General features: G+C 47.5%; 3 protein-coding genes and 1 long non-coding RNA gene across 11 annotated transcripts in view; 1 reads left to right on the top strand and 3 right to left on the bottom strand.

Moving 5' to 3' along the window:
- Nucleotides 1-6733: 6733 nt before the first annotated feature.
- LOC115078772 (proline-rich protein 36-like) lies at nt 6734-29690 on the bottom strand. Its single transcript, XM_029581788.1, has 2 exons — nt 27415-29690; nt 6734-7004 (listed from the first exon to the last, which is right to left on the bottom strand). The coding sequence occupies exons 1-2, from the start codon at nt 29287-29289 to the stop codon at nt 6966-6968; spliced, it is 1914 nt and encodes a 637-aa protein (XP_029437648.1). The 5' UTR covers nt 29290-29690; the 3' UTR covers nt 6734-6965.
- A 1423-nt stretch (nt 29691-31113) lies between these two features.
- On the bottom strand, nt 31114-38941 carry LOC115078013. Its single transcript, XR_003853020.1, has 3 exons — nt 38662-38941; nt 35672-35910; nt 31114-31312 (listed from the first exon to the last, which is right to left on the bottom strand). It is a non-coding gene; the product is annotated as an uncharacterized LOC115078013 (long non-coding RNA).
- MINDY1 (MINDY lysine 48 deubiquitinase 1) lies at nt 38831-53574 on the top strand. 5 transcript variants are annotated; one of them, XM_029580574.1, is made up of 10 exons: nt 38831-38849; nt 41157-42750; nt 43171-43228; nt 44258-44322; nt 46167-46325; nt 47807-47909; nt 48094-48236; nt 48562-48747; nt 51408-51539; nt 52536-53574. In XM_029580574.1, exons 2-10 carry the CDS (start codon nt 42166-42168, stop codon nt 52614-52616), a joined length of 1512 nt encoding a protein of 503 aa, XP_029436434.1. In that variant the 5' UTR covers nt 38831-38849; nt 41157-42165; the 3' UTR covers nt 52617-53574. The 5 variants fall into 5 exon arrangements, with proteins under 5 accessions (XP_029436434.1, XP_029436430.1, XP_029436433.1 ...); XM_029580570.1 differs by lacking the exon at nt 38831-38849 and adding an exon at nt 38977-39263; XM_029580573.1 differs by lacking the exon at nt 38831-38849 and adding an exon at nt 38977-39209.
- A 5188-nt stretch (nt 53575-58762) lies between these two features.
- Nucleotides 58763-70007, bottom strand: part of ANXA9 (annexin A9) — a 17664-nt gene continuing 6419 nt past the window's right edge. For all 4 annotated transcript variants that reach the window (XM_029580230.1, XM_029580227.1, XM_029580228.1 and 1 more), the window contains exons 2-13: nt 69341-69405; nt 69105-69201; nt 66191-66285; nt 65115-65228; nt 64650-64740; nt 63638-63717; nt 63436-63495; nt 63039-63132; nt 62789-62884; nt 62330-62388; nt 60657-60779; nt 58763-59397 (exon numbers count right to left, since the gene is read on the bottom strand). In XM_029580230.1, coding sequence (XP_029436090.1) covers nt 59338-59397; nt 60657-60779; nt 62330-62388; nt 62789-62884; nt 63039-63132; nt 63436-63495; nt 63638-63717; nt 64650-64740; nt 65115-65228; nt 66191-66285; nt 69105-69201; nt 69341-69388 — 1017 coding nt within the window. In that variant the 5' untranslated portion in view covers nt 69389-69405 and the 3' untranslated portion in view covers nt 58763-59337. The remainder of the gene's footprint in view (nt 59398-60656; nt 60780-62329; nt 62389-62788; nt 62885-63038; nt 63133-63435; nt 63496-63637; nt 63718-64649; nt 64741-65114; nt 65229-66190; nt 66286-69104; nt 69202-69340; nt 69406-70007) is intronic.

Raw genomic sequence — 70007 nt, forward strand, 5'->3', positions numbered from 1 at the left:
TGTCTACGCTACTCTGCCGCTTCCGTGCTGCCGCTGGAAGCTTTCTCTCTGCCCTTCGGGGTATCAACTAACCTGGGTACCCGCTCCTCGGGGCCCTCTGTTTTATTTCAGGTGCCTTTCAGGGAACAGGTACTCTCTCCTCGAGGGCCTGCTCTCCCTTCCTCTGTGCCTGTATCTTCATCTACTTATCTGGTGGAATCGCATACCAACAGCTATTCTCAGTGAGTAATCTAACCTCTCAGTCTGTCTCACCCACAGTATCTCTTCGCTGGGAGACCTGCTGCGGAACCTCCTGACGTCATCGTGAAGAGAAGGGCTCCCTCTGCCGAGGTCCCTGGAACTGCAACTACAGAGTACCTCACTACTGCCACCTGGTGGCTACCATCTAGCTGTTTAATAAAAGAACATTTTCCTGTGTTTTGTGCAGCACCAATCTAGCCCAGTGCTGTCACCTCCACAGCACCCAAGGATCCACCAAATCACACGTAACCATAACAGTAAGGAGGACCACATCATAGCTCGGCAAACTTGAAGGGAGACAACCATCTAATCTCAACCCATGACACTGCCTGAGCTGCAGTGGAATGATCCCTAACCTGACTAGGAAATGGCTGCTTAGCATCCACATGTGCGACCATAACTACCTTCTTAATCCAACGGGCTATCGTAGCCCATGACACCGGCCCACCCTGTTTACTCCCACTGTGGAGTACAAACTGCCAGTCCGTTTTCCTGAGAAGTTTCAAGATATTTTTATTTATTTAGAGCTTTTCTATGCCTCTTGACATCCAATGACCGTAATAGGTGATATTCATCCGCATCTCTCTCCCTGACCAGAGTCGGCAGGGAAATTGATTTGATTCAAGTGAAAATCTGAGACCACCTATGGAAAAAAAGACAGAATAGTACGCAGCTGTATCCCCCCTGGAGTCTCTCGCAGAAATGGTTCCCGGCAAGACAAGGCTTGCAATTCGGAGACTCTACATGTAGAACAAATTGCCACAAGAAACACAGTCTTCAAAGTAAGTAACTTCAAGGAGAGGTTATGCAGTGGTCGAAAGGTGGGATCTGCCAAAATATCCATACCAGATTAAGTCTCCACAAAGGCACTGGTAAACAGAAGAGAGGACAAAGATGATTCACCCCTTTTAAGAAACGGGCCACATCCGGAAGGGCTGACAAGGGTCCACCATTCACCCGACCTTAGAAGCTGACCAGAACCGCCACCTATACCTTCAAGGAATTAAGGGCCAACCCCTTAATCAATCCATCCTGAAAAAAATCCAAAATGAGTGGGATCTTAATCAAATGAGGATGAACCCTTCGATCCTCACACCGAGCCTCAAACACTCGCCAAACCCGAACATAGACTAAGGAAGTGGAGAACTTTCACACTTGAAGTAAAGTGGCAGTTACAGGGGTGGAGTATCTATGCTTCACGCATATCCAGCATAGCTCTCTGCTTCAACGGCAGAGGAGACGAAAAATAACCAATAAGGGCTGAATAACATAGTCTGGGTAAACATATAAGTATGAGTGTAGCTTGCTTATTGCAGCGGTTACTACCCCCCTAACTAATCAAGCTTGATAGTTCACTTGGATGCAGCTCCATCACTGCTCTCTACATTAATGGTGGGGGTGGAAGGGAAATAGAACCAAAAGGTTACTAAGAGCCAAGAGAAACAGATAAGTATGAGAAAAAAAGAAGTGTGAAGCTTGCTGGGCAGACTGGATGGGCCGTTTGGTCTTCTTCTGCCGTCATTTCTATGTTTCAGCAACTGAACCCTCTCAAGGGCCATAATGTAAGACAAAATCAAGTCGGATCTTTGTGAAAAATAGTCCCCTGCTGTAGCAGATCCCTGTGGACCGGTAATTGGATAGGAGAATCCAACAGGAGCCTTCTCAGATCTCCATACCACGGCCTCCTGGGCCAATCTGGTGCTACTAGAAACACCATCCCTGTGTCTTTCGATTCTCTGAATCATTCTACCCAAATTGGGCCTTAGGGAAAAAGCATATAGAAGCTTGCCTTCCGACCACTCCTGCATGAATGCCCTAGGACGTTAGATCTCTCCTGCATCTAAGAAGCAAGGAACCTTTCCATTGTGAGATGTCATCAGCAAGTCTAGAAATGGGAGGCCCCAGCAGTCCTCTATGAGCTGGAATGCCTTGTTTGACAATTCCCATTCTCTTAGATCCAGATCTGTCTGCTGAGAAAGTCCTGCAATGTACAAGGCTGAGATCTCCTAAAGATGTACTTCTGCCCATTTCATGAGTTGGGTTATTTCCTGTGACATTTGCTGGCTCTTGGCTCCTTCCTGTCGTTCGATGTAATCCATTGTTGTTGCATTGTCTGACATTATTCGGACCGCTCAATCCTGCATGTGATCATCGAATTGCAAGCATGACAACCAAATGGCCCAGGCTTCCAGCTGATTGATGCTCTAGAGGTACTCCTCTGTACTCCAACACCCCTGCGCTTTCAGCTCCTGACAGTAAGCTTGCGCACAGGTTAGGAAAAGGGATGCTTGTAAAATTGAGCGTCCCTTTTCCTAACCTGCTGACAGCCACCTCTCCTGGGCACCTGCTGCCGAGGAGGCGCTAGGGGCGCACAATTTCCCGTAGTGCCTCCTTTGAACTGCGGCAGCCAATTTAAATCAGATGGATAGTGATCTGCATTGCTGTCCTGGCTCTCTTCACGGCAGTGAACAATCTGCAGGAGCTTGGCCATAAAGATAAATGTGATTCAAAAATAGTGTAAGCGCTATATCACAATCATGAAATAGCCATAAAATTTGTCTTCAATTAAAAAAATGGGTCAAAGCTTGTTCACAACAGTCCACCAAATAGCTGGAGGCAGAGAACACTGGCTATATTTGGTTCCATGCATGACATTTCAATCTTCCAGGATGTTTTCTATCTGACCTTAAGGTTGCCATACTCCTACAAAGGAGCACCAGAGTGAAACTGCTGAATTGGAAATCATCCAAAAACTTAATACCATCACCCTTCGTCTGAACAGAGACAATGGCTTCATGACATACTACAACCATCTATAAACTGTTATCAGATCATTCTATCTTTTCATTTATCTCAGTTGTCAGTAGTAGGCTATACTATAATGATATAGACACTCTCACCATACCATGTCCTGCCAAATCCAATGCCTTCTCTTTCGGGCCGATACAGTAAAATCGCGGGAGAGCTGGCGCACGCAGGCCACTCTCCTGTGCGCACGATTCAGTATTTTAATTTTATTTTAATTAGGGCCGGCGGTAAAAAGAGGCGCTAGGGACACTAGCGCGTCCCTAGCGCCTATTTTTTGACGGAAGCAGCAGCTGTCAGCGGGTTTGACAGCCGACGCTCAATTTTGCTGGAGTCAGTTCTCGAGCCCGCTGACAGCCATAGGTTCGGAAACCGGATGCCGGCAAAATTGAGCGTCCGGTTTTCAACCCGCCAGTCTTGGGGCCCATTTTAATTTTTTTTTAAATTATTTTTTACTTTTTTAAACTTTCGGGACCTCCGACTTAATATCACCATGATATTAAGTTGGAGGGTGCACAGAAAAGCAGTTTTTACTGCTTTTCTGTGCACTTTCCCGGTGCTGGCAGAAACTAGCGCCTACCCAAAGGTAGGCGCTAATTTCTGAAAGCAAAATGTGCGACTTGGCTGCACATTTTGCTTTCTGAATCACGCGGGAATACCTAATAGGGCCATCAACATGGATTTGCATGTTGCGGGCACTATTAGGTTCGGGGGGGGGGGGGGGGGGGTTGGACACGCGTTTTGGACGCGCTATTACCCCTTACTGAATAAGGGGTAAAGCTAGCGCGTCCAAATGCCGGCTAACAGTGTGCTCAGTCGGAGTGCACTGTACTGTATCGGCCTGTATGTTCTGTATATATTTTACCCATCTCGTGTATATCACTTTATGCCTCTGATGAAGTGGACTCTGTCCTCGAAATTTCATAAATTGCTTAGTCTATAAGGTGCAATCCGACTCCTGTCATTTTTGCTACATCATACTAACATGGATAAACCTCTGAAGATTTTTCATACATACAGGTGTCATTAAAAAAAACCCCCAACTCTGCCTCCAACTGTTCTTGACTGGTGGAGCAGAAGGATAAGGAATATTTAATAGCTTACATACACCAAAGAAACAGTGCAAAAGTGAAAGATTCTGCCCAAATTCTTTGATAAGAAATGTCTGTAAATGTGTGTGAATTTTAATGGTAGGAAGTCAGCTTACTCGTTTTTCATTGTTCACAAATCCCTCTCACTTGCTTTCTCTCCCTTTCAGACACATCTTACTGATCTGCAATAAAATCTAATTATGCAACACAACATCAAAAGTAGTGGGGACTTAAACAAGCTACATTTGTCCTAACAAGCAGGCCGATACAGAACAGTGCGCTCCGACGGAGCAATTGGTCGCGCGTTTTCCCTTACCCCGTATTCAGTAAGGGGCGGAAACTGCGCGTCCAACCCACCGAACCTAATAGCACCCTCAACATGCAAATGCATGTGGATGGCCCTATTAGGTATTCGAGCGTGATTCAGAAAGTAAAATGTGCAGCCAAGCCGCACATTTTACTTTCAGAAATTAGCGCCTACCCAAAGGTAGGCGCTAATTTCTTCCGGCACCTGGAAAGTGCACAGAAAAGCAGTAAAAACTGCTTTTCTGTGCACCCTCCGACTTAATATCATGGCGATATTAAGTTGGAGGTCCCGAAGAGTAAAAAAAAAATTTGAAGTAGGCCGGCGGCTGTCAGGTCGAAAACTGGATGCTCAATTTTGCCAGTGTCCGGTTTCCGAGCCCGTGGCTGTCAGCGGGCTTGAGAACTGACGCCGGCAAAATTGAGTGTCTGCTGTCAAACCCGCTAACAGGTGCCGCTCCTGTCAAAAAGGAGGCGCTAGGGCCGCGCTAGTGTCCCTAGCGCCTCCTTTTGCCCGTTTCTACCGCCGGGCCTCATTTGAATACTGTATTGCGCACACAGGCGAGTGGCCTGTGCGTGTGCTGGGAGAGCGGGCATTTGCCCGCTCTCCCGCGGACTTTACTGAATCGGCCTGCTTGTGTCATAATCCACTATGCTGATGGGAGGAGCAATCAGCTAGGAGTAGCAATCTCATGTATTCCATAGGCAGAATAGCAATCTGTTGTTATAGACTGCTGGAGATAGTAGTGAGTGGATCCTTGGGCCGGTGGCAGATGACCACGCCCCCGGGGGAAGATCCCGAGGGGCGTGGTCTTTTTATTAAACAGGTCTTGAAACCACCAGAGGTGGCAGTAGTGAGCTGAACTGCCCGGTAGGGCTGAAGTCCCTCAGATACTGGAACAGCGATCCCTGGATGGCTGAGCTGTTGAGAAACTGTAGGCAGGGTATGCAGAGTTCATGAACAGCACTTAGATGACAACACTCACATATTGGTCTCAGGGAGCTCAGGAGCTAGAAAGGATAGGCCCTCGAGGAGCGAGTACCTGGTTCCAGGGAAAGCTTTGAGAGAGCAATGGTAACTCACAATGTTGTAGACAGTGATGGCTTCCAGGCAGTAGAGAATGAGCAGATAGTCAGGAACGAGGGCCCTCGAGGAGCAAGTACCAGTTCCTGTCTGTAACCTGAAAAGCAAAGAGAGAGCAAGGCCCCCGAGGAGCTTAGGAAGGGTAACCTGAGTAAACCTTGTCCTAACCTTTGCTAACTCGGTGTGTTAGCGATATCAGAGACCTTTAAATAGCGGAAGCAGATGACATCCTCTCAGGGGGACGCCCCTGAGGTTCGCGCCCTTGCTGGTACTTCACTCGGAGCGCGTGTGCGTGCTCGCACTAGGCTTCAAGCAACATGGCGGTCTGCAGCGTCGAGTCGATCTGGGGACGCCGGAGAGAGACGGCAGGAAGACGTCACGGCAGCCAGCCGTCCTTCAGACCTGGAGGGAGTTGCCACAGAGGTAAAAAGGGCGGAGTGAAGACGTCGGGCAGCGACAGTCGCAACACATAGTTCATAAATTATTAGGTTTGATGCTAATTTTGGTTGTGAGAGGTAAATTAATTCATATAACTCTAACAAAATTTTATGGTGAGGATAAAAACATCTAGAAACAATAAATATGATTGTTAGATACACCAATAATTTACTGATCACAGCAAGATCACAAGTTGCATCAGACCCGATTAGTGATAAGCCCGATTTTTATTAAATCTGTAAGTAAATTATACTTGTCATCGAAACACACTTATTTGTTCCTTACTGAAATCATTTTTTCACTTCTGTTACTTGCAAATATTTTTCATATTGAGTTTGGAAGTCTGATGTATCATGTGTCCAAAGCACATTTTTCAATAAATATTCTTAAAAAAAATCTATAAGCATATTTTTCAATAAATATATATATTTTTTAAAGTGCTTCTTTTTGGGGGAAGTATTTTATAACAATTGAATTTGGATAAATGATTTTAGTGTAAAGTAATCCTTCAATTCTAATATTGTCAGTAACTGTATATAGTACCATAGGTTCTCTATTTAAATCAAAACAGTAGTTCATTTGTAGTTCATTGTTTTCTACTTGATGCATTATTTTTTTAATATAAGACATTTCCCAATTTATTTATTTATTTATTTATAACTTTTTCTATACCGAAGTTCCGGTAACAGAGTTACTTATCACTCCGGTTTACATTGCAACAGATATAAATATTAAACAATGACAACAAGTGTCAATATTAGACAAAATACTTATTTTTAATGTATATTTTACTACACATTTCTTTAAAATGATCAAGCAGTAATGCTGTTAGGTTCAGTAATATATAGTTATACAAGTAAAAAAATTTACCCATAAAATAAGACATTTATTTAATGTGTCTGTGTACATAGAGGGCTGCACATCTTGCTGAAATGACAGATGTGTACTTAATGCTGAATGCAGATAGTCCGAGCAGGCAAAACATTTCAATCTAGTATCGTCTGTTACTTTCTTCCTTTTTTGTCTTCTTTTTGTTTCTTATCCTGGGAAGAAATTAAGAAAAGGAAAATTGGTTCTTACCTGCTAATTTTCGTTCCTGAAATACCATGGATCAGTCCAGACAGCAGGTTTATGCATTCCTACCAGCAGATGGAGGCAGAGAACAAAAACTTTGAGGCACTGCTACATAATCAGGAGTGCCACCTACAGTCCCTCAGTATTGACCTGAACCCAAGCCAAAATGTCTACCTTAACAAATTCTAATGAACCTGGGACAAACAGATGCTTAAAGTTGCAGCCCTCTGAAAAAACTAGGCCCTCTTAACCTGACAGAATGCACATCTGAAACTATGTACACTTCTCATTACTCTGAACATATCACATATCAGCTCAGCAACATCCAAAAGCGAGGAAGTCTTTCAAAAGATGGGGATGGGGCTCTGGATTGATCTTTAGTACTTCAGGAACGAAAATTAGAAGGTAAGAACTAATTTTCCTTTCCTGTTCGTACCCTAGATAAGTCCAGGCAAGTGGGATGTACCCAAGCCCCTCTATTCTGGGAGGGAACTCAAAAACTCGCAGCAACACAATTTCACCAAAAGACGCCTCCTCCGGCGCCCATTCATCCAAGCGGTTATGTTTGATAAAAGTGTGAAGCGAAGACCACGTCGCCGCATGACAAATCTCCTGCATAGAAAGCAGTTGACATTCCGCCCATGAGGTTGCTTGTGCCCTAGTGGAATGCGCTTTCAACCCCTCCAGCACCGATCGGCCCTTACAGATGTAAGCTGAAGCTATCATGTCTTTCAGCCATCTTTCAATACTGCCCTTAGACGCCTTATTTCCCTTCTTAGTGCCACTGCACAGGACAAAAAGATGATCAGATCTCCGAAAGGCATTTGTCGCCTTATGATATCGCAAAAGAATTCTGCACCCATCCAGCAAGTAAAGCTCCCTCGCCATAGGAGCATCCGCAGACAAATACGGCAAGGCCGGTAACTTGATCACCTGCTTAAGACGAGAGGAAACCACCTTAAGCAAAAAAAAGAAGGAACCGTACGTAAGGAAACCCTTTTCTCTGAAAAACGCAGGAAAGAGTTTCTACAAGACAAAGCTTGCAGTTCAAAAATCCTTCTAGCTGAACAGATAGGCACCAGGAGAACAGCCTTCAGGGTTAAGTCCTTTAGAGAAGCCTTCTTAACCGATTCAAAGGGAGGACCACACAGCACCCGAAGAACTAAGTTCAGCTTCCATGCTGGACAAATTTTCTGAACGGGAGAACACAAACGTTTTGCTCCTTTGAGGAAACGAATCACATCCGGATGAGACGCCAACGGTCTTCCCTGGATCCTACCTCGAAGGGAACCTAAGACTGCCACCTGAATCCGAAGGGAATTATAGCCAAACTGTTAGTCAAACCGCTTTGCAAAAAGGTTAGACTCTGTAGAACATCCACCTTCAAAGGCTGCACCTTGTTCTGCAAACACCAGGATTCAAAGACTCTCCACACTCGGACATAAGCCAAAGATGTGGAAGGCCACCTTGCCTGAAACAAAGTCGTAATCACAGGCTCCAAATAACCTTTCAAGCAGAGCCATCGCCTCCCAACGGCTAAGCCGCTAGTCAGAATTCATCCTCCCAGTCTGAAATTACAGGTCTCTGCTGCAATAGCCTGGACAGATGGGCCACGCGAACAGGACCGTCCACTGCCAGAAGATCCACAAACCACGGCTGGTGCAGCCACTCGGGAGCCACCAGAATCACCGTACCCAAATGAAGCTCGATGAACCACAGCACTCGATCTATGAGAGGCTGCGGTGGAAACACGTAGAGGAACAAGTGTGTCGGACACAAGAGAACAAGAGCGTCAACGCCCTCCGATCCGACCTCCCTTCTGCGACTGAAGTTGACATGAGGCCACCGCTGGTCTGCCCAGCCTGGCCTAAGTCAAGGAGAAGGCCTCTGCCAATAACTCCCACCCCCATATCTAGTCGCTACCTGCTGAGGAAGTCTGCCAGCACGTTGTGCACTCCGGCTACGTGGGAAGCTGCTACACTTGTCAGATGTTTCTCTGCCCAAACAAAAAGTTCTTGCGCCGCCAGTGCTACTAGAAATATACGCCACTGTTGTCACATTGTCCGAGAACACTTGCACTACCTTATATTGAATGAGGGAGAGAAACTCCAGTAAGGCTCTGCGCACTGCCCTGGTTTCCAGCCAATTGATGGACCAGGTTACCTCCTCTGAAGACCACTGCTTCCTTAACACATCGCCCCCAACCAGACAGGCTGACATCCGTGGTCATCACCACCCAGTTGGGCACTTCCCGATCCATCTCTTTCTCGAGATTGTGCCGAGATGCCCACCACGAGAGACTAGAACTGGCATCCTCTGGCAATGGCAAAGGAAGCTGAAATTGCTCCGAAAGCGGATTCCAATTGGATAACAGCTCCCTCTGTAGCGGGCACCTGTGAGCAAAGGCCCATGGAACTAACTCCAGCGTAGAAGCCATGGAACCCAGGACCTGCAAATAATTCCAGACACTGGGAACCGACAGGTGCATCAGCCGAAGGACCCGACTCTACAACTTGACTACCCGCTCTGTAGTCAGAAACACCTTCCCCATCCGGGTATTGAAGCATGCCCTCAGATATTCCAGCAACTGGTTCGACTTTAAATGAATTTTTGCCAGATTCGTCACCCAGCCCAATGAATCCAGGAGCTGCCGGACCTGCTGGACTGAATGACAACATTCTATTTCCGACTTCGCCCATACTAACCAATGGACAAGGTACGGGAGCACCAGGATATCTTCCTTTCTGGGCCGCCACCACCACCATTAACTTTGTGAATGTATGTGGCACAGTCGCCAACCCAAAGGGAAGGGCTCAAAATTGGAAATGCTCCCCCCAGGAGCCTGAACCTCAGGATCCGCTGATGTTCGGCCCGAATGGGGATATGGAGATAAGCTTCCAACAAGTCTGACGACAGAAATTCCCCTTTTTGCACTGCCGCTAACACCATACACAATGTCTCAATCTGAAACCGCAGCACCTGGAGAGCAGCATTGACCTTCTGCAGATCGAGAATGGGCCAAAAAGTCCCCTCCTTTTTGGGCACCATGAAATACACGGAGTATTGACCCTGCCCCCTCTACAGAGGGAGCACTGGAACAATGGCGCGCAAGAGCTGTAGCCATTGCAAAGTCTCCCCCACCGCATCTTGCGTGGCCTGGGAGACTCAGCAGATTACAAAGACGTCCCTGAGCGGATGAGAAAATTCCAAGGCATAGCTGTCTCTCACCACCTCCAGGACCCACTGGTCCGACATGATCTTGGTCCACTCCTCTTAGAAAAGGAACAACCTTCCTCCAATAGCCTCTGGAGAGGAGCAGACCTGCCCGCCTTCAATGAACATAAGAACATAAGAAATTGCCATGCTGGGTCAGACCAAGGGTCCATCAAGCCCAGCATCCTGTTTCCAACAGAGGCCAAACTAGGCCACAAGAACCTGGCAATTGACCAATCTTCCGCCTCCCCCTTGGGGCCTACCATCCCTTGGAGGCCTGCATTGGGCTCGAAAAGACTGCTGTCTGCCCAAACTCTGCTTTTGCACTGCCGGCCCCGGGATCCTGCTAGCACAAAACTACCTTGCTTCTCGGAATCAAGCTTGTGGAAGAAAAACTTCTTGGGAATTTTCTTGTCCTCAGGCAACATATTATCATTCGACTCCCCCACTTGCTTCATGAGCTGCTGAACATCCTCTCCAAATAGCAGCTTTCCCTTGAAGGGGAGGATAGACAGCTGCACATCTGTTGACCAATTTCGTAGCCATAGGAATCTCCTCACAACTAATGCTATCTTCTGGTGGAAGTCTGGATCATGTCGTACAGAGCATCAGCCAACTCCCGCCTCCAAGCGGGTTGCCTGCACTGCCTTAGCCACAGTCCCTTACTGCTTGTGTGCCTTCTGTACCCAGCACACTCACTGCATTGAACTTCCGCACACTGCGGCATGAAGACTCCAAGCCGAAACCTCAAACCTTCTTTGAGCAGGATCTCCAGATTCCGAGCTTGGACATCTTTTAGAGCTTCTGCTCGGGCTCCTGGAATGGATGTTTTCTCCAAGACTCCAAGATCTGCTCCGGCCAGTGGTATAGCTTCGCCATAGCTTTCGCTACCTCCAGGCCTGCCTCGGGAGATTCCCCCTCCAGATCTACCTGCATCTTCACTGTCATAGACTACGGAAAGGCCTTAGGGGGTCTTCTTAATCCCTCCAGGACCAGTTCACCCCTTCATCATCTGAGTCCTCCCAGGTTTGTTCCAGCAAGGGATATAGCTTAGCCATAGCTCTGGCTACATTCAGGTCCGCTTTGGGAGACTCCCACTCATGATCCTCTAACTTCTTCACCTTCTTGGGTAAAGGAAAACTGCCTTAGGAGGCACCCGCAAGTCCCTCTAGGACCGGGTTCACCCCTTAATCCCCAAATCTTCCAACACCTGGGGAACCAGCGAACCTAACTCCTCTCTGCGGCACAACTGAACTACCCAAGGGCAGTCAGCCTCAGCAGTCGAAGATCCACTAAATCACTGACCGTGACCTTGTCCGGCACCACTACAGTTTCCTGCCACTAATCAAGCCCATCCGACTCGTCTGACATGTCCCTGTCCTCAGGCATGGACCATCCCAGCCCAAGAAGATGCAGGATCCCTCAAGATCCTGCCTGCTTTCCCCCCCCCGAAGCTTTTTAGTCACAAGGAGTTTCCTGGGAAGCGGCCACCTGGATCCTGCCTCCTGCCTCCTTTCCAGCCAAATAGGCTTTGTGAAGAAGCAGGCCAAGATCTGCTGAAAACTGCTCCGAATCCGAAGAGGAGCGATCCTGCCCATCATCCCCCTGGCCCTCCATCCCTTCCCTGTCAAGAGCAGGCAAAAGTGGGCAAGGGGAATCCCGAGGCTCTGAAGCAGCCTCTTAGTTCCTGCCATGTGCTTTCAAAATGGCCACCGGTGCCTCTGACACCCCCCTCCCCCGGGTCCTGCAGCACTGGCCCGGCCGACCTTGTGGTCTGACCACCCTTCATTGGGATTCTCCAGAGGTCCCAGCTCCTCTAGGCACCCTCTGCACACAACGCGGCTGTACAGTCAAACTCTTCTCACACTGCAGCCGCAGCAACTTTTCCGGCGTTAAGCAGGCATCGGCCTGAATTGTGGTCGGGCCTAAAAATAGCCCATGCTGCTGAACAAACACCGCTGGTGGCGCATGCCTGATGCTAAGCTAGCACCCGTATCAGCAATCGGGAGGTTTTGCCCTTGCTCACCCAGCCCTGCCTCCTGGCAACTCAGCCAATCGGCACCTGAGCAGCTCTCTTCACTTTCTTTTTTTTTTTTTTTAAAGGCACAGACACTGAATAAAGGAAATAACCAGCAAACAAGAAAAGCACAAAGAAAAGGGCTGCTTCCCTGCTTCTGGATGCAGAGGGAGCAGATTCTGGAGGTGAGGACTTGGAGGGGGTGAAGGAACCAGGATACTGGCTTCCATCTCCCCTGACCGATAAAGGCTGAGCTAGCTCAGGGATCACCAACCCCCCGCTCGCCCTGCTCAACCCAAGGGATGGCCCACAAAGGAACCTAACACCTCGGGGAGCCTTCCAGGAATCTTCTGTCTTATTTTTTTTAATCAAACTCCAGACTGCAAGTTTGCACCTCTACCATCTGCTGGAGACAGAGAAATACTGAGGGACTGCAGATGGCACTCTCGGTTATGTAGCAGTGTCTCAAAGTTTTTGTTCTCTGCCTCCATCTGCTGGTAGGGATACATAAACCCACTTGTCTGGACTGATCCGGGGTACGAACAGGAACAGCCTGATTTCAGCAAAACAATTTATAATCACATTGCTTAAGCAAGAACTTCATAGAGCAAAATCTCACAGATCCAAGCATATATGGGTATGTGGTAGAATTACCCCCTAATTGTGCTTCTACTGTCTGAGAAGACCAACTGGGTTTTGTAACTGATTTTCTAAGTAAACAATAGTGGTCAAGTTAGCTTGTGTTTGTGTGTTTAGGTATATAGATAATATGCTTCAAGGCAATATTTGCATTGCACCTGCAACACCTGAGAAGTCTTGCATCTCAAAGCAAAAACAGAAAATAAAGAAGGGAGGGAGACACCACTCTAAGTCCTGGGGCCCCAACAACTCCTACTCCACCAGGTAACGCCGAAACAGCTGCTGACCCAGGCCCGCTCTGAGGACGGATGGCGTCGTTAGAAGTGAGTCCTATCAGTGAGGGAGCAGCTGGAAGTATGGCGGCATTAGAGAGAACGGGGGGGGTCCTTTCATCTCCTCCCCACGTGGAGGGAATTATCAGCGAGGTCTGAGCTGGGACCGGCAAAATGGAAGCCGGAACAGTCATGAAGAGAGCTCAGCCTCAAAGGATCCAGGACACTCAAGGTATATCTCTATCGCAAGAAATAACTTTTCTACCATTTGTACCAAGTGAGAAACCAAAAGTTGTTACTATGGATCTGATATGGCAGGCGATAAAGTCGATGCAAAGTGCCATAGTAAACTTGTCTACAAATATAAAAGAAATGCAGACGGTGTTATATAATTTAACTCCTGAAATAAACCAGCATTCTGTGAATTTGTTAAAAGTGGAAGAAGAAATTAATCAGATAAGAAATATTCAGCTTTCAATAATTAAAGGAGAATCTGTGTTGGAGAAGAAAGTGGAAAGCACAGAGAATTCTATAAGATACAACAACTTAAGGATTTTAAACTTTCCCAAGTGTAAAATGACTTCCCCAAAGGAACAATTAAAGAACTATTTTCAGGAAGTATTACTACTACCATCTGATATGTTACCGGTGATATTGAAGGCATATTTTCTTTTGAAGAAAAATGAGCAATAAAATGAAAACCTACCAGAAAATCTTCCAGTAAATGGAACTTTGTTAAATGTTACAGAACTAATAGAGACTTCCTATAGTTCTCAAATTGAAATGCGAGGAACCTTATTGGTAAAATTTAAATTCTCAGAAGATAGAGATAATGTATTAAAATTATTTCTAAGTAAAAGATCTTGTTTATATTTGGGGCAAAAATTGTGGTTTTACCCTGATGTCTCTAAGGAGACTCAGATACGATGAAAAAAGTTCTTATTGTTGGCTAATCAGGCCAGAACTTTTGGTATACAGTTAAATATCAGATTCCCTTGTAAATGTATAATGAAAGTGGATGGAATAAGATTTGTTTATTATGAGCCTGAACAGCTAGAGAAATACTTAAGAGAGTCGACAGAACCAAGAAACTGAGCAAATTATGTCATCCTCTAAGTTGTAGGGTAAGAAATAGTTTACTCCGTAATCTCCCAATTTTTGAAAGTGCATTATTTGGTCTTTATTGCTCTAAAGTAGGATCCTCTCTCTCATGTTATTTGGTAACAGGGAGTCTTAGATGATTATATTGTGCAATTGAGTAATGTATAGAATACATATTTATCCTAAGTCAGGGTAATATATACTGTGATATTCTATGTACTCCTGAATTATGTTTATTTGCATTTGAATTTGTATTCAAATTTGACATTTCTAAAATTAAAAATAAAAAAAAAAAAAAGGAAAAATCCAAACAGGATAGCACTGCCTTGAAATAAAGCAGTAACCAACATAGACAGAAATAATTCAAACCATTAAATGTAAGGTATAAGGCAAGATCATATTTAATTTAAAGTAGATTTCATTCAGTTACTGTATTTCCCTGTCCCCAGAGAGCTTACATTCTGTTTGTACTTGAAGCAATTGACAATAAAGTGACTTACCGAAGGTCACAGAGTGTCAGCAGGATTTGAACTCTGGTTGCAGCCCACTGCTCTAACTACTGTTCCACTCCTTTGGCCCACAATCATTTCTCTATTATACTAGGCCAAACAAATAATCCTGGCAAGCCAAAAATAGTCTTTTGTTTTTGCAGAATGATATCTGGAAAGTGAGGAGGGTTACAAATGCTGAGACGCGATGTCCTGATGAATGGGATAAAGACTCTAGAGTAGATGTCTTTCATATGCCCCTGAGGAAGCTTAAGGGTGAAACACTGGCCGTGTTGGGCTACTATATGTCAAAATAAAATTCATTAAGAGTCTGCCTTAGACTGATGGAGGACTATTTTTAAGAAAAAGAAAAATTCTAACAAAAATATTTTTGAATAAAATAAAACTTTAAGAAGGTGAATGATCGAGAAGACTGGTTAGTGTCTTGGTGAAAGTCACATAACGTCAGGCTTGCTGACACCTTCTATTGCTATTATCAAAAAATTTAATTTGGTTCCACCTTGATATTGACAGAATTTGGTTACGGTGGATAATTTGACTCCTTTTGTTAATAGATTTCAATTACCCCAATATTGACTGGGTAAATGTAACATCAGGACTTGCTAGAGACATAAAATTCTTGGATGGAATAAATGACTGCTTTATGGAGCAATTGGTTCAGGAACCGATAGAGGGAGCTATTTTAGATTTAATTCTTAGTGGAATGCAGGATTTGGTGACAGAGGTAACTGTGGTGGAGCCACTAGGCAACAGTGATTATAACATGATCAAATTTGAACTAATGTCTGGAAGGGGGACAGTATGTAAATCTACAGCTCTAAAACTAAATTTTCAAAAGGGAAACTTTGATAAAATGAGGAAAATAGAACAAAACTGAAAGGTGCAGCTGCAAAGGTTAAAATTGTACAACAGGCATGAACATTGTTTAAAGATACAATCTTAGAAGCGCAGTCCAGATGTATTCCAAGCATTAAGAAAGGTGGGAAGAAGGCAAAACGATTACCGGCATGGTTAAAAGGTGAGGGGAAAGAGGCTATTTTAGCCAAAAAAACATCCTTCAAAAATTGGAAGGATCCATCTAAAGAAAATAGGAAAAAGCATAAGTATTGTCAAGTTAAGTGTAAAACATTATAATGCAGACTAAGAGAGAATCTGAAATGAAGTTGGCTATATAGGCAAAAACGCATAATAAAAACTTTTAAAAATATATCCAAAGCAAGAAACCTATGAATGAGTCTGCTGGACTGTTAGATGATAGAGGGGTTAAAGGGGCTCTTAGGGAAGATAAGGCCATTGCAGAAAGACTAAATTAATTCTTTGCTTCTGTGATTACTAATGAGGATGTTGGGGAGATACCAGTTCCAGAGATGGTTTTCAAGGGTGATGATTCAGATAAACTGAACCAAATTGCTGTGAACCTGGAAACTGTAGCAGGCCAGATTGACAAGCTAAAGAGTAGCAAATCACCTGGACCGGATGGTATGCACACCAGGGTTCTGATGGAACTAAAAAAATGAAATTTCAGATCTATTAGCTAAAATTTATAACCTATCATTAAAATCATCCATTGTACCTGAAGACTGGAGAGTGGCCAATGTAATCCCAATATTTAAAACGGGCTCCAGGGGCGATCCGGAAACTATAGACCAGTGAGCCTGACTTCAGTGCCAGGAAAAATAGTGCAAACTATTCTAAAGATCAAAATCACAGAGCTTATAGAAAGACATGGTTTAATGGAACACAGTCAGCATGGATTTACCCAGGGCAAGTCTTGCCTCACAAATCGGCTTCATTTTTTTGAAGGGGTTAATAAACGTGGATAAAGGTGAGCCAATAGATGTAGTGCATTTGAATTTTCAGAAGGCATTTTGACATAGTCCCTCATGAGAGACTGCTAAGGAAACTAAAAAGTCATGGGATAGGAGACGGTGTCCTTTCATGGATTACAAACTAGTTGAAAGACAGGAAACTGAGAGTAGGATTAAATGGTCAATTATCTCAGTGAAAAGGATAAACAGTGGATTGCCTCAGGGATCTGTATTGGACCAGTGCTTTTCAATATACTTATAAATAATCTGGAAGGGAATACGATGAGTGAGGTAATCAAATTTGCAGATGATACAAAATTATTTAGAGTAGTTAAATCACAAACGGATTGTGATAAATTGCAGGAGGACCTTGCGAGACTGGAAGATTGGGCATCCAAATGGCAGATGAAATTTAATGTGGACAACTGCAAGGTGATGCATATAGGGAAAAATAATCCATGCTGTAGTTACACGATGTTAGGCTCCATATTAGGAGCTACCACCCAGGAAAGAGATCTAGGCATTATAGTGGATAATACATTGAAATCGTCGGCTCAGTGTGCTGCAGCAGTCAAAAAAACAAACAGAATGTTAGGATTAGGAAGGGAATGGTGAATAAAACGGAAAATGTCATAATGCCTCTGTATTGCTTCATGGTGAGACTGCACTTTGAATACTGTGTACAATTCTGGTTGCCGCATCTCAAAAAAGATATAGTTGCAATGGAGAAGGTATAGAGAAAAGCGACCAAATGATCCCCACGCTCTTCAATATTTACCTCTTACCCCTATGTCAACTATTAACCAATCTGAACCTCAAATACTTTCTATACGCAGATGACGTCCAGATTGTCATCCCTATCAAAGAATCCCTTATTAAAACTATTAAAATCTGGGAAAATTGCCTTCAAAATATTGACAACCTCCTCTCCAGTCTAAATCTAATCTTAAATTCTGCAAAAACTGAACTCATCATAATTTCCCCCGAAAACAGTTATCTCACCGCAAATCCTCCATCCGGCTTTCAAACATCACACGTAAGAGACCTAGGAGCCATCATTGATAATCGGCTAAATCTTAAATCTTTTATTAATCAAACCACTAAAGACTGCTTTCATAAACTGCACGTCTTAAAAAGAATTAAATCACTTTTCCATTTCCACGACTACAGAACAGTTCTGCAATCAATAATCTTCTCTAAGTTAGATTATTGTAATTCCATTCTATTAGGTCTCCCATCTTCTCATACTAAACCTCTCCAGATGGTTCAGAACACGGCGGCCAGAATTTTGACAAACACAAGAAGAAGAGAACACATATCTCCGATTCTCAAAGACCTACATTGGCTGCCAGTGCACTATAGAATCTTATACAAGTCCATCACCATCATCTACAAAGCATTCCATCAACTCTCTCCGCTTAACCTCCAAATACCATTTAAAAAACATACCTCTACCAGACCTATCAGAGAGTCATACAGAGATTCACTACAGGTTCCACCTGCCAAAACCTTTCACCATACAACGCTCAGAGACAGGGCTTTCTCTGCAGCAGGACCTACCTTGTGGAACTCCATCCCACCAGAACTGAGACAGGAACCCTGCCTTCCTACATTCAGAAAAAGACTCAAAACCTGGTTATTTATGAAAGCCTTTCCAGACACAAATTGAACTTTCTCTCAACCAAATCAACTAAGACCTCCCCTCAGGGTAAACATAAACTCTAACAACTCCATAATGTTATTTCTCATTAAATGAGCAGGTTTTTTATGTTGCTTTTATTATATACGGTATATTATATACGGTATATTATATACGGTAGATGTGACTCGGTTATTTACAGTTTCGAATAATAGAAGGACTAGGGGGCATTCCATGAAGTTAGCAAGTAGCCCATTTAAGACTAATCGGAGAAAATTCTTTTTCACTCAACGCACAATAAATCTCTGGAATTTGTTGCCAGAGGATGTGGTTAGTGCAGTTAGTGTAGCTGGGTTCAAAAAAGGTTTGGATAAGTTCTTGGAAGAGAAGTCCATTAACTGCTATTAATCAAGTTTACTTAGGGAATAGTCACTGCTATTAATTGCATCAGTAGCATGGGATCTTCTAGGTGTTTGGGTAATTGCCAGGTTCTTGTGGCCTGGTTTGGCCTCTGTTGGAAACAGGATGCTGGGCTTGATGGACCCTTGGTCTGACCCAGCATGGCAATTTCTTATGTTCTTATGTTCTTATGTTCTTATATATACGGTATGTTATATATTATATATTATATTTTATTATATTATATAAATTTATTATATACGGTATATTACCTTGTTACTCTTTTTATCACATTGTTAATTTTCTATCGCTTTCCTTACTTTCCAAGTTACTTTATGTCCCTGTTTTATTGTAACTGCTATTTCTTCTTATATCACATGTTAATGTTCTAAGTTTTTCTCCTCTTGTCACACCCTGTTAATTGTAAACCGACATGATGCGACTCCCATCGCGAATGCCGGTATATAAAAAATTAAAATAAATAAATAAAATAAAGGGGATGGAACAGCTCTCCTATGAGGAAAGGCTAAAGAGGTTAGGACTGTTCAACTTGGAGAAGAGTCGGCTGAGGGGGGATATGATAGAGGTCTTTAAAATCATGAGAGGTCTAGTACGGGTAAATGTGAATCGGTTATTTTTTCTTTTAGATAACAGAAGGATTAGGGGGTGTAGCACATTTAAAACTAATTGGAGAAAATTCTTTTTCACTCAACGCACAATTAAGCTCTGGAATTTGTTGTCAGAGGATGTGGTTAGTGCAGTTAGTGTAGCTGGGTTTACAAAAGGTTTGGATAAGTTCATGGAGGAGAAGTCCGTTAACTGCTTTTAATCAAGTTGTCTTAGAGAAGAGCCACTGCTATTACTGGCATGGGATCTTCTTGGTGTTTGGGTACTTGCCAGGTACTTGTCGCCTGGATTGGCCACTGTTGGAAACAGGATGCTGGGCTTGGTGGACCCTTGGTCTGACCCAGTTTGGCAATTTCTTATGTTCTTAGGGTAAAAGAAGGATTAAAATGAATGCATGTCAAAGGCACAAATTCTAGTCATGTGTCAAGGGGTGCAGAGCATCAGCAACTGACATTTTGATAATGTCCGATCTGGGATGCATTTTTAATTTTTCAGCATTGATAATGTGACCAAGAAAGCACAGCAAAACCTGATTCCGGGAGGTCAGGATTTAGGCGTAGGCAATTTCCTAAAGTGCCAAGTATCCAAGGCCAAAGAGAAGCCTGCTTCTGCTTGTTTTAGCACCATTGGTTAGTACAGCTTCAAAGGGGTGCTGGCATGGTACTCTGCATAATGGGTGCCAAGTCTGAAATCTGCCCCTCAGTTCTAGCTTTCCAGTTTCATAATTAAAACATCTTGAAATATGCTGTTCCCCTAGCCTCCCGATCCATATCAGACTGGCAAACCTTCTTTCCTGAATGAAATACAAATGTCTTAATGTAAGCCTGACTTTTCTATCAATCCAACTGAATTCTGATGTTTATGAAGCTTATGAAAGCTGCATGAATGGACATTACCTAAGGCTGAAGCCCCAAAGACTGGTACTACTGCTCAAAGGTTTCTAATCTGTGCTAATTCAATCCCTTTGTGTCTTATTGCAATCTGTCCAATTTATGTGCATGTATTTTCTGTATAACTAAAACAAAAATAGTACATCTCCAAAGACATCAATGGAAATAATAACAGAGCTCCTGTAACTTGTTTCAAAATACTTTCATCACTTGTCAGATAGTTTTTCAAACACTGCTGCATTTACATACCTAATAAAAACAAATTGTGAAATAGCAAAACCCTAGGTTTCTTTTTGTTTCAGTAAAAAAAAAAAAGAAAGCTTTTAAAAGCAGCCATACTCCCAACTTTGCTCACGCTGTCAGCCTCTCTACCAGAGAAATCAGCGCAAAATACCAAAATACTCATTTCATGAAGGGTGTGCAAAAGAAAACAGATAAGTCATCCCCCAGTTGACGCAACACAATTTTCAGATTGTTGGAAGGCAATGGTAATATCACAAAATTGGGATGAGCAATCAGTAGATGTTTTAGTAAATACCTGGAATACCAGTATAACATAGGCTTGTGATACCCTGGCCCCAGCGACTGAAAAATGGGTTAGTATTAAGAAAAAACCTGCCTTATGGTTCTCTGCGACCATGAGAGAAAAGCAAAGAAATCTACATAAAGTAGAAAGGAAATGGAGGAAGTTCTGTACAGATACTTGAGACAAGAATGTCAAGTATCATTAATGGAATATAGAAGGTATTGCCATGAGGCAAAGCGTACTTATTATACTCAGGGGTAGATTTTATAAAACTATGCCCGCATGTACTTTGTTCGCGTAGCCGCACGTATCTTATAAAATCCAGGGTCGGCGCGCGCAAGGGGGTGCACATTTGTGCACCTTGCGCGCGCCGAGCCCTGCGCGCGCTGCCCGTTCCCTCCAAGGCCGCTCTGAAATCAGAGCAGCTTCCTAGGGAACTTTTCTTCGGCCTCCCCCCACCTTCCCCTACCTAACCCACCCCCCCTACCTTTATCGCGAAAGCTACGCCTGCTGGCCGGCCACCGCCGCGTGATTTCCCGGCCGGGGAGTGATTTCGGAGGCCTCGGCCATGCCCCCGAAACGCCCCCGGGCTGGAACCACACCCACAGCCACGTCCCCGAATGACTAGGCGCCGCAACATGCCCCCCAATATGCCCCTGGGAAAGCCCAGGGACTTACACACGTCCTGGGGCTTGCGCGCACCGCCGAGCCTATGCAAAATAGGCTCGGCGCGCGCAGGGGGGTTTTGAAAGGGTTACGCGCATTGCGGCACATAACGGTGACTTTTCATACCTGCACATGGACGTGCAGATTTTATAACATGCATGCGCCGATGTGCGCATATTATAAAATCCGCTACCTGCGCACACATGCATGCCCGATTTTATATTGGCTTGTACATGTAAGGGGGGGGGCATTTTATAAAATCCGTGCAGCGATGGTCTGGGCCTTTCCCCAGTTCCCTCCCAGTCCGCTTGGAACTTCCTGCACCCCCCTACCTACCCTGCTTGCCTTTTCCCCTCTCCTCCACGACCTCTAAAACCCCTCTAACAATGTTTTTTTTTTCCTATACTTACCTGCTCTGTGGAGCAGTAGTAAGTTGTGTGCAACAGCTGGTTGCTGGCGCGCACTTCACCGGGACAGTGCCCAATGGCATTGTCCCAGCCGGCCCCTGTCCCTTCCTTTTTGCTTTTCTACCTCTTCCACGCATACCTGGAGATAAGTGCTTGGCTGTGGTGCACGCGGCCCAGCCACGCACATATCTCCCGGTATTGGTGCATGCTGGGTTTTAAAATGTACCCGTTAATAGGCCCTTGGAGTTGTTTTGTATTGTAAGAAATTTAACTCAAAAACCTATCAGGTATGACCAAAATATGCTTAATTGTGATCCATTAGCAGATTATTTTCAAGAAAAAATAAGGGCAATACAATTTCAGCTATATAAAATCTGAGCAAGAAGTGGTTGAGACAGAAATTAAATGGTCGGTTTTTCAGCCTTTGAAGGAATTAAATACTGCTCTGAATGTATTAAAGAGTACCTCATCTCCGTTGGACTCATGTTCATTTATTAAAAAATGAATAAAATAGTTCAGCCGTGTACCAAAAACCTTGGTACAAAGCTGCAATAAAGACACTCAAACAAGAATTAAGAACCAAAGAAAAGAAATGGCGCAAGGATCCCTCCCCCACTCTTCTAGCTACTTATAAACACACTCTCCACTCCTACAGAACGGCAATCCTTAAAACCAAAAAAGACTACTATGCCCTTAAAATCCACAACTACCAACATAATGCCAAAGCCCTTTTCGCTTATGTCTCGAGCCTTACAAAAACATCACCTCCCCTTACCGCTGAGAACGATGCCTTAGACAAATGTAATGAACTAACACTCTATTTTCACAACAAAGTCGACAAGCTTATGTCTTGATTCTTCCCTCCCTCCCCCCCCCCACGCCACCCAAAAAAACCCCAAACATCTCTCTCAACACTTTCGAACCGACCTCTGCCTCGGAGATAGTATCAATCCTAAAGAAAATGAAACCCTCCTCACACCCGGAGGATGCTATCCCGACAAAATCTCTTCTCACCATCCCGGAGATTATCGCCAAGCCATTATCAGAAATCATTAACTGCTCTCTTTCCCTCAGACAATTCCCTCCGCATGGAAACAAGCCACCCTCAAACCCATTTTAAAGAAACCGAACCTAGACTCATCTGACCCTTCAAACTTCCGACCGATCTCTAATCTCCCATTACTAGCTAAACTATTGGAAAGAGTAGTCAACCTACAACTTACCGACCACTTGAAACAACATTACACTTTATTCCCTGCACAATTTGGCTTCCGTAAGTTCTTCAGTACAGAAACCCTCTTCATAACCCTCATGGATACCCTACTCAAAGGACTCGACAAGGGACAGTCATACATTCTAGCCATGCTAGATATTTCTGCTGCATTCGACACGGTCAACCATAACATACTAATTGATCGCCTCTCTGAAATAGGTATTTCTGGAATTGCCCTCAGCTGGCTTAAATCCTTCCTCAGTAATAGACTCTATAAGGTCAAAATTGGCAACCATGAATCTAACCCCATTAACCTGAACCGTGGGGTCCCCCAAGGTTCCTCCCTCTCCCCTACACTCTTCAATGTCTACCTACTACCCCTGTGCCAACTCCTAGCTGATCTCGGTTTATCGCACTATATCTACGTGGACGATGTCCAAATACTCATCCCCATCACAGAATCCTTACCTAAAGCCCTCAAGACCTGGGACAGCTGCCTCACCTCCATCAACCAACTCCTAACTAACCCTAACCTCTCCCTAAACACCACAAAAACTGAGCTACTTCTCATCTCCCCAGGCCACCTCAACCTCCTCCCCTCTGATCAGCCATCTCCCTTTCCCCAGCACATCAGGGATTTAGGTGTCTCCCTGCACAGCCATCTGAACTTAAAAAAATTTATCAATAACACCACCAAAGTTTGCTTTTATAAACTACAGGTCCTTAAAAAACTAAGACTCCTCCTCCATCACAATGACTTCCGAACTGTCCTCCAAGCCACTTTATTCAGCAAAATTGACTACTGCAACACCCTACTTTTAGGCCTTCCCGCAATTTCCATCAAACCACTCCAAATGCTGCAAAACGCAGCTGCTAGAATCCTGACCAACTCTCGCAGAACAGATCAAATTACGCCAATCCTTAGAGATCTCCATTGGCTTTCAATACCCTCCAGAATCCTCCATAAGACTCTCACAATCATCCACAAAACGCTACACAACCAGAATATTCATTGGCTTAATGATTCCTTGCACTATCACACCTCAAACAGACCAACCAGAGCTGCCCGTAAAGGATCCCTGTCTATACCCTCTCACAAACTCACCCACCACGTCTCCACTAAAGATCGAGCCTTCTCCATAGCAGGACTTACATTATGGAACTCAATGCCCCCCGACCTATGCCAAGAACAAAGTACAAAAACCTTAAAAAAAACCCTTAAAACTTGGCTATTTAAACTGGCTTATACATAATACCCCCTGCTCCCTTCCCCCCAAAAGCATCCATCCTTCACCCTCCAAAGAAACCTTGGACCCTAATTTATATAACTTTCAGTTAATTTCAGAATATAGTTTTTATACAGAATCTTGTAAATAGTTATTCTATCATTCTTTTATCCAAACACCCTCCTTAAAGGCCTATTTTCTTCCTCCACTTTCCCATCTTGTTCCTTCTCCTCCCTGTTACATGTAACTTTATTTTTCCACTCTCTAAATTATGTTTATTAATCCTGTTATCTGTAAACCGATGTGATATGCAAATGAATGTCGGTATATAAAAGTGTTTAAATAAATAGTTTAGTTTATTATCATTTATTTACCGTTACATCAGACATGCCTTCACAACGGTTTACAAAGAATCGAACACAGATATGAAATACAATATATCATAAAATAGTAACGGCTAACTCTATTAAAAATATGAAATAAATTAGCTGTTAAAGAGAAAGATAAAAGCAAATAAAATCACATAAAACTCTAAAAGGGTACATTCATGACTAAAACGATAAACAGACAAACTCAAAATAAATAAATGGAATACTCTTAACAGTTCAGCGAGCCCGATTATCTAGATTCAATAAAAAATGTAAAGGATGAGGCCTTAAAAATTATATTAAAAGTGATTAATTGTTCATTGAGGGAAGGAATTGTGCCTGATATGCTAAAACAAGCTACTATAAGACCTATATTGAAAGATCCTATATTGCCTATAGATGTCATTAATTATCGGCCTGTATCAATTTTGCCAACCATTTCAAAGATCTTAAAGAAAAGTGTGTTGATATAGTTTGAAGATTAAATGAGAATCAATTTAGTTTCTGACAAAATCATAATAATATTGAGCTTTTGATGATGATATTGTTGAACACATTGTTATCTAAGATGGAACAAGGTAAAACTGGAATCTTATTCCAATTAGGTATCTCCAGTGCAATTGATACTGTGAGTCACAGTATACTTTTGTCCTGGTTACGAACTGTTGGGATAGCAGGAACAGTATATAGTCTGAGTCCTTTTTGGACAACAGAAAACAGTTTGTGTGAATAAAGAACCAAAGTTCCTCCTGGTGGAAGTTACTGATTGGAATTCAAGGTTCTGCTCTTTCCTCAGTTCTTTTTAATTTGTATATTGCCCCTTTGTGCTCTATGTTATAGCCAGGAGTGATTTAGTGAGAGGACCTGGGTGATTTAGTGAGAGGAGTGAATAAAACCTCCTCTCACTAGCACTAACTCGTATGCAATAATGGAATGTAAACACGAATCATCCAACCTCAAACCCTCTCTCACTAATTCCTGCTGAATATTTATCATACTATTACCATTCACAACTGTCATATTTATTCATTTGATTACCTATGTACCGTTTCATAGTCTTATTTTTTCACTTGCTATTCTAATGTATCAATAGGCTGAAATGTAAATATTGTGCTGTTCAATTTCTCCCCTTCCATCCCAAGTTTATTTTCCTTGTTTTTTGTAACTTTCCCTCTCCCTTTTTCTGATTCACTGTATTTAAAGTTCAAGGTTCTTATTGAAAATATTGTTTTTTACGTTACGTTAAGCTTTACACTCCTTGTTATTTGTAAACCGGGTTGATGTGATGCCTATCATGAAACTCGGTATAACAAAAACAATAAATAAATAAATAAATAAATAAATTTATTATTTATATGCTGATGCCCTTCAGATATATATATATTGAGTGAAGTGGTTGGAATGATATTCATAACATTTAATAAGTTTATGTATGAAATAAAAATACTGGATAGGTAGTAATGGTTTAGTATTAAATGTTGCAAAGACAAGATTGTTGTGGGTAGGGAAAATATCTTTGGAAGGAAATTCTTGTTTATAAATTTTGAAGGCATAATATTCCCTATTTTATCAGAGATAAAAAGTTTGGGGGTATATTTAGATTCGCAGCTCAGTATGAAGCCGCATATCAGGCAATTAGCAAAGGTAGCATTTTACAAGTTAAAACTACTTAGGCCTTTGAAATATTTGCTCCCTAGAGATATCTTCAGTATTTTCTGCAATCACTTGTACTTGGTCATCTTGATTTCTGAAGCACAATCTGTATAGGTTTGTCTGACAAATCTTGTATGTATTACAATTGATACAGCATGCGGCTGCATGTGTTCTGATTGGCTTATCAAAGTATGATCATACTGCCCTGGCACTGAGAAACTTGCAATGGTTGCCAATCAAGTTTAGAATGTAATTTCAGTTAATGGTGATAGTCTTCTAATTATTAGGTGGAAAGTCATCATGTGTTCTTTGAGATATACATCCCATTGGTCCTGAGTCCATCTGGCTACACGCTAGGAAATGGAGAAATTACTAACCTATAATTTTGTTTTCCTTAGTGTAGACAAATGGACTCAGCATCCCTCCCACGGCTGCCCCAGAAGAGGTAGATATTACGGTGTTCAGGAAAGGGTTGATATTGTATGAAATGTTTATATATTACTGTTTTGTTTTGAATATATTGTTTGTTTTATGTAAACCGCGTTGAACACAATGTTGTATAGAATTTTATGGTATACAAGTTTTAAAATAAATAAATAAATCACATTAAAAATGTTCACCTTTTCTTCACCACGGATTTCAAGGATTCTTGTAATTACAATTTAGGATCACTGTATCTCCCCACTTTGAACAACACACCCCAAAACCTCAGATAAATTCCTGAATTAAGGAACAGAGATGGCCCAGTTATCTCGAATCCTAGTTAACCTTTTTTTTTGCCAGATGTATTTTAGATGTATTTGCAGGTTTTTAAAGACTGAATTTTCTTAGGGGCATGCTACTACATTTATACCTCTTTTTTCCAGAAATAACTCTTCGGCTGTTCAAGGTACAGTCACACTTGAGATGTATGAGTGGTACTAAACAAGATCCCATTGGCAGATGCTACAGCAGCAACACCACTTGTTTAAAATTCATACGGATAATGCTGGGTGCATTTTTTTCCCATGGGCATAAAAAGGGAAAAACAGTAAGAAGAAGTTTTAAAGTCTTATTCCTATTCCAACTCATTAGTGGAACAGAGGAAAGCTAATATTTCAATTATTTGTTATAAGTGAGGGAATTATTGGGTGCGGGGGGAGGGGGCATGGTATGACTGCTGCTGTAAGAAATGAATGATGTTGCCAACAAGGAGTTGTTCCTCACCAAGTTTGTTTGCATGGTATTGCCAAGGTTTTTCCACACCTTGCGCATGCCACCTTGTATCTGGGACCAGAAGGAACGGGACTGCATCTGCTGGTCATAGCTCACATCTTTCATAGCACACTTGTACTGCTCCAAGTCTTGGCATGCGACCACAGGCTTCTCACACTCCTTCTTTAGGCGGCTGCAAAGGCACTCCTTATAGTCACACGCCACCCTTTGGAAGTGTCTGCGGATGAAGTCTGTGCTGGTCAGTCGTATTCCGGGCACTCTGTAAGCGATGTCTCTCACTCGGGACATGCTGCCAGCTGGGCAATTACAGTACCATTTGCTCCATGACTGCCAGATGTACGCTCTGTCTTCCAGAGAGATGCCTCCACTGATGTTCTCTGGCGGCTCAGTAATTGGGTTGTGGTCAACAAGGTCAGGTGAATTGACGAGGGTCACAGGACGGTTATCTGGAGCTGGCACTGGCACAGGTGTGGTGGTCACAGAGGAGGGTATTGGGGGAGACGAAAATGAGGCTTCTCCAGAGGATATTGCTGGTGGTGAAGGTGAGAAAAGAGAGACCTCTATAGAAGGCACAATTGGTTGGGAGGAAGGCAAGGTTGGTGATGGGGGAGAGACCTCCATGGAAGGAATGGCTGGTGTGAGGAGGGAAGGTATGACTTGTGGGGAAGGCTGTGCCTCCATGAAGAGTGAGGCTGATGAGTTGGGTGAGGAAGCCATCACGGAGGGCACAGTTAGTGGGTTCGGGGAGGCCTCCAAGGAGGGCACAGCTGGTGTAACAGGAGAGAATGAGGCATCCATAGAGGGTACAGTTTGTGCAGTGGGGAAGACTTCCATAGAGGGCACAGCAAGTGGGGGAAGGGAAGAAGGAAGTGGGGAGGGAAAGGCCATGGTGAGCACAGCTGGTGGGTTGGTAGAGGCCTCCTCCATGAATGGCACGGCTGGTGGGGGGAGAGACGGTATCTGTGGGGAGGGGGTTGCCATACCTTGTGGATTGGGGAAAGCTTCCTCCATGGAGGGCATGGCTGATGGGGGGAGGGAAGGTATTAGTGGGGATGGGGAGGCAGTGGATGACACAGCTGGAGGTATGGGGGAGGCCTCCTCAATGGAGGACATGGCTGGTGGAGGAAGGGAAAATATTAGTGGGGAGGATGCCACAGAGGGCACAGTTGGTGGGTTTGGAGCGGTGTCCATGGAAAGCACAGATGGTGCAGAAAGAGAGGCTTCCATGGGGGGCATAGCTGGTGGGTTGGAGGAGGTTTCCTCAACAGAGGGCATGGCTGGTGGAGGAAGAGAAGGTATTAATGGGGAGGCATCCATGAAGGGCACAGTTGGTGGGTTGGGGGAGGCGTCCATAGAAGGCACAGCTGGTGCAGAAGGGGAGGCCTCCATGAAGGGCACAGCTGGTGAGGGGAGGGAAGGTATTAGTGTGGAGGGGGCCATGGAGGGCACAGCTAGTGGGTGGAGCAATTCCTCAATGGAGGGCAGCGCTGCTAGAGGGAGGGAAGGGGAGGCGATGGAAGGCACAGTTGGTGGGATGGGGGAGGGCACGCCTGGTGCGGAGTCGGAGTCCTTCAGGAGGCGCGGGGCTGCCGAGGAGGGCAGTAGGGAAGGGGCATTGGATGTAGCAGGCTCTGTGGAAGCCACGGTTTGTGCAGAGGAGAGAGCGGTCGTGGAGAAGGGCCCCAACTCAGGATAGGCGCCGGCCACTGCCGGATAAGTAGAAGCCAGTTGCGGGAGGTAGCCGGGCGTCAGGTAAGGGGCAGTCGGCGGGTAGAAGGGCGCCGCCATCTCACTGCCCTGCGCCAGGAGGAAGGCGGCGAAGAAACGCTTGACGAGTCCGGCGGGGTCCGGGGGCGCCGCTCCCATCTCACAGGCTCCCCGCGACCCCCCGCCCCCCCACCACCGGGGAGCCGCGGCCGGGCTTCACCCCTGCCGCCCGTCAGGGGACCTCGCGGGGTCGCTTCCGTTTCAAAGGCCCAGTTCAAAGATGGCGCGTGACGGCGCAGTCCGTGTGCCCCATCGCGCGACGCCGGTTCTTTCCCGCACGAGCGCGCGACCTGCTGCAGCAGCTGCTGTCCTCGAGGCCCGGCTGCTCTCTTTCCCGCTCGAGCGCCTGACGCAATAATCCGAGCTACGACGGTCTGGAACGAAGGGCGCATGTCTTTTGCAGAAACCGGGCTGCACTGTAAATAACATCAGCACAGATTTACTGCAGCCCAGATACGTTCGCTTAAATTAGCAACGGCACTGACCATGTCAGTATCCCAGCCACCCCATGCCCTATCCATCGGGCGTTACTGGCAAAGGAAACACAGGCACTGAAAAAGGGAAGTAGGCCACCGCGTCCCTTATCGCTCCTGCAAATTAAAGCCGGTTCTTAAATGTGTGCTGACTCCTCATGAATACTCAGTACATGCGTCCACAGGACCACAGTGGGCAACCTGTGATGGTTAACTGGTTTCTTGACTCTGGGAGTTTAGCCAAGGGAAGTCTTGTCGTACCCTTCTGCTACATTTTTATTGAGAGTGTAAATAAACGTGCATAAAAGGGAGCCAGTTTATACAGAAGGCAATTTTCAAAAGGATTTACAATTGTAGCAATTTTCAAAAGCCATTTACCTGCCCAAAGTGCACTCACTCCTATTAATAATTCAATGGCATATATTGTAGCAATTTTGAAAAGCCCACTTATGTAAGTAAAGTCCTTTACATGTGTAAAAAAAAAAAAAGGTTTTGCCCTGTACTTTTGAAAATCAGATGCGTAGTGTATCTGGATATCCAGAAATCATTTGACAAAGTCCCTCATGAGAGACTTATTAGGAAATTAAAAAGTAATGGAATAGAGGACAGTGGCCCACTGTGAATTGCCAACTGGTTATAAGCTAGAAAACATTCAGGGCAATACTGTAAGAATCGTGGGAGAGGGTGCTTGGCTGCACATTTTACTTTCAGCAGCATAAGGGGTAATAGACACAGGTCGAAAACATGCAGCCAATTGCATGCTAAATGGTGCGCTCAGTTGAGCGCACCGTACTGTTATCAGCCTGAGAGTGGGGCTAAATGGTAAGTTTTCCCAAAGGAAAAAGGTGGAGTGCCCCAGGGATCTGTTCTTGGACAGATGCTTTTTAATATATTTATAAATGACCTGGAAATGGGAAAATTTGCCAATGACACAAAATTATTCAAAGTTGTTAAATCACAAGAGGAATGTGAGCAACTCCAAGAGGACATTGCAAAACTGGGAGACTGGGCATGCAAATGGTAAATTAAATTTAATGTGGACAAGTGCAAAGTGATGCACTTACAAAAGAGAAACCCAAATTATAGCTACAAAATGCAAGGTTCCACATTAGGAATCACCACTCAGGAAAAGGATCTAAGTGTCAACGCTGAACATATGTTGAAATCTGCTCAATGTGCAGCAGTAGCAGCAGCCAAGAAAGCAAACAAAATGCTAGGAATTATTAGGAAAGGATTGGAGAATAAAACAGAGAATATCATAATGTCTCTGTTTTGCTCCATGGTGCGACCTCATCTTGAGTACTGTGGTGCAGTTCTGGTCACATCTCAAAAAAGATATAGCAGAAAGGGTGACCAAAATGATAAAGGGGATGAAATGGCGATTGAGGGAAGATATGACAAGAGGTCTATAAAACAATGAGTGGAACCAGTAAAAGTAAATTGGTTATTTACTCTTTCAAAGAGTACAAAGACTAAGGGGCATGCAATGAAGTTACTAGGTGATATATTTAAGATGAATAGATAAGTGTTTTTGAGAAATCAATATTGAAATGGCAGCATTCAAGGCATCCCTTGTGATGAATTCCCATGGATGGATCATTTTCTGTTAAGGTTCACCACTGATGTTCCTTAACTTGTTCTGGACTTTTCTGCGAAAGAAACAAGTGGGTTAAACGTAATCACACTGAACCAGACAAACATCACCAACAATAGTTACCAAAACTTACCTCTGTTAGGTCTTTAAATATTTCATCCGCTGTTACTCTCCAGCAAGACTCATTAGAAACTATTGATAAAATTGCTCCCCTTAAGATGATTACTATTAGTAGAACTTACTCAGCCTCCCTGGCTCATTTAGTGATTTGAAATCCTTGGAATCAGAATTATGACGTGCTGGAGTAAATCACATTCTGAAAGTGATTTGCCTTTTTATTTCTACGACGTGTGTACCGCCTATTCACGGCTCTAGGCTAAAAAAGGCTCCAGGGGCGATCCGGGAAACTACAGACCGGTTAGCCTGACTTCAGTGCCAGGAAAAATAGTGGAAAGTGTTCTAAACATTAAAATCACAGAACATATAGAAAGACATGGTTTAATGGAACAAAGTCAGCATGGCTTTACCCAGGGCAAGTCTTGCCTCACACATCTGCTTCACTTTTTTTAAGGAGTTAATAAACATGTGGATACAGGTGAACCGGTAGATGTACCGTAGTATACTTGGATTTTCAGAAGGCGTTTGACAAAGTTCCTCATGAAAGGCTTCTAGGAAAAGTAAAAAGTCATGGGATAGGTGGCGATGTCCTTTCATGGATTGCAAACTGGCTAAAAGACAGGAAACAGAGTAGGATTAAATGGGCAATTTTCTTAGTGGAAGGGGGTGGACAGTGGAGTGCCTCAGGGATCTGTATTGGGACCCTTACTTTTCAATATATTTATAAATGATCTGGAAAGAAATACGACGAGTGAAATAATCAAATTTGCAGATGACACGAAATTGTTCAGAGTAGTTAAATCACAAGCAGATTGTGATAAATTGCAGGAAGACCTTGTGAGACTGGAAAATTGGGCATCCAAATGGCAGATGAAATTTAATGAGGATAAGTGCAAGGTGATGCATATAGGGAAAAATAACCCATGCTATAATTACACAATGTTGGGTTCCATATTAGGTGCTACAACCCAAGAAAGAGATCTAGGTGTCATAGGGGATAACACATTGAAATCGTCGGTTCAGTGTGCTGCGGCAGTCAAAAAAGCAAACAGAATTTTGGGAATTATTAGAAAGTAAATGGTGAATAAAACGGAAAATGTCATAATGCCTCTGTATCGCTCCATGGTGAGACCGCACCTTGAATACTGTGTACAATTCTGGTCGCCGCATCTCAAAAAAGATACAATTGCGATGGAGAAGGTACAGAGAAGGGCTACCAAAATGATAAGGGGAATGGAACAACTCCCCTATGAGGAAAGACTAAAGAGGTTAGGACTTTTCAGCTTGGAGAAGAGACGACTGAGGGGGGATATGATAGAGGTGTTTAAAATCATGAGAGGTCTAGAACGGGTAGATGTGAATCGGTTATTTACTCTTTCGGATAGTAGAAATACTAGGGGGCACTCCATGAAGTTAGCATGGGGCACATTTAAAACTAATCAGAGAAAGTTCTTTTTTACTCAACGCACAATAAAGCTCTGGAATTTGTTGCCAGAGGATGTGGTTAGTGCAGTTAGTATAGCTGTGTTTAAAAAAGGATTGGATAAGTTCTTGGAGGAGAAGTCCATTACCTGCTATTAAGTTCACTTAGAGAATAGCCACTGCCATTAGCAATGGTAACATGGAATAGACTTAGTTTTTGGGTACTTGCCAGGTTCTTATGGCCTGGATTGGCCACTGTTGGAAACAGGATGCTGGGCTTGATGGACCCTTGGTCTGACCCAGTATGGCATTTTCTTATGTTCTTAGGCAGTTTACATTCATAAAACTATAAAAATAAGCACTAAGAGCAAATATTAACACAGAGCAATGGTGTATACCCTATGGAAAACTCCTGTACTATGAAGTCATGAAAGGACTGTACTTAGACACCCATACAACTGTTCCTTTTGGACATCTCGGCCGCCTTCGACACCGCTGACCATCAAATTTTGGTCTTTAAGCTTAAGGAGATTGGAACTGGTGGGCAGACTCTTAGCTGGTTTGTTTCCTATTTGAGCACACTCGGAAAATTGGGGCGATAGGACTTCCAAACGGTGGAAGATTCAAGCAGGGGTGCCTCGGGGGGGATCTGCCCTTTCTGCGATGTTTGGGTTGGTTTTTTTTCTCTTTTTAAATATGCATTTAATTCCTCTGTGCATACTGATGACTGGTTTGGGCCTGAACTTTCACATCTATGCAGATGCTTTAGTTTCTCGTCCGGATTAAAGGATTCCTTTGCAAATACTGTTGAATTTTTTGGAAAATGTATTCGAATGCCATAAATAGATGGATGTCCCACAAGCAATTGTTTCTTAATGTTGCAAAACCTGAAATCATCACACTATCTAGAACCAAAAGATATCCCTGTTAACTCAAGAATTGGTTTTAATGGCCACTCCATTACAATTTCTTCCGTGCCCAGAGACCTAGGTGTCTTAATTGACACTAGATTATCTATGAGCCCACACATACAAAACTTGATTCGATCAGGTTAATTTTAAGTTCCGTTTACTTAAAACGTCTTAAAATTCTCTTGGAACCTAAAGATTTCAGATCAGTTTCTGCAGGTCCTGCTACTTCCAGGGCTTGACTACTGCAGCTCTCCCTCATTAGGACTTCCAAAGACAGCAATCCGCCCATTACAACTTCTACCAAATTCAGCTGCTCGCCTATTATCTGGACAAAAAAAAAAAATGTGATCACATCACGCCCTCATTGGAGGCATTACACTGGCTTCCGATTCATGCTAGATTACAAAATCCTGATAATTCATAAAATCGATGAGCTACATTCCATCACACAATTTGCATTCTCAGGACAAAGGTCCGCTAGAAGTTTCCTCGATCCGTCACGCACATTCAGGTGAGGCGAGGGATCGGGTGTTTTCAGTTGCCGGTCGGATTCTTTGGAACGCATGCCTGAATGCTTAAGATTCCTCTCTGACACAAAAGCCTTTAAAAAGGATCTTAAGACAAGGCTATTCCAGCGAGAATTCAGCAAGGGTATAACAGGAAATTAACTAATAATGATTAAAGGAATGGAGAATAAAACAGAGAATATCATAACGCCTCTTTATCCCTCCATGGTGCGACCTCATCTTGAGTACTGTGTTCAGATGTGGTCACCCCATCTCAAAAAAGATATAGCAGAATTAGAAAAGGTACAGAGAAGGGCGACCAAGATGATAAAGGGGATGGAAGAATTCCCCTATGAAGAAAGGCTAAAGAGGTTAGGACTCTTCAGCTTGGAGAAGAGACAGCTTAAGGGAGATATGAGAGGTATATAAAATAATGAGTGGAATGGAATGAGTAAACATTAATCAGTTGTTTACTCTTCCAAAAAGTACAAAGACCAGGAGACACACAATGAAGTTACTAGGTAATACATTTAAAACTAAAAAGAGAAAATATTTTTTTACTCAACGCATAATTAAGCTCTGGAATTCATTGACAGAGTAGGTGGCAAAGGCAGTTAGTGTAGTTGGGTTTAAAAAAGGTTTGGATAAGTTCCTGGAGGAAAAGTCCATAAACCAGCTTGGAATCTATTTACCTCTTGGGATCCTGCCAGGTACTTGTGACTTGGATTGGCCACTGCTGGAAATAGGACACAAGGCTTGATGGATCCTTGGTCTGATCCAGTATGGCAAGCCTTATGTTCTAACATTAATTCTTTGACAGGCCACTATTTTTGTGCTACGAGCCACGTATTGACATGAACAGCAGAGACTTAAGCAGCTAAAATGACACTTGTCTAGTTCTATATGTTGCTTTGTATACACATTTTTAATTATGTACGTGACCCCTTTTACTGTAAACCATTGCAACCGTTTCTGTTAGCATGCAGTCCAAAACCGATCCCTGTGGCACTCCAAGTAACACCATTTTTTCTTCAGAGTAGGATCCATTAACCACTACATGCTGACTCCGGTCAGTCAACCAGTTTGCAATCCATGCTACTACCTTGGCACCCACTCCCAAGCTTCTCATTTTGTTCATGAGTCTCCTATGTGGAACCGTATCAAAAGCTTTACTAAAATCCAAGTAAATCATATCGAGCGCTCTTCCACGATCCAATTCTCTAGTCACCCAATCTAAAAAAAAATCAATCAGATTTGTCTGATAGGACCTTCCCCTAGTGAATTGGTGCTGCCTCGGGTCCAGCAATCCAGTGTTGACAGTTCACTATCCTTTCCTTCAGCAGAGTCTCCATTAATTTTCCCACCACAGAGGTGAGGCTCACCGGCCTGCAGTTTCCAGCCTCCTCTCTGTGGAGCGGGGCCACCACCGCTCTTCTCCAATCACTCGGCACCACTCACATTTCCAGGGGTCTGTTGTACAGGTCATGCAGCGGCCCGCCAGCACATCTCTGAGCTCCCTCAGTATCCTGGGATGAACCTCATCAGGCCCCATGGCCTTGTCCACTTTCAGTTTTCCTAGCTCTTCCCATACATTCTCTTCTGTAAATGGATTTTCGTCTACTCCATCCCCATCATGTTCAAATTCCCAGGCTTTTCACGGAAGGTGCAATAGGAGTTACTTGATTCTGAAAGGAAAACTATAAAAGCGGAGTGATTAAAGCCAAGAAATGTTTTTCTGTGTAAATTTATTCAGGGCCTTTGGAAATAACGTTAGCACATTATTTCACACAGTTAAGAGGCTCAGAAACTGTGAGCCTGTAACCAAAACTAAACATTCGCAAGCAGGTTTTTACAAGAAGACTTTGCAGTTGCCTTTGAGTTAAAAAAAAAAAAAAAGTCTTTTGTTATAATTTTCCTCTTCTGACATTTCTCAATCTGAAATTGGTGAATTTCTGTCTTCCTAAAGCATAGGGGCTGACTCCCAGCAGTCTGCAAGTTTCTCCATCCAGAGAAAAAAGGCAAAATCCCAGGGATGGCGGGCACACACTGGAAGCAGCTGGGCCCAGCTCCCTGAGAGGCAATTTAGCCCCTCGCCTGTCTGCTTGCTAAGTGACCGCAGAGATGAGCATGGCGTTCGCTGATGGTTTAAATAGCACCCTGGCCTGTCAGCCGGAGAAAAGCAGAGATAAGGGCAAGTGGAGCAGGCTGCATTTTAGGAGCTTATGAACAACACAAAACCATATGGCTCTAGAGAAAAGAGGGGGGAAAACAGGACAAGGGCATTAGCAATTAGCAATTAGCAGGGGGGAAAAAAAAGATGCTTAAAGAGCTTGGTATTTATAGAAGCTTCTCCTTAAAAGCCAATGTATATTAATGATGTGTGAACACAAGCAAACACGGCAGCTCTGCATGGGTGAGCAAGACCTGCAGGCACAGCAGCTCTTCAATTCTATCTTACGCTCTGCACGAAGTGCCTGGTGCACCCCATAGCACCGGGACTGGGAGGAGCACTCAGGGGCCCAAGCACAGTGAAACTCTCGCTGACCTGGCAGCTTCTGGACAGCAACAGCACTTACACGACCTAACCGAAGCCGCTTGTCCCTTATAGAAAAACAAAAAAAGGTTTACACGCACACTTATACCATAGTAGAAATCATGATGCTACAGATAATTGGGGTAATTCTGTAACAACCCACATAAGGAACACAGCAAATGCTTGATGAAGTGGCAATGTCCTTTCGTGGATTACAAACTGATTAAAAGACAGGAAACAGAGAGTAGGATTAAATGGACAATTTTCTCAGTGGAGGGGGCCGGTCAGTGGAATCCCTCAGGGATCTGTACTGGGACCAGTGCTTTTCAATATATTTATAAATGATCTGGAAAGGAATACGACGAGTAAGGTAATCAAATTTGCAAATGATACAAAATTATTCAGAGTAGTTAAATCACAAGCGGATTGTGATAAATTGCAGGAAGACCTTGTGAGACTGTAAGATTGGGCATCCAAATGGCAGATGAAATTTAATGTGGACAAGTGCAAGGTGATGCATATAGGGAAAAATAACCCTTGCTGTAGTTACACAATGTTGGGCTCCATATTAGGAGCTACCACCCAAGAAAGAGATCTAGACATCATAGTGGATAATACTTTGAAATCATCAGCTCAGTGTGCTGCAGCAGTCAAAAAAGAAAACAGAGTGTTAGGATTAGGAAGAGAATGGTAAATAAAACAGAAAATATCATAATGCCTCTGTATCGCTCCATGGTGAGACCGCACCTTGAATACTTTGTACAATTCTGGTCGCCGCATCTCAAAAAAGATATAGTTGCGATGGAGAAGGTACCGAGATGGGCATCCAAAATGATAAAGGGGATGGAACAGCTCCCCTATGAGGAAAGGCTGAAGAGGTTAGGACTGTTTAACTTGGAGAAGAGATGGCTGGGGGGGGGGGGGGGGAATATGATAGAGGTCTTTAAAATCATGAGATGTCTAGAACAGGCAAATGTTAATCGGTCATTTACTCTTTTGGAAAATAGGACTAGGGGACACACCATGATGTTAGCATGTAACATTTCAAACTAATCGGAGAAAGTTCTTTTTCACACAATGCACAATTAAACGCTGGAATTTGTTGCCAGGGGATGTGGTTAGTGCAGTTAGTGTAGCTGGGTTTAAAAATGGTGTGGATAAGTTGACTTAGAAAATAGCCACTGCTATTACTAGCATCAGTAGCATGGGATAGACTTAGTTTTGGGGTTCTTGCCAGGTACTTATAGCCTGGATTGGCTACTGTTGGAAACAGGATGCTGGGCTTGATGGACCCTTGGCCTGACCCAGTATGGCATGTTCTTATGTTTGCTTTGAAGAGGATTGCGTCCATGCTACAGCTGCTAAATCGTTTGTACATATTTTGAGAAAAGTTACATGTAAAATGTTTGAAAATCCAAAAGCCTGCACCTAAGTGCAAGCCCTTGCCCATCTCCGACCCCCAAGAATGCCCGCTCTCCATCTGGTTAAACTCCCCTTAATTTTCAAAAACTTTAAAGTCACATGCAGGCAGTGTGGCACTGGGAACTTTTCAGAAACTTCAACCCTTCACTAATATTCAAAAAATCCGGCCAGTTTGCAATCGCCTCCCTCCCTGCTCAGCCCCTAATATATGTGTGACAGGCTCAGCTGAATATCAGGTTGCATTACCACTAGCCCACTGTCAACAGCACGTCTGGGACGGTATCTCCCCGATCAGGGCACAGAGTCCACCCGGCGCCCGGGTTTTGCTCTTTACCTGCGCGCAGCATTGTACAGGCCTGGATTTAGACATAGGCAGGTTCTTTGTCGCCAAATTCTGAAGTTACCCAAAAACTGAGATTCTCCTATCCGGAGCCTTTAGCCTATAGGCGCCCTAATTTTAAATCCAGCCCTGCACAAAGCGGTCTATACCCACTGAACACAGAATCTTCCCCGGGTACTGGCCGCACGCGCCGCCCCGAGCCAGACAAACAAGGGAGAAGGAAGGAGCGTGGCTGCGAGGCGCCGACGGGAGTTGTAGTTTCCGGGCTTCTTTCGCCGCTTGATGATGTCACCACAGGCCGTCTTAAAGTGGCAACAGCAGAGAAAGAAAAGCAAAGCTTGGTGGGTGTTGCAGGCTCCAAAGGCCTGGGGGGCCGGCACAGTGTTTGTAGTGGAGTGGAGATAAAAAGGGTTAAGCCCGGAACTGGGGTGGGGGTGTCCTTGCTGCTGTGGAACCACTCCTCTGCTTGGATCGGGTCGGTTTGATTTAAACTGTCGGTCGGTGTCGTTTAGAACCGGGTCACGTGCAGAGGAGGGGAGGGCGGGGTAAGAGGCTTCCCCCCTTCCCTTCCCCTCCCTCCCCCCAACCCTGTCATGCAGCCTCCTCCCCGGCAGAGGTCTCGAAGAGCTGGGGATCTGCCATAGAGAGAGAGCAGGGAGCGGCTCCGGGTGAGTTCGGCTTCAGTAATAACAAGAGGTGAGGTCAGTGTTTGAAAAAAGCAAAACGAATCAAAACGAAGAAGTGCAAAATTAAAAGTAGGTCGTTCTATGGTTGCTATCGCCTCGTGTCCCGGGCAGGGCTGGGGTGCGTCTGGCATCTTCCAGCCCCCTTTCCCCTGCACGGGACATCGCACAACTTCTCCGAGGAGCACAAGGCAGGGGCAGGAGACAGCTCAGACAGATGTTGTTCTGAAGACAGATGTGCTGGAGAAAGTTACAGGGGGGGGCCTGCAGCCTTTAAACCCTGGGTGGGGGGTGTCGGGCCCCAGGCTGAGCTAGAGATTAATAGCTCGCTGATTATTATTTATTTATTGGGATCTGCTGTTGCCTTAAGTTAGAATGGCCCGGATCGGTTTCTAGGGCTTGCGAGGAGGATTGCATCGTGCTTTTTGTGTGTTTGTGTGTGTGTGCGCGCAACTTGTTAGTGATACCGGGCACGGGAAAGGATGGAAGTGGGAAAGGAGGTCTGGTGGCATCACTTTAATTACTGCACAGCCCAGCTTCCAGCTCTCTTATCGATGGCATTTAAACGTTAACCAAGAGCACTTCCAGGGTTTTGTTGATGCCCCGGACAGACAAGTCCCAGGCTGCACTGCCTCTCGGTTGCTCCTTTCCTGGGTGCCGGTAGAAACTGGATCAGTGGAGATTGAACCACTTACACGAAAGAGAGTGAGGAGGGCCGGGCAGGCTGCATGCTTCCTAGCACCTAGCACAAAAGAAACCATTTACATGTTTAAAAAAAAACAACCAAAAAAAAAAAAGGTCAGATTGAAGTATTTTTCTGGAATCCCTGCTGCAACTATGAGAGAATTGGGGGAGAGTGCTTGTGAGGTAGGTAGGGCTTACCAGAAATCGGATTGCTTTGACCTGTCTTAATTTTAAGTTCTCTACCTTTGCATCCAGGGATATATACTCCACTTAACCTATCCCTCCAGAACAAAGTGGCAGAATAAATGAGGAGAAAACCATTATAGATCCACCGGGGTCAGTGCCACTACACTAGGAAGTAAATCGGGCAGGCTGGATGAGCCTTTTGGCCTCCTCTGTCTCCATTTCATAGGGCCCTGCCCTGCGGTCAGCAGAAGTGGCCCCCAGTAATGAGCGACTTGCCTTCTCTTTCGGCCTCCCTTCCACCTCCCACTTGTTAAAGATTTATTGCTGTCAAGGGCAGAGGACCTAGATCTGTTGCTGTCCTGTTGTCCTTCCAGTTGCTGGAAGCAGGCTACGTTTTTTCTTCCCATACATGTCTAAAAGTGCCCCGAGTCCTGCCTGTACTGTAATATTTTCTTTTACATCAAAAGGTGTACAGGCCGAGCAGGAAAACTCCAAGGATGCTTGTGGTCATGTGAGCATGCAAGGTGCAGTGTGCACATCCGTTTGATCATTGCTGCCGTGGCACCACCAGGTGACTTAGCATTACAGCTATGTTACAGTCCTGACAGAAACTCAATTAAGCATTAAAAAATGGCCTTATTGCGAAAGAAAAAAAGCATACTGCATTTTTTTCTTTTTTTTTTACTGTTTCAGGACAGTGCAGTAATGGCAAAGCTTTTAAATCACCTAAAAGCACCTTGTAATACTTGGGCGGTGTCACCTGGGGGTATCGTGCATGGTGAAAATGGCTACTGAAGCTCAGGCTGTGATTTCCTAGTTCTTGAACCCAGTAGGATGTAATGGTCTCTCAAACGCCTGCTCTTCACCAGCTTATTTCACAGAGCAGTTTAAAAATAAAAAGGCAAGAAGATTAAAAAAAAAATAAATATATATATATATATATATCTATATATTTTCCCTTTTTGATTCAGACAAGAGGTCCCAAAATATTTTCTAGCAAAGTCTGAGAGAGCTCTGCCTGTTTGTGTCTGTTTATGTACACAGATGTATCATAACTTCTGTTTTCTGTTCATCCCTGTGTGTGTTGCATTACAGTAACTACAGACGTTGCCTGGTGAGATTTTGTTAAGAAGAAGGATCCTTTTACAGTCTGACTCACGGCACCCGCCAGCCTCGGCTGGGTCCTGTCAAGGCAGAAGCCAGACAGGGGCAGCTGAGACCAGCTCTGGAAGAGGCGGCAACAGGGCAGTGCCACCACTGGTGCCATCACAGAAGAGTTTTTTAAAAGATCCCACAGGAGGAGGTGGGGAGAGAGAGTCCAGTGTGAGGGGCAGAGAATGGAGGACAGCGCGCCAGTCTGATCCGGAAGAAGAAACTGGAGGGAGCTGCTCCTTTTATGGGTCATCTGTGGACAGAGAAGCAGATAAGATTTGCTGCCGTTCGACAGGAATTTTCCAGTTTTGGCTGGGGTCCTAGAGAATAAAAATTGTGTATTTGAAGACACCTCAGTGGAGAAGGCCCATATGTGCCGGTGGAGCTCAGTAATTGGCATCTGAAGGCCAACCTGGATGAGTTAGGTTCCTGCGTACCAAGGAAAGTGATCGGTAAAGTGTCCTCCCACCCGAACCCACGAGTCATCGGTCCAAAAATCCATCGGGCTGGCGTCCTGACTCTGCCTGGTAACAACAGCAAGCACAGTTTCAGGAAGCGTGCAGGGACAGGGAGTAGGAAAAAAAAAGTGAGTTTAGCCAAAAGATTGGCTTATCGATTTAAAAAAAATACTGTCACGGAGAAAGCAGGAAAAGACACAAGAAATCCCACGGCTTGTGCAAGCACGGATGCCACGCGAAAAGTACTCTTAAGTTTGGTCTGATTTAGAGTTAAAGTGACTGAACACCGCTAGGGTGAGTTAATGCAGGCATCGCACAGTCAGTAGATGAAGCTTAAGGAGAGACCGCAGACTGTGTCACAGCAGATACACCTAACGCAGCTATAGAGAGCCGGGCCGCCTCTCCTTGTCCATCAGAGAGAGCTGGGGGCCGGGGGTGTTGATGTAAAGGCTTTTTCAGCTTTGTTAGAGGTTCTGTCCTGTGCCCTGTGACCCATGGAGCTTCCCGCGGGTGGCTTTGAAAAGGCGCACGGGGATAGCGTGAGCATGGAACCCACCAAGCCCGAAGCACGTGAAGTCTCAGCCGGTCCCAGGCACGCTGTGGGCGACGGGGAGTCAGCCCAGCCAGAGGCGGAAGGGAAGACCCTGGCGAGGAACGAAGAGAGGGTGCCCGAAGGGCCGGGCGCCCAAGCTCCAGCGGGCGCCTGGCGCGAGGAATCCGACGCAGCCAGCGATGCCACAGAGCCGGGCACGGGAGGTGGGGTCGGTCCCTCGGACTCCGGGCTGAGACCCAGCGGCGACGGCGAGCAGAAGGAGCCGGTGCCACCGGAGGCCAGCGGGGAGAGCGTCACAGGGGGAGCCGCCCCCTCTTCCCAGAGCGCCCCTCCCCCCAGCGCCAGCACGTCCGAGGACGCTCCAGAAGCGGCTGGCGCCAGGCCCGCCGGGGCTCAGCCAGAGACGGACTTCTACTTTGTGAAGTGGATCAGCTGGCGAGGGGAGCGCACGCCCATCATCACTCAAAACGAAAACGGGCCCTGCCCCCTGCTGGCCATCATGAACATTCTCTTCCTGCGCTGGAAGGTAGGGGCAAAGCCGGGGGTGGGGTGGGCTCGGGCTCCATCTGCACAGTATGCATTGCCCACGTGTGGATTTCCATGGTGGGGGGGGGCATTGGTGTCTGTGTGCCACACCTTGCGGACTCGGGTGTCCGTGGGCACGGCCGCCAGTGGCTGTGGGCCAGACTGCTTGTTGTAGGTTTATCCCCGAAGCACAGAACGGCAGCCCCTGATAATTCAGTGGGACCGCAAACAAGCAAACCGAGCTCTGGTTGTATCGAAACCGCACATCCACGCATGCACTGAGAACCGGGTCACCCTCTTTTTGTAAAAACCGGAGCCTCCTCCCAGTGTCCGAGCCTGCCCACCGCAGTGGCCTCCTGTGGCCCCGGGAGCAGAGCGTATTTTGAAATAACTCCCTCCAGTTCTGTTCTTGTGCTTTCAGGTGACTCTGCCACCTCAGAAGGAAGTGATCACCTCTGAAGAGCTGATGGCCCTCCTGGGTAAGTGGTGAAGGCACAGCTGGTATTGTGCCAACATCTGGCACGTGCCACGCCCCGTGACTGTGTGCGCAGGGCACCTCCGCGAGTGTAGCGGACTCTCAGCCCTCTCTGAAGCCTTCCGTTCCGGCTTCCTATCGCAGCAGTAATCCTCCCCTACGTGGGGCAGCCGCTGCCAGCTGTCTCCCCGCCCGGGATAGCAGAAGGCCTGGTGTTAAGTCCAGGGAATCTAGTCGGGGTACCGGCTGCCAGCGACTGCTTGGGGAAGGGAGTCGTGTAGAAACCGTGTTTTAATTTCATGGTATGAGTGGAAGTGGAAGAGGCTTTGCCGTCTGACACCAGGGCTGAAGGAGCACCGGTTTTGCGCAGTCGGCAAAGCAAGAGTGGGGGAAGGAGCTTTTCGCAGCACAAGGACAGGAGGACAGGATTCCCTGCGGGCCGCGCTGCATTCGATTCAGGCGCACAAGGACAGTGCAGGGGTAGTTGTGGGCCCTTGGCACGACGAGAGAGGACCCTGTCCGGCATAAAACGGCGCGGCCCACGGAGACTCGGGGGGTTTTGTCCAGGACTAATCCGGCTGCTGGGTCTGCACATCACGAAGGCGGGGCGGGAGGAGTGCGAGCCGGACGATGCTGTATCAGGAAACCATCCGCCAATCAGCTGCTTTTTCTATATCTTGCAAATATTACGCCCCACGACTAAAATACCACAACACACGGAGTGAATCGGCCCGTCTGCATATCGCCTGCCTTCAGCCCACGTGGGTTTCCGCGGGCGTGCGGGCCTTTCCCGGAAGCGGGTTTAGATCGGGGGGGGGGGGGGGGGGGGAAGCACACGTACGTACGCACCGGGTTTTCCAAAGCCCGCGCGCCCCAGTTTAACTTCCCGGCCGGCCGCTCGCGCAGCCTTCCCGCCGATCGCCAAGAGAATGTGATAAGAGGATCCCCTGTAGCTCCTGAAAAACTAACACCTTGTACATTTTTTTTTCTTTTTTTTTTTTGTGGGGTGCGGGGGGGGGGGTCTGTCTTTTAGGGGATTGCTTCTTGTCCATTAAGCCTCAGGAGCAGTCGGAAGCTTTGCAGCTCAACTTCCAGCAGGTGAGAACCCACCCGGCTCTTTCTCAAAACGTTCGGCGCTCTCTTCCCTGCTGACCAATACCCACTCCTGGGTTCGTTACGCTTTCAGGGCTCCCCCCCCCCCTTCCCGGGTTTTCTTTCACCGTCTTGGGAATCTGGGGGAGGGCGGGATAGCAGAAGGGCCGGCAGGACGAAAACGGATCGGATTATACTTTGCCACGTAATGTGGCTTAAGTCCATGCTGGCACGGGATGGGATGTGGTGTGGTTATAAGGCCACGTCCTCTGGCTTCCTGAGCTTACTCCAGCTGAGAGAGGCTGGTGCTGGATCAGCAGGGGCCTGGTGCTGTGGAACGATGCCAGCAGGTCCCCTGGCAACCCAAACGGGTCTATAGTGAGTAGGGAGTATTGGGGGGTGGGGGTGGAGAGAACTTATTCCCGTGACTTGCAATGTGGCCTCAGCTGTAAATATCTGAGATAAAGCAAAGTTGCTTACCTGTAACAGGTTTTCCAAGGACAGCAGAACAAACAGCCACACGTCACCCATCTATCGTGCCTGTGTGTGGCCGTACGCTTCCCGCTCGTCCACGAAGAAATATCTCTGTCTCAATGAGATCTCGTGAACGAATGCGAATAAACATAATGTTGCCTGTACGTACCCAGATCAGTCCAGATTCCTGGAGTTTTGCCTCTCTGCCAGCAGATGGAGTCAGAGAAAGTTTCACTGACACTGTTACATAACCGAAGGTGCCACTTGCAGTCCCTCAGAATTTCTCTGTCTCCAGCAGATGGTTATGGTGTAAAAGCTGCAGTCTGGAGAGAAAGAAAACAGAAATAAAGAAGATTAAAAGACAAGAAAATCTCCGGATCCTCTCGGGGTTGTGAGGTCCTGGTGGGGCCACCCCCCCTGAGTTGAGGGGAGTGGGGGTTAGGGGTCCACTTGACGTTTTCTCAGACGACTTCCTGGGCTGAGTCACAACAGGGGTTCTCAGCATGAAATTTGCTGGGTGGCTACTGGGAAGTCGTTGCCCACTTTTGCTAGGTATTATCGCTTGGATATCGGGGCTCCAGCTTCCATGAGCTTTAGTGAGGGTGTTCTACGAGTTGAACTCTCCAGGTCCCACCCGAGTTAGGGGGAGCTTAGGTACATCCCAGGAGTCTGGACTGATGTAGGTAAGGAAAATTTGGTTCTGACCTGCTAATTTTCATTCCTGTAGTACCACAGATCAGTCCAGATACCTGCCCTTTTTCTGGGAGGGAGAATCTGCCACTCGTATTGTTGCTTTGTATATAGTGTGGAGTTGTTGGAGGTTTTCAGTGCTGATCGTTTATGTTAAATTTGGGAATCGAGTTGTCCATTGTCTTTTTGGGCAATTTCACCGTCTTCCAGCTCATTGGAGGGAAGGGAGATTGCTTAGAAATTTGTGGTAATTGCTGTCATCTTGGCTTGGGTACAGGTCAGTAGTGAGGGACCTCAAGTAGCACACTGGGTTATGTACAGTGTCGGTGAAACTTTCTCTCTGTCTCCATCTGCTGGCAAGGAGGCAAAACCCAGGAGTCTTGACTTACCTGTGGCACTACAGGAACAAAAATGAGCAGCTACAAACCAGTTTTCCTCTTTCTGGTGCATTCGCCCTAAACCCAAGCACTGTTTCCCATACAAAAATATATTTAAGTATCTGGCTATGTCAAGTCGCCACCCACTAGTGAGCACAGCCCCGCTTGCTGGGCAGGGACTCATCAGTTCTCCGTGTTTTTATTTACTGTGCGCTCTGTTCTGTGAGCGCCCTCTTCCTCAGTTCTGCCCGAGGGTGAGGGCTCAGCCACATGGTACTTCAGTCGCGCTATGTTCTCCCCCCCTCCCAGAACGTCAGCGATGCCATGACTGTGCTGCCTAAGCTGTCCACGGGACTGGATGTGAACGTCCGTTTCACGGGGGTCTCGGACTTCGAATACACCCCAGAGTGCATCGTTTTTGACCTCCTCAACATCCCCCTGTATCACGGCTGGCTGCCGGAGCCTCAGGTGAGAAAGCGCCCTGGCCTCTGTGGTCACTACCACAGGTTCAGTCGTCAGAGAGATTCAGTGAGCAGTCATGCTGGAGTGAGATCCCAGGAGAGACCCTTGTTAAATGTATTTTATGAAAATGAGAATCTACAAGAGTGAAGCAGTAAAGGATTGCGGAGCCTGTCACCTCTAGGACTGGAGGGCTCAGGGGATGGGAGCAGGGATACAGAGCCTTCACCTCTAGGACTGGAGGGCTCAGGGGATAGGAGCAGGGATACAGAGCCTGTCACCTCTAGGACTGGAGGGCTCAGGGGATGGGAGCAGGGATACAGAGCCTGGCACCTCTAGGACTGGAGGGCTCAGGGGATGGGAGCAGGGATACAGAGCCTGTCACCTCTAGGATAGGAGGGCTCAGGGGATGGGAGCAGGGATACAGAGCCGGTCATCTCTAGGACTGGAGGGCTCAGGGGATGGGAGCAGGGATACAGAGCCTGTCACCTCTAGGATAGGAGGGCTCAGGGGATGGGAGCAGGGATACAGAGCCTGTCATCTTTAGGACTGGAGGGTTCAGGGGATGGGAGCAGGGATACAGAGCCTGTCACCAATAGGACTGGAGGGCTCAGGGGATGGGAGCAGGGATACAGAGCCTGTCACCTCTAGGACTGGAGGGATCAGGGGATGGGAGCAGGGATACAGAGCCTGTCACCTCTAGGACTGGAGGGCTCAGGGGATGGGAGCAGGGATACAGAGCCTTCACCTCTAGGACTGGAGGGCTCAGGGGATGGGGGCAGGGATACAGAGCCTGGCACCTCTAGGACTGGAGGGATCAGGGGATGGGAGCAGGGATACAGAGCCTGTCACCTCTAGGACTGGAGGGATCAGGGGATGGGAGCAGGGATACAGAGCCTGTCACCTCTAGGACTGGAGGGCTCAGGGGATGGGAGCAGGGATACAGAGCCTGTCACCTCTAGGACTGGAGGGCTCAGGGGATGGGAGCAGGGATACAGAGCCTGTCACCTCTAGGACTGGAGGGCTCAGGGGATGGGGGCAGGGATACAGAGCCTGGCACCTCTAGGACTGGAGGGCTCAGGGGATGGGGGCAGGGATACAGAGCCTGTCACCTTTATGATCAGAGGGCTCGGGATGGGTGCAGGTATGCAGAACCATATATGTCTGTGTTGCCAGTTCAAATCTGAAAGCTATTTGGTATAAAATGAGTTTATGGTCTTAGTCTAGTACCCAAGGAACAAGGCCCTCTTTCCTAAAAGCCATTGTCACAGTTTGGAACTGATAATGCCTCTTTTGGCAGCCAGGGTGCACTCTGGGAGGGGTGCAGGGCTGTGGTGAGACTGTGCATGTACGAGTGTGAAACTTGCCCTGCCACTGCCTGTGCTTGGCGTGTGCTGTTGGAAAATGGAGGCCTGCCCTTTCTAGCTTCCCATCCCTGGACGCTGAGTTTACATGAATGATCCCCTGCTTTTCTCCGTTGTGTTTTGCAGGGTCCAGAGGTGCTCCAGGCTGTCGGGAAACTCAGTTATAACCAGCTCGTGGAGAAGATCATTACCTGCAAACATTCCAGCGACACCAATCTTGTGACAGAAGGTAGCGGCACACAGACCGCTGGAAGGACGCACGTGGGCATGCATGGTTGCGTGAGGGGATGAGAAGCGTGTGACTTGGGTGTCTTTTGGGCATCTTGGAATGCATGGCTCTGGCGCGAGTGGGAGACAGTGGCAGGACTGCACTGGTGCTCTGCCCCAAACGCTCCCTCTGATTCTCCATGCAGGTCTGATTGCAGAGCAGTTCCTGGAGTCCACGGCCGCCCAATTGACCTACCACGGGCTCTGTGAGCTGATGGCCACAGTCACAGAGGGAGAGCTCAGCGTCTTCTTCAGGAACAACCATTTCAGCACGATGATAAAACACAAGGTGGGGGAGGGGGAGGGGTGTGGCTCCTTGCATGTCTGGTTCTGTGCTACTTTCTGTAGGAATACATAATGCCTGAAGTCCCTGGTCATCCCCCCCCCCCCGATCGCTGCTGTGCGTGCCTGCATAGAAGACCCCTGTCAGCCCTGCCGCTGACTCTTTCTCCGCCTTGCACACCTGCCCACGAGGCCTCTTTGCATGCTTAAGAGGAGTAGTGTTTAATTCTCCAGCAGCACTGGCAGTCGTGGCTCTTGCACTGCAGTTTCCTAGCGTCCGCGGCACTCATCTGGCTTTTTTCTGCCCCCCCCCCCCCCCCCCCCCCGTGCAGGGCCACCTCTACCTACTGGTGACAGACCAGGGGTTCCTGCAGGAGGAGAAGGTGACCTGGGAGAGTCTGCACAACGTGGAGGGAGACAGCTGCTTCTGTGACTCCGAGTTCCACCTCAGCCACCACCTGGAAAAGGACGCGGCTTGCAGCAGCTCCCAGCAGCTGCAGCAAAGGCAGGTGGACCAGGTATGCACAAGCTCCGGCTCGCCCCTCTGCTCTCGGCAGCTGCCAGGGGGACCAGGAACTGCAACCAGTGGGCCACCCTCGCTGCCGTCCTAAAGCTGCGGTGCCAGCCCTGGCTGTTACCCGCCTTATCTAATCCTCACACAAGAAACGTCTTTTCATGCTGCTGCCGTTCGGTTCCTGGTCCATAGAGCTTACCCCTCTACCTGTCTGCTCCTGCCCTCCTGCTCCACTTGCCAAATCTCTTTATAATATGGATTCCCTGTACGTACCCGGCTCAGTCCAGACAGTGCGTTGAGCCTCCTGTCCAGCAGAGGGAGACAGAGAAAAACTGAAAAAAGTTTTTCTCTAAAGGAAATCGGATAAGACTCTGCCAGCTCTTCATTTGCTTTGCCTCCTTCTACGTCTGTGTGTTGCTGGTTTGAACTGATTCATTTTTCCTGAAGCAAACACCCCCCTTTCTCCTCCTCCTCCTCCTGGTTCTTTGGCTTTGGTGCTTTAGGGCTGTGCACGCCTTTGAGCATTTTTGGGTCCATGTCAGCTCTGTCCCCCTCATGCTAGGTATTCGCAGCGCAAAGCCAAATCGTTGCTGACATGCGTCACCTTGCGCCGTGCAGTGCGTTTCTGGGAAGCGTTCCTTTGAGACCTTCTCTCTGCCCACTGCCCAGGCCCTTTGGTGAGATGCCAGTCCCAGCGCCGTTGGCCCTGCTTACGCCATCCTAAAGTAACAGGGAGGGCACGAGCCGGTGGCAAACACAGCCTGAGCTTTGTGGTCCATTTCTTCCCCCCCAGGAACTTAAGAGGGGACGCAAGAATCGCCTGGCCGCCCCCCCGGATCGGTCCAGGCTCCTGGGTTTTGCCTCCCTGCCAGCAGATGGGAGGCAGAGAAAGTTTCGCAGGCACTGTGCATAACCCAGTGAGCCACCGTCCCTCAGCAAGTCTGTCTCGGCAGATGGGAGAGTCCTGGTGGGACCATCGCTTCTGAGGAGGAGGACGGTGGGGGGAACCTTTCCAATGCTCTGTCCTTCACCACCAGCGGTAGATATTGGGTGGGGCCACTTCTCTCTCCCCCCAGGAGGACTTGCGGAGCCTCCTGAGAGGGACGTAGTTTTTGCCTATTTCTTTAAAAAAAAAAGAAAAAAGCAGGGGGCTGGGCTGCAGTGGGCTCTCGCGGCCTTGGTTAGGATCCCCTGGCGGCTGACTGCACTTGCTTGAAAGCGGGCTGCCTGGCCGTAAGTGCAGCGACGCGCGTGCCACTCTCCCCTGCTGGCTTTTGTTCCCATCGCCTCGGAGGGGGGAGAGGGCGACTTGGGGAGAACCGAGCTCTCGGGGTGAAGCAGTGGGCCCCGTCCCCATGAGCACGCGACTGTGCTGCCATTTGTCTTCACTCGCAGCTGCTTCAGAAACTGCTGGGGGGGGGGGGGAGATCTCCCTCCGCCACTGTCCCCGGCTGATCGGAGTCCCGTGGAGGGCCAGGGAGCCTGGGGAATTCAGTCGGACGAGGACCTCCTTGGGGGGGGAGGGGAGGCTGATAATTCTGCAACCTTCTCGTCTGATTTCGTCGTCTTGTTGCGCGAGGCTTATTTGGCCAGGAAAGCCACAGGTTGGCGTGGTTCCCAGCAGGAGGGGGCCGGTGGGTCCGCAGCCCAGGAAGAGGTCCAGGGGTTTCGCAGGCTAGCGGTGCGACAAGGGTTCGGCGAGCCCTCGGTGTGCCCACACTGTCAAATGCTGTGGATGAACGCTCCTGAGGATTTAGAAGAGGGAGATCTACCAGACGAGGACCCACCTGAGGCAGCTCCTTCTCCAGAAGAGGGGCTGGGACCAGCCCCTGCTGTTGATGGGGGGAGGGGGGGCGATCCAAAGGTAGTTTTGTCTTTTGCACTGGAAGAGTTGGGGCCCCTGATCCCCCTGCGGCCTTAAGGAGCTGGGGATAAAGGCTCCACGCGAGGAATCCAGTCAGGAAGAGGTGGATCCGATCATGGATTGATGAAGAGGTCCAGCGAAGGCCTTTCCGTTCCATAAGTCGGTTAGGAAGGTAGTGGTCGGAGAGTGGGACGCTCCAGAGACCGGTTTGAAGGTTGGCAGAGCAATGGATGTTGTATCCGTTGGCAGAGGACACGCTCGAGCTGCGGAGGCTTCCAAAGGTGGAGGTCTCGGTGTCTGCGGCTGCTAAGAAGACAACCACGCCGGTGGCCGGTTCTGTGGCGCTGAAGGATCTGCAGGATGGGAAGCTGGAAGGCCGTCTTAAGAAGATTTTTGAGGGGTGCGCCCTAGGCGTCCGTGCTGGGGTGTGCAGCAGCTTTATGCTTCCGGCTGGGCTGCAGTGGGTGCAGCACTTTGCAGGCAGCTAAAACGATGTCTTACATCGCAGGTGGAGCAGCTAAAGGCCGCGGTGGCCCGTGGAGCCGCCGCGTTGTACGACCTGGAACCGTGTCATCGTCGGGTCTCGGCCACACTTCTTTGGTTGCAAAACCGCAGCTGGACTTGGATGAACAGTGGGGGGGGGGGGGGCAGTCAAGCTGGAGGAGCTTTCAAAACATTGTAAAGCCTACTTTCACATGGGGGGGACAGGATTTAAAATCAGAAAGTCACTCCTTGCGTGCATTGTAATGGACTCTGCCATTCACGAGACCTCTCTCTCGCTCTCTCTCTGGTGCCTGCAGGATTACATGATTGCCCTGTCCTTACAGCAACAGCAACAGGGGCCCCCGGGCATGAGCGACCTGGAGCTCGCCAGGCAGCTGCAGCAGGAGGAGTACCAGGCCCAGCAACAGCAGCCCCAGCCCCCGCCGCAGGTAGGGGTGCCCTTCCCCTCGCCGAGAAACTTCAGCGGCCCCAGGGCAAGCGGGCGGAGAGGGGGGGGGGGGGGTCCCACCACCACCACCACCATTTGGTTCCTGCGACAGCGCAGGAAGCGGCTGGCGCCACCACCGGGTAAAGCAGGCGCCTCCGTCGCTGCCCTGCCGCAGGGCCCTCGTCAAGACCAGGACGAGAGCTGCCGTCTCGCTCCAGTCCCGGCTCCGTCCCGTTGCTTCCTAGGAGGCGGCAGTTCTGCTCTCCCCCCCCCCCCCCTTAATGTCTCTAGGAGAATCAGAACTGCTCATCCCCAGCCTGCGGCGGGGCAAAACCAGGACTGGATCTGGCGTGAGGTGGCAGCCCTGAACTAGAAACTAAAGTCGCTTTTAAAAGCAGTTCTTAAATTGTTTTAAGGGGTGGTGTAGCCTTGGCCCTGTTTTCTTCTGCTCACCAACATTTTTAACTTAATTTTTTATTTTTTTATAACAAGTTTTGGGGTTTTTTTTTGTATCTTGTGGGTTCTTTCCTGAGTAACTACAGTCCCCTGTTCCTGGACAGCCCGTGACATCACTGCCCTGTGCTCAGTGAGGGTAATGTCATTAACATCCACTTAATGGCCGCGCTGCCAGCGAGAAGTGCTTCAGGCTGGGGTTTTTGTTTTTTTTTTTTAATTTCATTTGCAAATGTATCACGAGGGGCCACTTTCCAGGTGCATTCACTGCCGTGGCCCCTGCCTCAGTCAGTGAGAGGGGGAGGGTGTCCCTTTAAAGTGGCCCTTACCCTGGGGATGTTCCGGAGGTTGGATGGACAGATGGACGGACGGACACCACGCACCTGCTTCTTGGGGGATTTTTTACCATGGGAGGCGCCCCCATGGTTCAAATGGACCCCATTCCCGTAGGCCCAGAGTTGAGGTTCTGAGTTCTCCGGGGGGGAGGGGCAAAGTATCTTGTTCAGCCATTCATGAAGTTTTGTAAATTTTTCCTTCTTCCCAGAGGCGAGCGCAGACATCAGGACGTCAATCCAGTGAGCAGAGGCAGCGGCACAAGTCTGATTCGGACTGCGTCCTCTTGTAGCAGGTTTCCACCCCGCCCCCCACCCCCTCTCTTCTGCGAGGAAGGTTTTAGTTACCCCCACCTGAAGAAGCACTACAGTTCGTTTGTCATAAGCCTTAGCAACGCCCAGCGGGTTCCTTGTCCGCTTATTTGCAGGGGATCAGAGGTGCTTCTGGCAGCTGGATTGGTCAACGGAGGTTTTTGCAGAGGAAGAAGGCCGAGGTTGGAGGAGTGGCCCGTCTGTCCGTGCTGTTAGCCCTGTGCTGGCTGCTGCTGCTGCAAAGCCTGTGGCCGGGGAGGGAAATGAGAGGGTGCGAGGGGGAGGAGACGGGCCTCGCCTAATTCCTTCCTGGCCGAGCGCCGGCAATGGGGACTGGATCGCCCCGGAGAACTTCATTCCCTGTCAAAGCAGCGTCCACTAATGGTAACCCAGGGCTCCCCTCCCCCCCCCCCCCTAATAAAATCGGGTCCCTAATGCAGCAATCCTTCAGTTCATCCTAACCATGATATAACCTTAAAAACGACCATGTCAGGCGATGAGCAGACACCATTGAATCAGTGCCGCTCCTGTGCTTTGCCATCCTTACGGAAAGGGGAGGCAGGCCCCGGCTTCCTGCTCGGCGACCAAATCTAGCTTTAAAAAAAAAAAAAGAAAAAACGTGTACGCTGTCTTGTTACCCCCTCGCCCTTGCATAGTGATTTTTGAGCAGCAGGGTCGCCAGTGCGCTGCGCCATCCCGCGGGGGGGGGGAGGTTGGGCGGCAGGCAGTTACTGGGACGTTTCGATAGCTGACATTACTGCGTCCGGCCCGGAGGGCAGAAGTGCTGAACCGCTAAGGGCCGGCGCTACGGGTGATTTGGTGTCCCTTTGCCGGGTGCCTGCTGTTAGTGATGCCTGTTCTCTGGCCACTGGCTTTCACGCGCAGCGATAAGAAATGGAGGTTGTCCTTTATATTCCAAATAAACCCTTTACAGCATTGCTTTCTGGTTGTATATTTATGGGGGGGGGGGGGGGGGGGGGAGGAGCATCGTCCCTGCCCACTCACTTTCCATCAGTGTTTGTGGGGGGGGGGGAGGGGTTTCGTCTTAAGTGATCCTGTGCTGGAGTTACAGCTCACACAGGCTCACTTACTGCTGTCATCAGACAGTCCTTGTCCGAAGGCAGCGCCACTAGGGACGCGAATGTGTGGAGGAGTAGGGAGTAGTACAACATGAGTAGGGGGTCCTTCCACACCATGGCTGAAATTTTTAGCCACAAGCCTGCAGCTCCACACCAGATGTTACCCCGCCCACCACCTCAAACTGCCCGGCCACAGCGCATGGGCTAGGTCACTGCCATTGCATTGCTACTGCTGGACCCACAGGCTCTTTTTCATTGGGTAGGGGCCATGGGGACAGGCACGTACTTTAAATATTTAAACTACCTGACTCTCATTCCAACTGCTACAGAATGAATATAAGAACATGCCATACTGGGTCAGAGCAAGGTCCATCAAGCCCAGTATCCTGTTCCCTGTACGTACCCGGATCAGTCCAGACACCTGGGTTTTGCCTTATATGACCTTCTCCGGGTCTCCTCCCGGACTATGGTATAAGCAGTCTCGGTTAGGAGGCTGCTCTGGCTCTGCACCTGGTCAGCCGACTCCTCTTCAAAGTCACAATTGGGGCACGCCCTTTTAAGGGTAAGTTCTTATTTGGGGAAGATTTGGAACAATTGATCAAGTCCTTGGGGAGGTCCGAGCGTCGGACCGGTCGTTACTCCATGTACTTCGTGGTTCCCAAGAAGGAGGAGTCGTTCCAGCCAATATTGGATTTGAAGAAGGTCAATCTAAAGTTGCGGATCCTGCGGTTCAGGATAGAGACGTTGAGGGCAGTCGTTGTGGCAGTCCACAAGGGAGAGTTTTTGGCTTCTTTGGATTTAACGGAAGCTTATCTTCACATCGGTATACAGGAACACCATCAAAGGTTTCTGCGGTTCATGGTGCTAGGGGAGCATTACCAGTTCCGCCCCCAACCCTTTGGCCTGGCGATGGCTCCACGAGTTTTCACCAAGGTGATGGTAGTCGTGGTGGCGAGTCTTCGGCGGGAAGGGATATTGGTGCATCCCTACTGGACGACTGGCTCAAAAGAGCAAAATTGGAGGATCGTTGCAAGGCGGCAATACAGTCTATCTTGAATCGCCTGCATTCTCTGGGCTGGGTCGTCAACTTTGCCAAGAGTCACCTGATTCCATCTCAGGTACTGGAATTTCTGGGAGCGTGCTTCGATACCACGGTGGGCAAAGTTTCCTGTCACTCGTGCGAATGGAGACGTTGATGACAGAGGTCCTTCACTTGTTGGCACTGCCTTTGCCAACAGTGTGGGATTATTTACAGGTTCTTGGTTCTATGGCTTCTACCCTGGAGTTGGTTCCGTGGGCTTTTGCTCATATGCGACCATTGCAGAGGGCACTTCTTTCTTGTTGGGACCCCAAGTTGAAGGAGTTTCATCTGCCATTGCCATTACTGGAACCAGCAAGGACCAGCCTGGATTGGTGGTTGGTTCCATCTCACTTGCTCCGGGGTGTGGACCTGGAAACTCCCCAATGGATCAGTCACAACAGGTGCCAGTCTGACAGGCTGGGGAGCGGTCTGTCAGTCCCAATCAACTCAGGGCCAATGGTCCCTGGTCCAAGCCCAGTGGTCCATCAATCGTCTAGAAACCAGGGCGGTAAGATTAGCGCTGCGCCAATTTCTGCCCCTTGTCCAGCACAGAGCGGTTCGGATACTCTCCGACCATGCAACCACCGTGGCCTACATCAACCGTCAGGGAGGTACCAGGAGTCGTCCGGTAGCCTCCGAAGCGGACCAGTTAATGGCTTGGGCGGAACGTCATCTGTCCCGCATCGCGGCGTCTCATATAGCCGGGGTGGACAATGTTCAGGCGGATTTCCTCAGTAGGCAATGGCTAGACCCCGGGGAATAGGAACTGTCCGACGAAGCGATGCAGCTCGTCACACACTGGTGGGGAATCCCTCAGCTGGACCTGATGGCGACTCGCTTAAACGCCAAAGCGGCTCGTTTTTTCAGCCGCAGAAGGGAGCACGGGTCGGAAGGCATAGATGCTCTGGTCCTACCGTGGCCTCTAGACATTCTCCTATAAGTGTTTCCTCCATGGCCCTTGGTGGGCAAGATTATTCAGCGCATAGAATATCACAGAGGACCGGTCATTCTGGTGGCTCCGGAGTGGCCAAGACGATCGTGGTTTGCGGATCTGATCAACCTAAAGGTGGACAGTCCTTTACGACTCAGTCATCTACCAAATCTGCTGCGCCAAGGTCCAGTATCTTTCGATCAGGCAGATCGCTTTTGTCTAGCGGCTTGGCGTATGAGAGGAGGCAGTTGAGGAAGAAAGGCTATCCCAAGGCGGTGATTACTACCCTTTTGAGGGCTCGGAAGACATCTACGTCTCTTACCTATGCTAGAGAGTGTGGAAAATGTTTGATTCCTGGTGCAGTGGGTTGAATGTGTCCCCACGGCAGGCCACAATAGTTCACATTCTGGCTTTTCTTCAGGAGAGCTTGAAGAAAGGTTTAGCCTATACTTCGCTCCGAGTGCAGGTGGCAGCGTTAGGTTGCTTACAAGGTAAAACTGCAGGGTCCTCCATTGCATGTCATCCGGATGTTGTTCGTTTTTTGCGAGGAGCTAAACATTTACACCCACCGGTACTGGCCGTTTTCTCTTCATGGAGTCTGAATTTGGTACTACGTGGGCTTTGTACTGCTCCATTTGAGCCTATCAAGCGGGCCACATTGAAGGATTTAACTCTTAAAACGGTTTTTCTTCTGGCTATCTGTTCGGCTAGACACATCTCTGAACTCCAGGCTTTGTTGTATAGCGAGCCGTTCCTACGAATTTCGGACTCTGGAGTCTCATTTCGGACAGTGCCTTCCTTTCTACCGAAGGTAGTCTCGACTTTTCATGTCAATCAGTCTGTGGAGTTGCCAGCTTTCCCAGAGGTGGATAAGAATTCATCTCAGGGACAGGATATGTGGAAGTTGGACGTCTGACAGATTCTTCTTCGCTACTTGGAAATTACTAATCCTTTTCGACTGTCTGATCACCTCTTCGTTTTATGGAGCGGTCCGAAGAAGAGGTGTAAGGCTTCAAAATCCACCATTGCCCACTGGCTAAAGGACGCTATTGCTTCCACGTAAGAACATAAGAAATTGCCATGCTGGGTCAGACCAAGGGTCCATCAAGTCCAGCATCCTGTTTCCAACAGAGGCCAAACCAGGCCACAAGAACCTGGCAATTACCCAAACACTAAGAAGAACCCATGCTACTGATGCAATTAATAGCAGTAGCTATTCCCTAAGTAAACTTGATTAATAGCCATTAATGGACTTCTCCTCCAAGAACTTATCCAAACCTTTTTTGAACCCAGCTACACTAACTGCACTAACCACATCCTCTGGCAACAAATTCCAGAGCTTTATTGTGCGTTGAGTGAAAAAGAATTTTCTCCGATTAGTCTTAAATGTGCTACTTGCTAACTTCATGGAATGCCCCCTAGTCCTTCTATTATTCGAAAGTGTAAATAACCGAGTCACATCTACTTGTTCAAGACCTCTCATGATCTTAAAGACCTCTATCATATCCCCCTTCAGCCGTATCTTCTCCAAGCTGAACAGCCCTAACCTCTTCAGCCTTTCCTCATAGGGGAGCTGTTCCATTCCTTTTATCATTTTGGTCGCCCTTCTCTGTACCTTCTCCATCGCAACTATATTTTTTTGAGATGTGGCGACCAGAATTGTACACAGTATTCAAGGTGCGGTCTCACCATGGAGCGATACAGAGGCATTATGACATTTTCCGTTTTATTAACCATTCCCTTCCTAATAATTCCTAACATTCTATTTGCTTTTTTGACTGCTGCATGGACATCTGGTACCGGATGGGCTTAAGGCTTATTCTATCAGATCCCAAGCAGCGATGTGGGCTGAGAGCCAATGTGTTTCCCCTCAAGAAATCTGCAGGGCAGCGACTTGGAAATCGTTGCACGCTTTTGCTAGGCATTACTGTTTAGATGTCCGAGCTCCGGATGTCGAGTCCTTTGGCAGCAGTGTACTCCGAGCGGGACTCTCTGGGTCCCACCCCATTTAGGGCAGCTTGGGTACAACCTAGCAGTCTGTACTGATCCGGGTACGTACAGGGAAAGGAAAATTGGTTCTTACCTGCTAATTTTCGTTCCTGTAGTACCAAGGATCAGTTCAGATGCCCGCCCGACAAGACTTCATCCAGTAAAGTCCGCTCGACGGTTAATTCTTTCTTTTCGATTTACAGATCTTGACACTTCTACAGTTTGTTCTCATCTTTGCATTTCCATAGTTTTCTACTGTTTCTTGTTTCAAAAAAAAAAAAAAATTATTTACATTAGATACTAATAGGGCAGGTCGTTTTACTTGATCAGGTCATTGGTTGTTGGCATCTTTCTGCTTTGATATTGATTATACTGAAGGGACGCAGGTGGCACACCGGTATATCTAGGGGAGCCTTTTCAGTTTTTTCTCTGACTCCATCTGCTGGAGGGGAGGCATAACCCAGCAGAATGGACTGATCCTTGGTACTACAGGAATGAAAATTAGCAGGTAAGAACCAAATTTTCCTTTATCTAGGCTGGTGCCACCTACAGTCAGTCCGGCAGTATTCTTCTGTCTCCTAGCAGGTGGAGAGGTGCAAAACCTACAGTCTGTGCTGAGGCCTAGTAGCTTTGTTGTAGACCGCAGTGGTTTGCCTGCAGGTCCAGTCTCCCGCCTCCCAGGGGGTTGTGAGGTCCTGAGGGGACCCCCCCCCTGGTTTTAGAGGCCGCTGAAGTGTGGGGTGCTTTGCCCACTTACCAGCGTAACTTCTTCTCTGGGGGTGACACAGAGGAGCCCGGCTCACTCCCCCCAGTTGGTCCAGGACCCGGAAGCGATTCAGTAATTATAATTTAAAAAAAAATGACTTCCAGAGCTTAACTATGCGCTGAGTGAAAAAGAATTTTCTTGGATTTGTTTTAAATGGGCTACTTGCTAATTTCATGGAGCGGGCCGTGCCCCTTCTCTTATCTGAGAGCATAAATAACCAATTTACATTAACTTGTTCAAGTCTATCCCGCCCCCCCCCCTCAAACTGGGTTAAACAGCACTGATTTTTCGGTGAGTAATTTTAATTCCCATCTTCCCCTTCATTAAACCACACTACTTGCAGCCATGCAAGTCCCCTGCTTGCCCGTTTCTACCCTGACTGCGGCTGTAGCCTTCTGGCCTCTGCTTTAGTGACATGCCCGCAACCCTCTGCCAGTCTCCAGCGAGAAAACACAGTAGGCATAGAATCGCTTTATCTCTTTACAAAAGATCCTTCTGCCCATTGCCGGTCCAGCCCAAGATGGAGCCTTCCCTTAGACTCCAGGCCTGCTGCTTTGAAAGTCACTGGCGCAGGGCTTTGCTAACGCGAATAAAGCTACGGGAAGGGGCGGTGGAGCCTCCAGTCTGGCTTTAGGTGGGTGGCGAGGGCGGGCGTAGGTTTCCGGGTGCTTGGGAGGGCAGTGGCTGACTTGCTCAGCAGGAGCCCAGTCCTGGAGGTGGAGCACTTCTCTTCACCCCCCCCCCCCCCCAGGTGAGCACCACCCTTCCTTTCTGCCACAGCAGCGTCGCTGGTTTGACCAGTAAAAGCCACATGTTGACAACAGCCGGGTGAAGGGAGGGGACGGGGCGTTGCTCTTCAGTCTTCAGCCCTGCAGAGGCCGAGCAGAGCAGAGCGATAGTCCCCTTTCACCTCGTTCTGAAAGGAGAAGAAACATTGCATCATTCCTGGTCAGAAAGGCATTAAGCGAATCACAAAGATCCCGGAACACAAAAAAAAAAAGCACTGAGCAAGAGAAGCGTTAAGCAACCCCACTGCTATAAATGGAGTATCATCTGCATCCCCACCCCGGAGGTGGAGGAGGGGATGAGGCTGCAGAAAGCACTTTTGGGTGGAGGGATAGCTGCATAAAATCCTAGTGCTGCGAAAAGCAACCTGCACGCTCTAGGGCAGCTAAGCTCGCTGAAGTACACATTAGGGCTGACACACTCCAGTGCACGCAGCCTAGGGCACAGCTTAAACACGTGGTTGGGCACGCTGGAGTAACTCCCGCTGCAATAATGGGATTAGCGCATCCAAACCTGCGCGTAGCTAATAGGGCTCAGCACATGTAAATGCCATGTGATGAGGCTCTGAGCTGCTACCCCCGAGGTAAAAAAAAAGCCGAGTGCCTCACAAGCACGTTTTAACCCTCAAAAATTAAATGCCAGTCGCAGAGCTGGTGTTGAGGCTCGGGGGGCGCCCCAAGCTATCAATAAAAGCAGAAAATACTGCTTTTCTGTCGTTCCTCTTGACGGTATCGCACTCGTATTACATAGGAGGAACCACAGAAAGCAGCAACACGGGGAAAAAAAAATAACCCAAAAATAAAAAAAAACTTTGAGGGTCAGGTTAGGGAAACGGACGCTCAGTTTACCGGTGGCTTTGTGCGCGCAGTCACTTCTCCCGGACGGCCGCTGCCAAGGATGTGGCTAGGGACGCCCAACTTCCACTAGCACGTCCCTTTTTAAACTCGACTCTTCATTTGCGTAGCGCATCGCACACCCAGGAGAGGTGAATGGGCACGCATTAGGGACATGGGCACCCAGGTTGGATGCCCGTTTTTAGCGCCTCCATATTGCATGGGCCTGATTGAGAGCTGTGGCCTACTCTCGGGGGGGGGCGGCTCGGATTCGTGCCACCTCTCGAGAAGGGCGACTCTGCCATGGCTAGAACAATCCACTACACTCCTGTCCCTTTACTTCCCGAATGGAAAAAGCAGGACTACCGATCACCAAGCGCTGGAAGGAGGAGGAAAAAGTGTTCCTGGCGACAGCGGAGAGTCTGGCACTGCAGGAACACTTGCCCTGACCTCACGCCCCCCCCCTCCAGTGCCGATGCTGGATGGCCCTCGGACCTGACCCCTAGACTCTTTCAACCCCTTTCCCAAATCTCAACGAGAACAAAAGAGGCCCGACCTGCAGGGACGAGTACAGGGACTTCCCATACTTCTTTCTGAACTGGACGCGGATGCAGAGAAGGTCCGTCTCGCTGCGAGAGATCAGGATTCGCGTTAGGGTGTTCTCGTCTGTTCCTATTCCCTGCGGTCAGAGGTAAGCACATGGACGTATAAAAAACAGAGCGAAAGATGGGGGCGATTTTTATCTTGCCGATTCAGCCAGGGAACATCCGGCTCTTCGCGTGGTCTCTTTGGCAGCAGATATGGCTGATAAAGAGGAGCTGGGGATCCTGGAGCCGTCCCAGGTGAGATGATGGGAGGCTCCATGCTTTTCCCCCTCAGAAGGAACAGCGTCAAGTTTCCAAGCTGCAGTTCTGCTCTCCTGCCAGCAGAGGCTGCTGAAACCTAAAGGGTAGGGGGCCAGCATGGGCAGAATCACTCAAGACCTTGCTTTGCATCTATTCCTGGATTTAAAAGAAAAAAAACAATTGTGGGTATTTTTTTTTCCTCAGTAGGAAAAATTGGCCCATGTCTACACTCGTCCGTTTTCAAACTGTAAATAAAATATTTTGCCCACTACAGTGGTCTGAGGCCTTCAAGGATAGGCCAACCCAGTCCTAGTCCCCCCTCAATCTCTGAACTTGTATTTTCCTGCTTTTCTAAGAGAAATGGAAAATACGAGGCCCTAGATGCACTGGGACAGTGGGGGGGCAACCAAGCCTGGCTTTGGTGAGCTGGAGGCACCTCGCAACCCTGATTGCTGCAGGCTCGTCTCTTACTCGTCTCGAACAGGGATGACCAAGCTATCAAATAACCCAGTCCCCAGGAGGAAGACGTCAGGCTCTTTCCTGTTTTGGTTTTTTTGACTCGCACCCCAGTGCATTGTGGTATTTGCAGTCCCTGCTTCTTCCCTTTGGAAATCAGGCAGCAGAATGCTTTGGGCAAGGGGCAGGAGATGTCAGAACAACTAGCACTGCCTTAAATATCTCCCGGTGGAAACTAGATTGCTTATCAACGCTGCCTCTAAGCATGCAAAACGAATGCAAACAGGTAGTTTCTCCAAAAGGATGACCCCCCCCCCCGGGAAGATCTCTTTCCGTGGTGGCAGAACCAAAGCTGGAAACGCCACAGCACACGAGAGAGAGAGAGCGAGCCCTTCCTATCCCCAGACCTTCCATTCTGATCTACGAGCCACCCTGCCTCCAGGCCGCAGCGGCCCGAGCGCCCTGCAGTTCCCCAGCTGCCAGGGCTCAGGAGTGGCGCGTCGAGGTCGCCCATCCATCTCTGTGCGTTAGTGGGATTTCACGATCCGGGCATAGATAAAGGCTGAGCCTCTTCAGAAGTGAGAACTCTCTGGTAGACCTGTCCACCCTCTCTCTACTTAAAAAAACCCCAAAAACTATTGCTTCTGCATTTTAAGGGGGGGGGGGGGGGGAAATCAAGATATTTCTTCCTTTTACCTCTCAGCAGCTTCCAAGGATCTTTAATTACAAAGAAGGGGATGAGGTAAGAGTCTAAGAAGCCATTGCAAAAAGGAGGACATAGGACGGGCTAGAAGGTCCTTCTCTACTGCAGGAGCTATACCCGCCTAATCTCTGGCTTTACGGATTGTTTGAGCACTTTTCTCGCTCCGCTTTTCTCCTCGGCACATAGCCGCAGTTGGCTGCCCCAGTACTCTCTGTCAGTACTGACCTTCATGGCACCGTAGAGCTTATCAGCAAAGTACAGTGGGGTGTTCCTGATGACAGACACTGAAACAGACAGACAAACAACATCTGGCAGAGGAAATTCAAATACAGCTCCAAATCCTGATGAGCTTTTCTTGTTAGGCTAAATGACTCTGGCCCACAGCAAAGCCGAAGCGATGGCATTCAGTGCGTAACTTGAATCTATTAAGTCGATGCAAGATTACTGGTGCACCAGTGACAAACACACAAATGATTCACTACTCTGTGTATCTTTTAAACTTGCATATAACAGATACTGATCCTTTCACAAGGAAAAAGGTTATTAATTAAAAACAACTCTACTGGGACAATAGCTGGTTCACATCAACTTAGGTGGCTTGTGGCCCCCTCCTCCTTTCAGCCCTACTTCCACAAATTCTGAAATTGGGTGCTCTCGGGAAAGGGGACAACCCGGAACGCTTACCCAGGGCCAGTAAGGCTCTCTCAAAGTCTCCTTTGAAGTGCTTTTTGATGCTCTCTTCCACCTCGAGAGGGCTGAACTTCTTGTACTGCTCGAAAACTGAGAGGAAAAAAAGAGGGAGGTTAGTAGAAGCAACCGGCACCCAAGCCTACCGGGATGGCTAATAGATGCCACCTGGCCTTGGGGCAGTTCCAAGGTGTTTTTATGGAGGGGACATCTATCAGAGTAACCCACCAGCTGGGCCATCACTTGCCTCGCTTGAGGTGGTCCATGCCACGTTCGGACAGAATGCTAATCCACCTGTGAACGTTTGGGACACCGTCCTTTGCTCCTGTGTCACTTAACACCTGAGGAAGACGCACAAGGATTACATAAATGACAGAACTTTAGTAGGCGCTGCCCAGCCTAGATCAGCAGGCTCATGAAAAGTCCAGTAAGGCCTCAAGCACAACAAAATGGCTTCCGAATTCTCTGGGACCCTGAACATACAAGGAAACGGCGGGGGGGGAGGAAGAGATGAAGGGTACCAGAGTACTGAAGCAACATTACTCTTATCTGCAGGCGTGGGGGTGGGAAGCAGGACTCAAACTTCTGAAGAGCCCCTCTCGTGCACTATGGATGCTGGGGGTGTCCTGCCTGGTAGAACTCACTTTGGCATCCTGTGCAATCAGTGCATAGTCAATTATCCCCGAGTCTCTTTCACGTTTTCCCTGTGAAGAAAGGAGGAGGAAATGCTTATCGATTGGGGAGGGAGGGGGCACCCAAAATACCAAACAGGCAAGGCATAGAAAGCAAAAGGACAAGAAGAAGATCAAAAAAAAAAAAAAAAAAGCTACCAATGGCAGTTTCTACCTTTACTAAGCTGAGGAGGAGCTCCCGGAAGTGACCGCTGGTTTCCGCTGCAATGTCCTTCTCCAACTCTGCTTTAAAATCTGCAGATGGGAAGGTATCAGAAGGGCAAATAAGTGGTGTGGAACCATACGTTACCTACACACATCTGACGGCTCCTAAGAAGGGGGTTTGGTTAGAGGAAGGGAGAGGACACGGGGTAACATGCACAGAGCGGCAGCTACTTCCATTAGCAGCTTGCTGGGCAGACTGGGTGGACCATTTGGTCTTTATCTGCCATCATTACTACGTTACTGGGGGGGGGGGGGGGGATTTGTGGTGTCCCATGAAAATCAGGGAGAGCTGGCGACTTAGTATCCAAGCAAAAAGCAAATACCTGCTAAATACCCAGTGCCAACAGCGTTCAATGCAGCAAGATCTGGTGTACGTCTTACATTTAGGGAACGGCCTCTGCTATTTCTGGCATCAGTAGCATGGGATCTACTTAGTGTTTGGGTACTTGCCAGGTTCTTGTGGCCTGGTTTGGCCTCTGTTGGAAACAGGATGCTGGGCTGGATGGACCCTTGGGTCTGACCCAGCACGGCGCAGGACCTCTTGGTAATGAAACCCTTGAATTTGGGGAATGCAGCCACCGGGCAGTGAAAGAGACTGCGTGCGCTTTGTAGAGTGTTGCTCAAGAAGGGTGAGGGGTCATCGCAAACCGTAGTCAATGCACCATTTCAGGAACCATACTTAGCACCTAATGTGTGCGCTCATAAAATGGACGAGGGATTGATGAACAGATGTAGGTCATGTGTGGGCAGCAGATGTACATACGAGAGATTCGTGTATGCATGTATTCTTAGATGGAGTAGATTTGAGTACAAATAGATGTATTAATGGATGAATGAAAAGATGGTTTGTATCCACACAGCTGGGCTTGGTACAGACATACAAACCACCGATTCTCATTAATGCTGTGCACACCGGGGAAGAACGTAAAATGTAAAAATCATCTGCCCCCTGCTCCATTTACCTTCTCTGTAAAATGTCACAATTTCTCCAAGTTGCTCGTTGGATCTGGTGGAGAGAATTTCAACCAACGTGTCCTCCGTGGTACCCAGGCCCTGCAAAGAGAAGGATTGCCAGGAAGCGTATGCCGGCGCCGTGCTACCGCGTATGCCAACACCGTGCTACCGCAGGGAATGTCCTGCTGCAGGCAGGGAGGCTGGAAACTACCCAGAATGTCGTGGATGCATGGCGGGCTCATGGCCAAAGCTGACCACATTGTACTATATATATATATATATATATATATATATATATATATATATATATATTTCTAAAGCATGCAGTGTATGTGCTGCCTGCACAACGTTCCATGTAAAAACATTGCCAAATTCAATCCAATTCTGCAGTCGTCAACAGCATTTTTATATTTTACCGACTGAGCCCCTAAAATCCAGAGAGCGACTCTTTGCTGACGGCGAGGCCTGGTTACCTTCATGGCAGCTTTTAGCTCATGCGCGTCATACTGAGCTGGTGTCTTCAGCAGTCCCACCAGGACCCTCTCCAGGTCTCCGGAGAGAGCACCTTCCAGGGATTTCACCAAGTCCTGCCAGTACAAGCGCCACAAAGAAAAAAAAAAAACCAAAACACACAGAATGTATTTCTTAAACCAAACGCCTCAGCCCATTTTCTTTTTTTTTCCTTCTCCTGTGCGGCCCAGGATTGTGCTGGCAACGCCAGCCTGTGCAGCACTTGTGAATCCTGCTCAGGTACCTAACTTTCTGGCCAAATCAGCAAACTTCTAGTACCAAAAAAAATAATAAAAAATCCCGAATTCTCTCCTGCAGACATTTGGAAGGTATCTGTAAGCCCTTCCTCCTCAGAACCCTAAAGCATCCCCTGAATGCAGAGAGTATAGCAGCTGTACAATAAAGTGAAGAAGTACTAAAATTTCACATCTCAAAAAATAAAATCAAGTCCCTTCTTTGATTCAGCCTGGCTGCCATTGCATTGGCCATGTGTCTCCTACCTAACTTCTTATCTCAAGTTCTATCTTTAAAGGCCTGGATCTGGGAATCCTAGCAGAGATTCACATTTTTTTTATTTTTTACTGTGATTTGACATATATTGTGCTCTTCTAGGGGGGGGGGGGGTGATGCAGAACCAACATCAGGAAACATTTCTTCATGGGGGAGGAAGAGGATGCACGGAGTGCCCTCCCGGAAGAGGTGAGGTCAAGAATAGTGATGGAATTTAAAAGGGGTGCGGACAAACACTGCGGATCCCTAGAGCTTAGAGAATGGTGTAACCTGCACGGAGCGGGAGTTACTACTCTTTAACAATTTGCTGGGCAGACTGGATGGCTTATTTGGTCTTTATATGCCGTCAGTAACTAAGGTTACCACTGAACAAAGCAGGTCTACACAAAGTAGGATGAGAGCTTAAGAAAACCAAGATAAGCCTGTCAAAACTAGAGGAAGTATTCTCCCAGGCCGCCACAACCCTACCACCCCCCATTTTACACTCCTCCCCTCTCTTTTTCCCTTCCCGCCCCAGCTTTTCTTTTACCTGTTTGGCAATGATGGGAAAGTATTTAACAATCTGTCGTCTCTGGGCATTGGAGCGGCCAGTCACAACATCAATTATGAGGTCCCTCCTAACACCTGTTTAGGGCAGAAATGATTGACGTGAGCACCCCTGGTGCACTTTGCTGTCACATTCCCTTGGATGCAGGATGTTGATTTCCCCCCAGTTTTTTTTTCATTATCATCTAATCCCAAAGCATACTGGGAGCAGAGGTCCACTTTTCTTACTAGCACAAGCAACAGACCCCAGGATGCCCTAAGATGCATTAAAAGATTGTTAAGGCATGGTGACCATGGAGCAGACTATGAGAAATCCCAGCTAGTCCTGGACTAGCTGCCGTAGGAGCTCAGGCATTTGACCAGCTTCATCAAGTAGTTCTAGGTTCACCAGAGACCGGCTGATCTGCTCCGGGTTTTACCTCCCTGTGCATTTGTAGTTCCATTTTCTCTCACAACAGCAGGGACTACAGGTCCAGAGATGTAATAGGAGCCAAACCAGGGCTGGCTCAGGCTGTCCCTGTTGACTTGTTTCTGTGTAGTTGCTTTAACTGTTGGGCAAGTGATTTTCATGAACCACTTGCCCACTGGGCTTAGTAAAAAGTCTCTGGGGCCGATGCAATACAGCGTGCTCAGCACTGTTAAACCCGCTGTCGGACACAGGTTAAATAGGCGCTAATCCACCCCCTAATGCAATAGGGGGATTAGCGCCTATTTAATGCGTGTCCGACGTGGAGTGAATGAGTTAGCGCTCATCACATGCAAATGCATGCGAATGAGGTTATTATTCATTCACTCCAAATGCAAAAAAAATAAATGTGCGTCTCAGACGCACATTTATTGCTCAGCTATTAACGCCTGCCTGGAGCAGGCGTTAATAGCTGAGAGCACTGAAAAAAAGTACAGAAAAAGCAGAAAAAAAAAACCTGCTTTTCTGTACTTCTTTTTAAAAGTAAAAAGAAAAAAAAAAAAAATCTCTGCCGGCCGCTTTGAAGACAGATGCCGATATGTTCGGCGTCTGTTTTCATAACCGGCCGGCTGCAGTAATGAAAACAGACGCCGATAAACTCGGCATCGGTGTTCATAACCGGCAGACCGCCGGTAACCGCGGGGTCGCGTTAGCAAGGAGACGCTATGGTCGTCCTAGCGACCCTAGCTAGCGCGACCCCCTAATTTGCGTATTGCATGGCACCCCACTTGCGGGCGCCATGCGTGCGTTAAGAAAGCAGGCGCTGAAAAGTCAGTGCCCGCTTTCCGCGAATAATATTGCATCGGCCCCTCTGTGCTGTTGAATGTACAGGACACCTTTATTTAGATCGGATTCTCCGCCTTGTTAGAGAACTCAAGGCAGTTACAATAAAAATGTTTTATACAAACAGAAAAAAAACCAACCCACCCACATTTTCAACCCGACTACCCAAATAAGCCTACCTTTTAATAAAAACTTATTTGTAAAACCTTATGTCAAACCTGGTATGCCTGTATATCTTGCCTCCATCCCTAATCATGCATTGATAAGAATTTCTATATAAAAATCAGAAACGTAAAAAAAAAAAAACCAAAAAAAACTCTGCCCTATAATGTCCTTTTCCTATCCCCAAACTGCTCAAAATAACCTTATCAATCATCCCAAATTAAAAACACAAAGTAATAAATACCTCCTCACTTCAGCCTAGCTGTCTAACCAATACGACAGTAGCAGCCGTCCAGGCTACCACCCCAACAACCCAGCCCTACAATATTGATCTACCAACTGTGAGGTGATACCAAGAATACTCAGTCAGTCAAAGGCTTGACTCAATGACCAGGCCTTAATCTTTGTTTTCTTAAAACGTAAAACACAGAGTCAGATCCGAGCTGGAAGGGAACGGTATTCCATAAACTGGGACCAGTATAACACAAAGGCAGTTTTGCAAACTATTTCTGAACTTGACTTGGGGGAAGGTGGAGGGACGTAAAGCAAGGCTCATTACAAGGAATGCAGTAAATCAGTAACTGAAGGTAGGGCAGTCCTTGCTGGTTTAAGCAGCTGTAAGAGAAATCGAAAGATCTTAAAATGTAATTCTTGAAGCTACTGGCCGCCATTGTAGACATTTCAGAAAGGGAGTTACGTATGGTCCCCGGGCCGAGCACCCGTGAGAATCCTACATGCAGCACTTTGCAGAAGTTGAAGTCCGTGTCATGGCCTAAGGAACTGCAGCAATCTAATCTACCAGTTACTGCTGCATGTATCACAGTTGCCAATTCTTTCTGGGGACGATAAGGACGAGAAAATCGTCTAATCCTCCATTGGCTGCAAAAGGTAGCCCAAACTACAGATGAGAATTTGTGGCTCCACGGATAATTTTGTCGTCCAGTCGGGACCCCCCCCCCCCCCCCCCCCAAGGCATCGTACTGATTTCTTTTGAGTCCTCCCTGACTTGACAGATGCTGACTTGGCGATGAAGCGTGGCCACGGGAAGGCTGAAACAAGTTCATCATGCCTGCTTCTTGCTCACCTGCCTAGTGGGCGAGAGATGGTTTTTTTTCTCATGCAATGAGAAAACAAATTAGGCCTTTTGCTGCCTCCTCTTCCTTATTGCCCAGGCTGGTAGTGCTGCAGGAAACCAATTTATTTATTTAAACAATTGCATCCTGCCCTACACAAAGTTCAAAAGTGGTTTACAGAATGACAGTCATACAGATTAAGCAGGGGGTCCCCCAACCTGTTGCACACGAGCACAATGATGCTCCCTGGCACACTGATGGTGCTCTTCTGCAAGACTTAAAGTCACGGGTTTGGTTATTCCTAATTTTTGCAAATAGATCGTGGTACTAGCTTTTGCTCATCAAAAAAAAGACAGCTCAATGCTTGTCAGCTTGAAAAAGCCAGGGATCCCTGGATTGAAGGTTCAACCTACCTTTGCCCGCCAGGGCCGTGCGGAGCAGCTCCACGTCGTTGTTCACGTCAAAGCTTGGGTGGGGCTTGATGGTGCCCAGTGTCCCCCAGGCGGCACACTGTGAGAGAGTTAAAAATGCAAAGCTTGAGGCGTCAAAAAGATTCAGTTCAGGAGCCACCTGCAAGGACACTTACACACACGTTAGGATGTAGAGAGGCTCTATCTCCTCCTTAATGACAAATCTCACTGTCACTCACCTGGTCGGCCAAGTAGAGTTTACTGAGAATTTCCTCCCTCAGAGACATTCCTGTGCTTCGCAGCTCTGAAAGAGAAGCAGAACGAGCCTATGAACTGGACCTTTTCCAGATGCTGGGCTCGGCACTTCCCACCTGCCGCTGCAGAGTCTGCTAGCCAGAAATGCTTGGAGCACAGAAAAGCAGATGATGATGCAAAGAGCCAGAGCAGTGATGTCCGAGGGAGCCAGGAGGACACGGACCCCTTTGCAGCTATTCACCAGGCTGAGCCAGGCCTGCTTTCACCAGCACGGCACCCTCGTGCCCTTACGGAAACAGAGTCAGTAGTAACCCTACAAACCAGGGGGAAACCCGCATGCCCCTCCTGAGCCTGTGGTCCTTCCTCCGGACAGGGTACTCCTGCTTCCCCTAGCCTAGACCCCCATTCCTCCGACTCTATCCTCCCCAGATCCTTGTCTCTCTTGCACTCTGGGCTGAGTGACCTTCAGCAGAGACCATAGGGCCCATCCACATCTCCCGCAGAGATCCCCTGCGCTTATCCCATGCTTCCCTGAATTCAGATACTGTCCCGTGCATGGAAACCTTGGAGGCATTTAGAACATCTCCCCTATCCTCTAAGCATGTTTAGATTTGTGTCTGTTCCCATATATGTTTTAGAACAGCGTTCATT

Source organism: Rhinatrema bivittatum, chromosome 16 (assembly GCF_901001135.1).
Source record: "Rhinatrema bivittatum chromosome 16, aRhiBiv1.1, whole genome shotgun sequence".
In the NCBI taxonomy this organism is placed as follows: domain Eukaryota; kingdom Metazoa; phylum Chordata; class Amphibia; order Gymnophiona; family Rhinatrematidae; genus Rhinatrema; species Rhinatrema bivittatum.

Excerpts from the sequence above, each read along its gene's own strand:
- LOC115078772 (XM_029581788.1), bottom strand. The coding sequence starts at position 29,289 with ATGGGAGCGGCGCCCCCGGACCCCGCCGGACTCGTCAAGCGTTTCTTC. Across the intron at positions 7,005-27,414 it reads ATACCATGCAAACAAACTTG|GATAAGAAACAAAAAGAAGA; the intron begins GTGAGGAACAAC and ends ATTTCTTCCCAG.
- MINDY1 (XM_029580574.1), top strand. The coding sequence starts at position 42,166 with ATGGAGCTTCCCGCGGGTGGCTTTGAAAAGGCGCACGGGGATAGCGTG. Across the intron at positions 47,910-48,093 it reads CACCAATCTTGTGACAGAAG|GTCTGATTGCAGAGCAGTTC; the intron begins GTAGCGGCACAC and ends TTCTCCATGCAG. Across the intron at positions 48,748-51,407 it reads AGCAAAGGCAGGTGGACCAG|GATTACATGATTGCCCTGTC; the intron begins GTATGCACAAGC and ends TGGTGCCTGCAG.